General features: G+C 36.0%; 4 protein-coding genes and 2 long non-coding RNA genes across 12 annotated transcripts; 2 read left to right on the top strand and 4 right to left on the bottom strand.

The window, feature by feature from the left end:
* The first annotated feature begins 20,115 nt into the window (after positions 1-20,115).
* Positions 20,116-22,684, top strand: LOC110914163 (TBC1 domain family member 2A). Its single transcript, XM_022158978.2, has 7 exons — positions 20,116-20,849; positions 20,946-21,062; positions 21,525-21,703; positions 21,786-21,879; positions 21,965-22,042; positions 22,171-22,272; positions 22,361-22,684. Exons 1-7 carry the CDS (start codon positions 20,382-20,384, stop codon positions 22,493-22,495), a joined length of 1,173 nt encoding a protein of 390 aa, XP_022014670.1. The 5' UTR covers positions 20,116-20,381; the 3' UTR covers positions 22,496-22,684.
* Positions 22,647-28,682, bottom strand: LOC110914158 (protein ENHANCED DOWNY MILDEW 2). The gene is made up of 18 exons (XM_022158973.2): positions 28,151-28,682; positions 27,787-27,886; positions 27,512-27,571; positions 27,277-27,431; positions 27,085-27,184; positions 26,886-26,984; positions 26,531-26,784; positions 26,365-26,454; positions 25,856-26,287; positions 25,611-25,761; positions 25,420-25,521; positions 25,129-25,221; positions 24,477-24,518; positions 24,062-24,172; positions 23,907-23,978; positions 23,714-23,832; positions 23,559-23,622; positions 22,647-23,458 (listed from the first exon to the last, which is right to left on the bottom strand). Exons 1-18 carry the CDS (start codon positions 28,558-28,560, stop codon positions 22,769-22,771), a joined length of 3,144 nt encoding a protein of 1,047 aa, XP_022014665.1. The 5' UTR covers positions 28,561-28,682; the 3' UTR covers positions 22,647-22,768.
* Positions 28,683-32,935: 4,253 nt separating this feature from the next.
* LOC110914180 (fasciclin-like arabinogalactan protein 7) lies at positions 32,936-42,080 on the bottom strand. 5 transcript variants are annotated; one of them, XM_035988422.1, is made up of 5 exons: positions 41,554-42,080; positions 41,182-41,463; positions 40,108-40,195; positions 38,931-39,197; positions 32,936-33,961 (listed from the first exon to the last, which is right to left on the bottom strand). In XM_035988422.1, exons 3-5 carry the CDS (start codon positions 40,113-40,115, stop codon positions 33,088-33,090), a joined length of 1,149 nt encoding a protein of 382 aa, XP_035844315.1. In that variant the 5' UTR covers positions 40,116-40,195; positions 41,182-41,463; positions 41,554-42,080; the 3' UTR covers positions 32,936-33,087. The 5 variants fall into 5 exon arrangements, with proteins under 5 accessions (XP_035844315.1, XP_035844316.1, XP_035844318.1 ...); XM_035988423.1 differs by having other exon boundaries at positions 32,951-33,961; positions 41,182-41,458; positions 41,554-42,071; XM_035988425.1 differs by having other exon boundaries at positions 32,951-33,961; positions 40,108-40,184; positions 41,554-42,071.
* A 3,005-nt stretch (positions 42,081-45,085) lies between these two features.
* LOC110914195 lies at positions 45,086-47,461 on the bottom strand. Its single transcript, XR_002578448.2, has 3 exons — positions 47,231-47,461; positions 46,157-46,244; positions 45,086-45,246 (listed from the first exon to the last, which is right to left on the bottom strand). It is a non-coding gene; the product is annotated as an uncharacterized LOC110914195 (long non-coding RNA).
* Positions 47,462-49,018: 1,557 nt separating this feature from the next.
* LOC110914201 lies at positions 49,019-50,768 on the top strand. 3 transcript variants are annotated; one of them, XR_004889773.1, is made up of 3 exons: positions 49,019-49,939; positions 50,027-50,481; positions 50,546-50,768. It is a non-coding gene; the product is annotated as an uncharacterized LOC110914201 (long non-coding RNA). The 3 variants fall into 3 exon arrangements; XR_004889772.1 differs by having other exon boundaries at positions 49,019-50,481; XR_004889774.1 differs by having other exon boundaries at positions 49,019-50,481; positions 50,682-50,768.
* Positions 50,769-64,089: 13,321 nt separating this feature from the next.
* LOC110914207 (rho GDP-dissociation inhibitor 1) lies at positions 64,090-66,940 on the bottom strand. Its single transcript, XM_022159019.2, has 5 exons — positions 66,285-66,940; positions 66,107-66,173; positions 64,900-65,118; positions 64,693-64,817; positions 64,090-64,416 (listed from the first exon to the last, which is right to left on the bottom strand). Exons 1-5 carry the CDS (start codon positions 66,477-66,479, stop codon positions 64,336-64,338), a joined length of 687 nt encoding a protein of 228 aa, XP_022014711.1. The 5' UTR covers positions 66,480-66,940; the 3' UTR covers positions 64,090-64,335.
* Between the last annotated feature and the right edge of the window lie 5,149 nt (positions 66,941-72,089).

A 72,089-nucleotide genomic window follows, 5' to 3' on the forward strand; every position in this document is an offset into this window, starting at 1 on the left:
AATGTAGTCTATACAAATACATCGCATGTAACGTAAATATGGCATTGTTTTCTAAAAAGAGACATAATAAACATGTCTGCAAGTGATTTATTTTTAACATAATTGTTAAATTGTCTTTAAGACAAAAGATATGCCTCTCGAGAATGTCAAGTAATGACATCATGATGATAGGCATGTCTCTAAAGTCAAAAATCTTAAGTTGTGACACTTGATTGTTTAAAAGTCTCGACAATTAAAATTAATTTAAGTTGTGATGACGAGCAAGTATAAAGATATAAAGGCCATTCGTGAGAAAAAATTGTACGACAAGATAGTTGTAACCTGGATTTTGTATTATATCTCAAAATTTGTCTACTGTAATGAGAGGGAATAATATTCCTGAGATATGCATTGTGCTCATAATTTATATATATTTTTTGTTACGGACACCCTTAAATTGGTCCATGATAAAATGTGTTAGATATTACAAGATTAAAAGTGACTTTGTATAAGATTTGAAGGGGCTATTTGTGTGAAATGTTGAGAGTTGAAGCTCAAGCTTCGAAAATATGAGTGTCATTTTTTCTCCAAAAAGAGACTTTCAAAAGTAGACAAATAAAAACTAGCTGGCAAGTCATCTTGATAACTGATAAATTAGGGATTATAAAAAGTGTACCCCAAGCTTGTCAGTTAGGTGCATCATGATAAGAATCACAATAAAAAACAAACAGGGTGTTATAGAAAACACAGTTTCAAATTCTTATAAATATAGAAGTAAATGTTTCATATTATCAAGAAATCGACACCCACAAGATTGCTCCGGCGGGATACTTAAAAGACATCAGTGGGTTCGCTTGCATGCTATCCCAGCAGCCACACCAGGCGGTGATGGCGCTTTTCCGGCGGAATAGGCCTTACACGGGCGAGCTACGCAACAAGAGGGTTGAGCCGGCAGGTGATGTACCCGCGTGACAAAAGTTACTCGCGCGGTGTGGTGTGTCTGGTAGGTGGTGTACTCGCGCGGTGAAGCGTGTTCGGCAAGCGGTGTACCCTGCGCGGCATAGTTTAACCGTGACGGTAAAGTATGTCCGGTAGGTGATGTACCCGCGTGACAAAAGTTACTCGCACGGTGTGGTGTGTCTGGTAGGTGGTGTACTCGCGCGGTGAAGCGTGTTCGGCAGGCGATGTACCCTGTGCGGCATAGTTTAACCGTGACGGTAAAGTATGTCCGGTAGGTGATGTACCCGCGTGACAAAAGTTGCACGCGCGGCAATGTTTAACCATGACGGTAAAGTATGTCCGGTAGGTAATGTACCCGCGCGGTGAAGCGTGTTCGGCAGGCGGTGTACCCTGCGCGACATAGTTTAACCGTGACGGTAAAGTATGTCCGGTAGGTGATGTACCCGCGCGGTGAAGCGTGTCAAGTTGGCGGTGAGCTCGCGCGGCAAAGTTTGCATAAATAACTTTGATACGCCATTGTATGTAAAAATCCAGAGTCGTAATATAAAACTGATAATGTAATACAATAAATACATGCGACGTGGGCCCAACTCTATAGTATGTCAGCCATGCCTTTTAGCAGGCTAGATGACAAAAATGGTCGGCCATATTCAGAGTTGTCATGCTTTTGAGGCTAAATGGCAAAATTGGTCACATGTACCTTTGAGATAAGGTTACAGGCCTTTTGCTTATAATAAAATAATTATATTATATCAATAGTAATTTTCAATCTTTCTTGTAAACTTCAAGATTTTTTGGATTATCTATAAAGTTTTGCTGATAAAACTATCAGATTCTTGATAAATTGTGATTGATTTCACATACCGGATTTGGAGAGTTTTGAATCTTCGTGAAGTGCTCAAAACATGGCGAACGTGCTATGAAGATTGTGACCCAGAACTCGTATATCAATCCTGAAAGGACTCATATCTTGAAAATATTTTCCCACCAATATCTTGTTGAGCTCTTAATAAAACGGATCTAAAGCTTTAGACCTAAAAAACTCACATAAAACTTAAAAGAACACCATCCATGTGGAGTTTTTGCTCAAGAACCATGTGTAAATTCAAACAAAAACAGATCTGAGATCCGAGGAGGAGAGGCAAGTCGTGATTCTTGATATAGATTTTTACACGGTGGGCGCCAATGAAGAAACACGGAATCACCACCGGGATGATTGGGCCGGTTTCTCTGAGGGGGTGAAGAATCGCTCCTTGTTCTTCCTCTTGAACCTAGACCTGCAATGGAGAAGAGAAGAAAGTGGAGCTGTAGAGATTGCAGGTAGGAGAAGACTCTCCTGTTTCCAGCTACAAAAAGTGTGGCGGCTCCATTTCATCTACCCTAATAATGAGGTGAACACCTCTTTATATAGGGGATATGGGCCTCCCCTAACCTCAATGGGTCAGGCCCAATTAGGGGTTATCTCTACAAGCCCCAGCCCAAAGTAGTGTAAACTACATCGCGTTGGGCCTCGCGGTTGGGTTAGTAAGCAACAATAATAAATAATTAATAAAAAAGCAACAAGTAACGGGAAGTCCGACCGCTCGGGTCGGGTCTAGTACCGTACCCCATCAAGTCCCCCAGTCTAGTGCTGCTCCCGCTTGCAAGCGTGGTAGGAGTACTGGACTTGTTAGGAGTGCTCGAAAGTAAAGATTGAGTTTTAGGCTTACCTGTCGCCTGGGTGCGGGAAAGTTGTTGGGCATGCTTGTTGCGTCTGTCTATCGCTGAGTGGTTGCAGGCGGTTGCTATTGTCGATCTCTGTCATCAGCAAGTTAGTGGACATCGTAAGGCAGGTGTCTCTGCCTCGTGACTGGTACACGTAGGTGTCTTTGAGTACTTTTTGTCTCCTGCATGTCGGGTGATCGTGGAGCATGATTGAGCAGAGCCTGGAGGATGCGGATTGGCTCTTTTCGTCTGCCATTTGTACCCTTTGTACTTTTAAGATGCCTTTACGCCACATCCTTGCGCGACCCTTGCTGCGCATGGTACTGGCCTGCGCAAGGTATGGGCGCTTGGATGCTTGACTTCAGGATGCTAAGTTGTTGATTTGGCCTCTTTAGACCCCGCGCGACGCTGTCGAGTGTTGCCCTACCCGCGCGAGGTTGAGATCAGAATGTAGCTGATTAAGGAGTATGGTCCGTCACGCGACCTGGAGGAAGAATTGCGCGGCTTTTTAGGACTATACCCCTTCAATACAAGTAATATTTGTATTATATTAACTAAATAATAGTTATGGAGTGGGAGACCAAGAACGCATGTTCGGTAGTCATGGAGTAGGACTCTGGGTGGATAATCCACCCATTGTGGCGTCACTATGGTGGGTATTTGCGTGGGATTTTGAGTTTCTAATTTCGAGATCTAGTAAACTATATAGTTTATTAAAATCAATAATAAAGTAGTTTTAAACTAGTGATGTAAAATATTGGACACAACCGAATACACTTTAGTTATGAAATTAAAAAATATGATCTAAGTCAATGTAAATAAGCATTTCGGTTACAGTAAACGATAACGATATTAACGTATGGTGCCGCATGCGACATTATGTGTTTTTTAGGGCTGTCTCCGAAAATGATAAAAAAAAATTTGGCCCTGTGCGAGATAAAAATATGTAGTTGACAAAATTAGTCGTAAATTTCCATGTATTATAAACTCATCAATTATTTAATCACTAAAATTTATGTGAAAGTAATTTAAATAGTTATTTTTAGCTAAGCATAGTTAGTAATTTAATAATTAAAGGAAAATATGTAGTTGACAAAATTAGACATTAAATGTCATATACAGGTAAAAAAACTAAAAAATGAAGCTAAAATAGAGAATTTGGAGACGCCAAGATTAGAACCAGCGTCTCCTTGTTGTCTAAGCAAGGCAATAACCACCCCGATAAGAGCTTGTTTGTGTCATCTTTCGATTCAGTATAAGTATATATATATATACCTATATAGGGGCTGGTTAACGTACAAATGCGCTTATCGTACATTACGTACGCTACAATCTCAGCCGTCAGATCATCTTCCCACATTGAAAATCGCATGTTGTTTTTTTTGTAACAATTTCGCATGTTGGTTTTTTAACATGCGATTTCATTAAAATTACCACATGCGAAATTGTTACAAAAACCAACATGTTATTTCATCAAAATTATCACATGCGAAATTGAATTACCACATGCGAAATTGTTACAAAAAAACAACCTGCTATTTCATCAAAATTATCACATGTGAAATTGAATTACCACATGCGAATACAAAAAAACAACATTCTATTTCATCAAAATTATCACATGCGAAATTGAATTACCACATGCGAAATTGTTACAAAAAAACCTGCTATTTCATCAAAATTATCACATGCGAAATTATTACAAAAAAACAACATGCGATTTTCATTGCGGGAAGATGATCTGACGGCTGAGATTGTAGCGTACGCAATGTACGATAAGGGAATTTGTACAGTACCCTTTACCTATATATATATATATATAGGGAGCCGCTAAAATAAGAATCACCCCCAGTTGTAAGAACCATGAGAACCAGTCTCCACCAATCAGATCTTGCCAACAATAAGGGTATATCAGTCATTTACCCCAAAATGTCATATCCTCCTCTCTCCTCTCTCTTTCTTTTCAATTTATAAAAGTTGCAGATCCTCCATTTTTACAATATCCTCTCTCTCTGTTGAAAAATCCACCCCACACCCATCTCTCATTCATCTATTTCTTTCCCCCTGTTAAACGAAGATGACGATCTCGACGTTTGAAACCCACCTCTGTCGACGATTGAAACCCACACACAAAAGTCAAAACCAACCACCACACACCATCGTTGATCACCGTGGCAACAACCTTATCCGGCTACCACCAGCCAAACACCCCTCCCTCCTCCGATTTCCGGCGACAACCACCAGCCAAACTGCGAAGATGATGGTGGTTGGTCGATGATGATGATGACCATACCCATCATTTCCGGTGAAGGTGCGTAAGATCTGACAAGTAGGAGAAGTTGATGACGGTGGTGGTGGGTTTAATGGCGACGGTGGTGGTGGTTGATGGCGACGGTAGTGGTTGGTTTGATGGCGACGGTGGTGGTGCTTTTTTTACGGCGACTGTGGTGGTGGTGAGGATTGACGGTGACGGTGGTGGGTTTTTTACGGCGACGGTAGTGGTGGTGAGGATTGACGGAGACGGTGGTGGTGGGTTTTCACGGCGACGGTGGTGTGTTGCTTAGCTTTGTTTCTCTGAGATATTTGGGTATTCTTTATGAATGTTTTTTGCTGGGTTTTTGCTATTGATTTTTGAATGTTTGAATCTTTGATGTTTTGCTGGAGCTTTTTGTAACGCCCGGCTATTTTGTACTTTCCATTTATAGAAAGTTTGATTCGTAATTCTATTTTTGGAAACTTTGTATTCTTGTAATCGTTTCTTTCCTTGTAATCTTTATCAAATCGAGACTTGGATCATTAATGAAGCTTATATTTTGTTACATCTATGTTAAACGCATTCTATGTATACTCGTATGTTCGATTTGGTGAATCAGTCTATGTTTAATCGTGATTCTTGGAAACTATGTGCGAAACTTATAATTAAACTAAACTTATGCATTGAACGTGTTTTGAACGAGAACGATACTTAATTTCGACATTCATGCACTCAATTATACTTGGTTTATGATAATCATACTTGTCTTGCCCTTAAACAATGCTTATATGACAAGAACATCCCCTAAAACTCTTAAAAACCCCAAACTATGAACTTCAGGGGCCCAAATGTCAAAATATCAAACTTTATTTCAGAACCCATGTGCTAGCGTAGCGCGACGGGTAAGGCCTGGTTGCTAGCGCTACGCGAGCGCCTTGTTTCGGCAGACTTGTGTTTTCTTTTAAATTTTGCACGAAATCCAACTCTCCAACCTCACCCAATCACCTTTAATCCACCTCTAATCACCTCCAATCACCTTATAACTCTTCCATTATAAATACCCACCTTCTCCACCCCTTTTTACACTTTCACAACTCCTAAATCTTCACTAAATTGCTCTCTAATCAGCTGAGAATCTGAGTTTTGGACAGATTCGTGAAGCTTTACTAAAGTGAGTGTAACTTGCTCATTTCTCAACCAAATCACTTGGTTCTTCTTCCTATTGCTTTGTTATTTCCTTGGGTTTGAATCCTTGGTTTTTCCTTGGAAAAATCAGGCTTGGATTTGCCCTAAAATGGACTAAAACTTTCTGTTTTGTTTCAAACTTATGCAAACTTCATCTAACTTGTGTGAAACACATCTCAAACCAATGTCCTAATGCTTACAACCCCTCTCATGGTTGGTTAAGCTTAAAAACATGGTTGAGACATCTAAATCAGAGGTTAAAACCTCATAAACCTTCTGTTTTAATTAGGGTTTTACCCACAAGTAGTGTTCAAGTGTGAAGCTTGATGTATGTGTGATGGTTGGATTAGCTTGGGCTATCCTTCATAAGAATCCACTCATTACTTGATGTTTTACTATAGATTAGTTGTTGTTAATACTTTGATACTTGTATGTTCATGACCCTCCTTGTTGTTTATAACAACAAGTGTAGTGGTGAACAATAGAGGTGCCTAAATGGAAGCTTGTTCTTCCTACCTCATGTATGTATTCTATGACACAAAGAGGTACCTAAATGGAGACATTAATCTCCTACCTCATGCTTGAATCTTAAGACTTGTAAAACTATATAATATCTAAGTTATTCTATACGTATACATCTAAGTAACTAAGACTTGATGATGACTTAATAGTTATTTGTTAAGTGGACGTTACATCATCTATGACCATGCACTTGTTACGAATCTAATGGATCTTAGAATCCATGAAATCATACCAACTCTTTTGAGTTTCAATAGTGTCAAGAACAAGAGTTATGTGTACAAGATGATTATTTTCACCTATGTTACTTTCTTTATATTTTAAAAACTCCGAATCTATAATCTTCCGTATACGCCAAACTCACACACCTACGTTTCCTTGTGTAGAAGGACAAGGTGCTCCAAACTAACTCATCTACAAACTTGCTCCCGGAACTTCAAGTCACCACTTGTAAACCGTGAGTATACTCGAACCCATTTCTACTTTTAACACTTTGGGTGCAACATGTATTCTATATTAAACGCACACGACACTTGAAACTTATTTGAAACTTACTCTATCCATTTAAACATGAAACATGAAACTTGTGAATCTTGAGACTTTTTGTGCAATGTGAACGTTTAATTCTTGTGTGTAGTTCCGCCTTAACAATAGTAGCGCTATAGGAGTAATGCACCTCCCCGTTAGTCTTTGGGGTATTGTTAGGAGGAGACATAACAACCTCCCGTTAAACTTTGGGTTAGGTACTTTAAACGCATTGGGAAACTTGGGCTATCACTTGGACTACGTAAACTAGCACGTTGAAACTATTTTGTTATGTTCATGTTGGATATGAGTTTTTATTCTATTATGCTATGTAAACAAACTTGTATACTCGCTCTTTGCTTTTGCATTGAAACTCTATTTTAATACATGTTGCAGGTTGATTATTGAAGTATGGATGATTCATGAAACAAGTTTAGGGTGGACTAGATACACACCTAGATTAATCTATCATTTTGTTTGTTATGTTATGTTATGAAACAAAGTTGTTATTTCCTTTTGAATTATGTATGACATTTAGTTTTGAAATGAAATTTGAGTTTAAATTAATTATTGTCACATAGTGTTATGACGTTTTGAGCAATCTACACACTTCGTCTCATCCCGATGTTTCCGCCATCGGTTGGGGTGTGACAGATTGGTATCAGAGCCATAACTATAGGGAATTAGGAAAATTGCCATGCTTTTGCCCTAATCTATAGTTCTAGGAATTTTGCCTCTTATTTGTTGTTTAAAACTTTTGTACTCTACCATGCATGCTTCCTAGCTATACTTTTGATTAAATTTTTGTGCCTTCCCTAAGGCTAACACGAATACACTTATGCTATTTTTATACTCTTGTAACACCAACGAGAAGAATTTACCAAAATAGGCGTGAAACCCACAATTTGGTAAACGACTCTCATTCTACCTTTGAACTATTTTTTTTGCACGAAATTTCACCATTAAGCTAGGAGTGACATCCACAACTTAATGGTAATTTCCATTTCAACTCTAGTGGACCCTCGTCATAGTGTCAAAATTTATTTTGGCCGACGAGTACCAACCACATTTAGGGTACGAAATCGTCAAGTTAGGGGTGAAATCCGCATCTTGTCGATTAAGTCCCATTCCTTGATTTTTATTCTCGCCAAAGTCCCGAATGTTTCAATCATTTAGAGATGTGTAGTAACCGGAAGGGTAAGATACCGTTAATCGCTTCTCGACGAGAGTATCTTACTTATAGGCCAAAGCACAATATCTCTAATTCGAAAGAACTTTCGACCCACTTTGGAATAGTCGACGTTTCTCTACCCAAAACACTCCAATGTTTTATTGAGCCTCTCTTTTATGTATCTCAATTTATATATGATTTTTATACTTGAACATTCGTTCATTTCAAAATGTCGTTTTAAACATTTCGCACGTTATCGCAATCACAAACAATAATAATCCCTCGTGAACAAACTAAATTTACAATGCTTTCGTTTATTCATGTTATGCTATGTGGAATTCATGACTATGCTATATGAAACGTTTAAACTTTTATGCTATGAAAATCAACTTGAACCTTTATGCTATGTGACTCTTTATGCTATGTGATCAATTTCGTTTTCATAAACAAACATTATGACCAAGTCTCACTCATTTCGTTCTTTAAATCTTAGATGTCTTCTCGTCTCTCCAACGCGTCTAAGAAGTCAAAGTCTCGCTCCACCAAGAAGATGATGGCTTTCATGGCCGATCAATTTGCGCGTGTCGTTCCAAAGGTCATTTCCGAGATTCGTGCCTCTGAAACTCCTCACTCTTCCGTCGACTCTAAGGTTGAAACACGCAAGCCCGTCTCGTTCCGCACCAGTATCAAAGGCGGACAAAAGCTTTGTGTCCTTAGAATTCGAATCATTGTTAAAATGTGCACGCTCTAAGCTACCTAAGTCGTTTTCCGTTGAAGTCGCCAATGGCAAATCTATCCTAGTCGATTCCATTCTCCTCGATTGTCGTCTTATTCTTAACGAGCACGTTTTCTCTATCGATCTCATACCCATGCAACTGGGTAGTTTCGACGTCATCATAGGCATGGATTGGCTACAAAAGAATCATGCTGAAATCGCTTGTCACGAGAAATTCGTTCGCTTACCTCTTCCCTCTGGTGATGTTTTACACGTTTATGGAGACCGACCTTCAAGGGGACTAAAGTTGATGTCCTGCACACAAGCAAACAAGTACTTACGCAAGCAGTACTTTGCCTTTTTAGCCCACGTTGTGGAAGAAAAAGGCAAGGGAAAGAGCCTAAGTGATGTTTCAGTTGTGCGCGATTTCCCTGACGTCTTCCCTGAAGATTTGCCCGGTCCTCCTCCTCCTCGATCCGTTGATTTTCGTATTGATCTCGTACCTGGCGCAACTCCTGTGGCCAAGGCTCCTTATCGTCTTGCACCTTCCGAGATGCAAGAATTATCTTTGCAACTTCAAGAACTCCTCGAGAAGGGTTTCATTCGTCCAAGTACCTCTCCTTGGGGTGCTCCCGTGCTCTTCGTTAAAAAGAAAGATGGTTCCTTTCGCATGTGTATCGATTATCGTGAGCTCAACAAACTCACCGTCAAAAATCGTTACCCTCTTCCGCGTATCGACGATCTCTTTGATCAACTTCAAGGCGCTACCTGTTTCTCCAAAATCGATCTTCATTCTGGTTATCATCAACTTCGAGTCCTCGAAGAGGACGTCCCCAAAACCGCTTTTCGTACTCGCTATGGACATTACGAGTTCGTGGTTATGCCTTTTGGCTTAACCAACGCACCCGCTGTGTTCATGGACCTCATGAATCGTGTTTGTAAACCTTACTTGGATCGCTTCGTGATCGTCTTTATTGACGATATCCTCATTTATTCTAAATCTCGAGCCGATCATGAGCGTCATCTTCGTCTTATACTCGAACTTTTGCGTAGTGAACGTTTATACGCTAAGTTTTCTAAATGCGAGTTTTGGATCAAAGAAGTTCAATTCCTTGGACACGTTGTTAGTGAAAAAGGAATCCATGTCGACCCTGCAAAAATCGAAGCTGTGAAGAATTGGACCGCGCCTAAATCTCCTTCTGAAATCCGTTCTTTCTTAGGATTGGCGGGTTATTACCGTCGATTCATCTCGAATTTTTCAAAGATCGCCGTTCCTCTCACTTCGTTGACTCAAAAGGAGAAACCTTTTGCTTGGGGTCCTGAGCAAGAGGAATCTTTTCAAACTCTCAAGGACTTGCTTTGCAACGCTCCTATTCTCGCTCTCCCTGATGGGAATGATGATTTCGTGGTGTATTGTGATGCATCAAATCGTGGTCTTGGTTGTGTGCTCATGCAATGAGACAAAGTCATCGCTTACGCCTCTCGCCAACTCAAAATACATGAGAAAAATTATACTACCCATGACCTCGAGCTTGGCGCAGTTGTTTTTGCGTTAAAGATTTGGCGACACTACCTATATGGTACTAAGTGTGTGGTTTTCACTGACCATAAGAGCCTGCAACACATCTTTGACCAAAAAGAACTCAATATGCGACAGCGACGTTGGGTGGAATTACTTAACGACTATGATTGCGAGATTCGCTACCATCCTGGTAAGGCGAATGTCGTGGCCGATGCACTTAGTCGTAAAGCTCATGTAGATGTCATTCGTTGTTTTCATATCTCGAGCAATCTTCACAATCGTATTCGTGAAGCGCAATACTCGTCTATCAATGAAGGTTCCATGGCTGTAGAAATACGTGGAGCTTCTGAAAGTCAACTCGTTTCGAAACCTGATGGTCTTCTTTATTGTTGTGATCCAGATCGCGACGATCTTCGTGACCTTATCATGAACGAAGCACACAAATCTAGGTACTCAATTCATCCTGGCGCCGACAAGATGTACCATAATCTACGTACATCCTATAGGTGGCCTGGTATGAAGAGAGACATTGCTGTGTACGTTTCCAAGTGTCTTACCTGTTCGAAAGTCAAAGCCGAGCATCAACGACCTTCTGGTCTACTCGAACAACCTGAAATCCCTGTTTGGAAATGGGATAGCATTGCGATGGACTTCATAACTAAACTTCCTCGTACACCTGCTGGTTACGATAGTATTTGGGTGGTCATTGATCGTTTGACCAAGTCCGCACAATTTATTCCCATTCGTGAGGATTTCAAGGTTGAACGACTTGCTCGTATCTATACCAATGAAGTCATACGCCATCATGGTGTTCCTCTCGACATCATTTCTGATCGTGATGGTCGATTCACTTCGCGTCTCTGGCAAACTTTTCAGTCCGCTATGGGTACTCATTTAAATCTCAGTACGGCCTTTCATCCTCAAACGGATGGACAGACTGAACGTACTATCCAAACCCTAGAGGACATGCTCCGTTCTTGTGTCATCGACTTTGGTGGTAGTTGGGATGTGCATTTACCTTTGATCGAGTTCTCGTACAACAATAGCTACCACTCTAGTATTCAAATGGCTCCTTTCGAGGCATTATATGGTCGCAAATGTCGTTCTCCTTTAAGCTGGCACGAGATTGGTGATAAGCATTTTTCTGGCCCTGAGATCATTCAAGAAGCAACGGATAAGATTCTCCAAATCCGTGACAATCTACTCAAGGCTCGAAATCGTCAAAAGAGCTATGCTGACAAGGGACGAAAGCCAATGGAATTCAACGTTGGGGACCATGTCTTACTCAAGGTATCTCCTTGGAAAGGAGTGGTTCGTTTTGGTAAAAAGGGAAAACTTGCCCTCGCTATGTCGGTCCTTTCAAGATACTCGAAAGGATCGGTAAGGTGGCTTATCGACTCGACTTACCTCAAGAGCTCAGCAACGTTCATCCAACGTTCCACGTCTCGAACCTAAAGAAATGCCTCGCTGATGAAGGACTTCAAGTTCCTCTCGAAGATCTTCAAATCAACGATACTATGCATTTTGTGGAAAAACCAGTGGAAATCGTTGAGCAAGAAGTCAAGCTATTAAGGCGCAGCAAGATTCCTATCGTCAAAGTTAGATGGGAAGGAAAACGTGGCGCTGAATTTACTTGGGAACTCAAAAAGGATATGAAGTCAAAGTATCCTCATCTTTTCCCTACGTCTTCCTAAATTTCGGGACGAAATTTCCTAAAGGAGGGGAGACTGTAACGCCCGGCTATTTTGTACTTTCCATTTATAGAAAGTTTGATTCGTAATTCTATTTTTGGAAACTTTGTATTCTTGTAATCGTTTCTTTCCTTGTAATCTTTATCAAATCGAGACTTGGATCATTAATGAAGCTTATATTTTGTTACATCTATGTTAAACGCATTCTATGTATACTCGTATGTTCGATTTGGTGAATCAGTCTATGTTTAATCGTGATTCTTGGAAACTATGTGCGAAACTTATAATTAAACTAAACTTATGCATTGAACGTGTTTTGAACGAGAACGATACTTAATTTCGACATTCATGCACTCAATTATACTTGGTTTATGATAATCATACTTGTCTTGCCCTTAAACAATGCTTATATGACAAGAACATCCCCTAAAACTCTTAAAAACCCCAAACTATGAACTTCAGGGGCCCAAATGTCAAAATATCAAACTTTATTTCAGAACCCATGTGCTAGCGTAGCGCGACGGGTAAGGCCTGGTTGCTAGCGCTACGCGAGCGCCTTGTTTCGGCAGACTTGTGTTTTCTTTTAAATTTTGCACGAAATCCAACTCTCCAACCTCACCCAATCACCTTTAATCCACCTCTAATCACCTCCAATCACCTTATAACTCTTCCATTATAAATACCCACCTTCTCCACCCCTTTTTACACTTTCACAACTCCTAAATGTTCACTAAATTGCTCTCTAATCAGCTGAGAATCTGAGTTTTGGACAGATTCGTGAAGCTTTACTAAAGTGAGTGTAACTTGCTCATTTCTCAACCAAATCACTTGGTTCTTCTTCCTATTGCTTTGTTATTTCCTTGGGTTTGAATCCTTGGTTTTTCCTTGGAAGAATCAGGCTTGGATTTGCCCTAAAATGGACTAAAACTTTCTGTTTTGTTTCAAACTTATGCAAACTTCATCTAACTTGTGTGAAACACATCTCAAACCAATGTCCTAATGCTTACAACCCCTCTCATGGTTGGTTAAGCTTAAAAACATGGTTGAGACATCTAAATCAGAGGTTAAAACCTCATAAACCTTCTGTTTTAATTAGGGTTTTACCCACAAGTAGTGTTCAAGTGTGAAGCTTGATGTATGTGTGATGGTTGGATTAGCTTGGGCTATCCTTCATAAGAATCCACTCATTACTTGATGTTTTACTATAGATTAGTTGTTGTTAATACTTTGATACTTGTATGTTCATGACCCTCCTTGTTGTTTATAACAACAAGTGTAGTGGTGAACAATAGAGGTGCCTAAATGGAAGCTTGTTCTTCCTACCTCATGTATGTATTCTATGACACAAAGAGGTACCTAAATGGAGACATTAATCTCCTACCTCATGCTTGAATCTTAAGACTTGTAAAACTATATAATATCTAAGTTATTCAATACGTATACATCTAAGTAACTAAGACTTGATGATGACTTAATAGTTATTTGTTAAGTGGACGTTACATCATCTATGACCATGCACTTGTTACGAATCTAATGGATCTTAGAATCCATGAAATCATACCAACTCTTTTGAGTTTCAATAGTGTCAAGAACAAGAGTTATGTGTACAAGATGATTATTTTCACCTATGTTACTTTCTTTATATTTTAAAAACTCCGAATCTATAATCTTCCGTATACGCCAAACTCACACACCTACGTTTCCTTGTGTAGAAGGACAAGGTGCTCCAAACTAACTCATCTACAAACTTGCTCCCGGAACTTCAAGTCACCACTTGTAAACCGTGAGTATACTCGAACCCATTTCTACTTTTAACACTTTGGGTGCAACATGTATTCTATATTAAACGCACACGACACTTGAAACTTATTTGAAACTTACTCTATCCATTTAAACATGAAACATGAAACTTGTGAATCTTGAGACTTTTTGTGCAATGTGAACGTTTAATTCTTGTGTGTAGTTCCGCCTTAACAATAGTAGCGCTATAGGAGTAATGCACCTCCCCGTTAGTCTTTGGGGTATTGTTAGGAGGAGACATAACAACCTCCCGTTAAACTTTGGGTTAGGTACTTTAAACGCATTGGGAAACTTGGGCTATCACTTGGACTACGTAAACTAGCACGTTGAAACTATTTTGTTATGTTCATGTTGGATATGAGTTTTTATTCTATTATGCTATGTAAACAAACTTGTATACTCGCTCTTTGCTTTTGCATTGAAACTCTATTTTAATACATGTTGCAGGTTGATTATTGAAGTATGGATGATTCATGAAACAAGTTTAGGGTGGACTAGATACACACCTAGATTAATCTATCATTTTGTTTGTTATGTTATGTTATGAAACAAAGTTGTTATTTCCTTTTGAATTGTGTATGACATTTAGTTTTGAAATGAAATTTGAGTTTAAATTAATTATTGTCACATAGTGTTATGACGTTTTGAGCAATCTACACACTTCGTCTCATCCCGATGTTTCCGCCATCGGTTGGGGTGTGACACTTTTTGAATGTCTTGCTGGTGCTTTTTTGAATCTTTGATGATAGGGTTTTGATTTTTTTGGCAGTTAATATGTGTTTCTCTCTCCCTGAAAAACGGTGGGTGTTTGATCTGTGTTTCTTGATTTCTATGGTGATTTTGAACAGTAAACTATGTGGGTTTGATGTGTTGAATCTGATGGTTTTTTGATATGTTGGGGGTTTTGATATATGCGGGTTTTGATACGATCGATTGGGTGGCGATGATGCAAAAAAAAAACGTAGATTTTGATGACGATGGCACAGCAAGGACGGCGGAGGGTAGGTTTTTTGAACCTGCAACCCCATTTTGCAGCCTTTTTGATTATCGGAGAATCTGAGCCAAACCCCGTTTTTTTTCGTGATACGCTTTGTTTTGATGTTGTTGGCTTTTTATATTTTTTTCCCTAGTCGATGACGATAACAATCTATCTGAGACACCTATCGAGTTTGCGTTTTCTGGGTGTGTTCATGTTGCGTAAAAAAGTTTTTGTAAAAAATGTTAAACCGTAAACTTTTTAACGTAAAAATGTAAAACGTAAAACGTAAAAAGTTTTAGGTAAAATGTAAAACGTAAATTTTTTTTAGTAAAACGTAAAAAGTTTTACGTAAAACGTAAAAAACCGGCGCGTAAAACGTAAAAACGTAGAGAGTTTTACGTAAAGCGTAAAAAGTGTTACGTAAAACGTAAAACGTTTTACGTAAAACGTAATTCGTAAAAAGTTTTACGTAAAACATAAAAATTTTAACGTAAAACGTAAAAACTTTTATGTAAAACGTAAAACGTAAAAAGTTTAAAATTTTTAACGTAAAACGTAAAAAGTGTACAAAAAGGGCGTGTTAAAAAAGTGCAAAAAAAAGGCGCGTTAAAACGGCGTGTAAAAAGCGTGTAAAAAATTTGGCGCGTTAAAAAACGTGGAAAAACGACGCGTTTAAAAAAACGGCGCATAAAAACGCGTAAAAAACGGCGCGTTAAAAAACTTCGGAAAAACGACGCGTAAAAAACGTGTAAAAAACGGCGCGTTAAAAAAACGCCGATTGAGAAAAACGACGCCTTAAAAAAACGGCGCGTTAAAAAACGGCGCGTAAAAAAAGACGCTTGAAAACGGCGCGTAAAAAACGGCGCGTCAAAAAAACGTAAAAAGTTTAACGTAAAACTTAAATAGTAAAAAGTATAAAAATCTTTTAAAAAAAATCTGAATTTAAAAATGTTTTTAATAAAGAAATTATGTTTAAAAAATAAAAGTAATAAAAAGTAATTAATGAATAGGAGAAAAAGACAATTAAATATAATATATATAAAAAGACAAAAAAAGTAATTTTACTTAAATACCCTTTTCAATTAAAATATTAAAGATATAATAAGACAAAAAATACTTTATATTATTTTTAAATACTTTTAATCTCATCCATCTATTATCTTGATCTAATGGCTAGAAAGTGGTTCGCGCAGTTCTTACAGCTGGAGGTGGTTTTCATTTTAGCGGTCCCATATATATATATATATATATATATATATATATATATATATAATGTAAGTATCTATAGAAAACCCACTTTAATTTAGAAAACCCGGGAAACTCAAAGCTCCCGATGTTTTTTTTTCTTGAAAAAATTTACACATGTTATATACATGTTTTTAAGAGTTTTGGGCAAAAAAAATCAAAAAAGCGCCGAGTAGATATTTTTAAAAAAAAATAAACAAGTTTTGGTGTAACACATGTTACAAATATGTCAGATGAATGTAACATGTGTTACACCAAAACTTGTTTATTTTTTTTTTTTTAAATATCTACTCGGCGCTTTTTTGATTTTTTTTTGCCCAAAACCCTTAAAAACATGTATATAACATGTGTACATTTTTTCAAGAAAAAAAAACATCGGGAGCTTTAAGTTTCCCGGGTTTTCTAAATTAAAGTGGGTTTTCTATACATCATTCCCCTATATATATATATATATATATATATATATATATATATATATATATATATATATATATATATATATATATATATATATATATATATATTCTAGCTTATACAACGTACATTCTATATGAAATTAAAAAGATTTGGGCCCCCGAATCGTTTGGGCCCCGTGCCGTCGCCCACTCCGCACCCCCTCAAAGACGGCCTTGGTGCTTTTTACTTTGTTACGTACGTTAAGCTCGTTATATTAACGTCACCAGACCTGGATAAACAAAAAAGTATGTCTCGGTCGTTGCGGTGTAAAGTTGTAAAATTAATTTAGACAAAAGCGTAAAGTCGTAAAAGTAATTTAGACGTTAATGTGGTTAGGCATAGATAAAAAGTATAATTATGTGTCGTGCGTTACTATGTAAAGTAGTAAAAATAATTTAAATATAACGAGGTGTCAAATTATTATGTAGAAAAGGTTGGTAGGTTAAACTTGTCAATTATCAAAAGTTAGAAGTGAATATGTAACTTACTCAAAGATGTGGGTTAATAGTGTTTCATGCCAAAAGTTTGAGGATGTGAAGTGAAAAACCAGACCTTTTAAAAAGAAGTAGAAGTCTAGGGTTAGAATTGTCATTTATGAAAGTTGTGGGAGTTTGTTTGATGATGGGAAGCCCCGCTAACCTTTCATTTTAAGAATATATACAATATAGATAATATTGTACTTGAACTAGCATTAAGCTCCCCGTATGGCGGTGGGGGCGTAAAACTTTGCCGAGTAGCATTAATGCCACATCACAACCAATGATCACCAACACCGAAAAACTTGTATAAAAAAGAAATAAACAACGAAAGAAAAATAGATGTAAAAACGTTGAACTACACACGTGAACATAAAACATAGAAAACAATAACTAAGTCGATTCGTGCTTGCAACGGGGACGTCAAATAGTTAAAGTGAAGGGTATTGATAAAAATTATTGATGCCTTATAAGAAGTGTTTGTTTAAAAAATAAAGTGTAAATTGTCAAAATCGTCCCTAAGGTTTGGGCATATTTGCATGTTTTATCCAAAATGATTTTTTTTCCATACAACTCTTCACTTTTTGGTTTTTTTTTTTTTTTTTTTTTTTGTCATTTTCATCCAACCATCTAACTTAGTTAAAAGTACCGTTTAATGAGGGGTTTGTTTGATATTTCACATTATAGAACATCATGAAAATCACCCCATGATCAAATTCCAAGGCGAAGTAGTTTGGAAATTTAGCTGGAAAAAAATGATTCATTAAAAAACCTGTAAAACCCTAAGATAAAAGAAATTCTGAGACCATCAATTGAACATACCATATACAATGTTGGGATTTAAATTGTCACTTTCGGCTCGAATACACCAATTATCGTCTTCTAAACCACTAGAATTTTGCTCCATTGTCGATCGATCAGGTTTTTGCTTCGTTGTTTGTGTTTCAATTGAACAATGAAACTAGGGTTTAACATTTGTAACCTTCTTTTAAACAAAATAATAAATGACACAAATATTTAGAAGCCAAAAGACAAAAATACCCCCACTTAGAAATGTGAAATTTCAAACAAACCTCTCATAAAACGGTACTTTTTAACCCGGTTAGACGTTTAGATAAAAATAACAAAAATTGCCAAAAGTGAAGGACTTTATGACACAGAAAAAGTCGTTTTAGATGAAACAGACAAACATGCAAGATCCTCAAAGACGATTTTGATAATTTACAATAAAAATAAAAGATATTAAAAAGTGAAGTTATAACGGTTATCTTTTAACATAGAGTAAACTGCCATTTTGGTCCCTGTGGTTTGGCCAGTTTTGCCACTTTAGTCCAAATCTCAAACTTATTACATCTGGGGCCCTGTGGTTTGCATTTTGTTGCCATTTTAGTCCAAAACTCAAAATGTCTGATTTTTTTACTAATTTACTGACCCTTTTTTGTCCTGTTGTGGAGGGGTATTTTGGTCATTTTGGAATTATTATTAACATTTTTAATTAAACAATAAACATTAATCAATAAACCCAATAAACCCATTTTGACTTCCTACATTAATCAATAAACCCAATAAACTCAGATCCATTTCCCCCAAATTCATCCACCAACAACCACCGTCAACACCGTCAACCAACAACCACCGTCAACACCGTCGCAACCAGCACCACCACCGCCTCCTCCCCCTTCGCAACACCGTCGCAACACCACCCTCTCTCTCTCTCTTTCTCAGTCTCTCTCTCCTGAACTCTTCTTATTCCAGCGATGGCGGATAACAACCACCGTCAACACCGTCGCAACCACCACCACCACACATCCACCCCCGGCCCGAGCCATGCGACCATCACCACCGCCACCTCCTCCCCCTTCTCACCACCACCGCCACCATAACCGTTCCCCAAAATCAACCAAACATCATCATCAAAACCCAGATCAAGAACAAGAACGAATTCAACCTAGAAAAACAAGAACGAATTCAACCCAAAATCATCAAATATCAAATATCATATTTGCAATAAAACCCAGAAAAACAAGAACGAATTCAACACTGTATACAAACAAAACCTAGAAAATCAAGAACATCATCAAAACCGGCAGATCTGACCATCTCTCACGACGCACCACCATCATCTCCGATCACCTTCTCCAACATCATCTCCGATCACTACCTCCATCAACACACCTTCACCACAACCTTTATTATTCACCATCCATCACCGTAAATCCATTGTCAGTACAACCTCCATCAACACACTCACCACAAAATCTGACTCTCTCTCATTCAGTTCCTGCGAAGACAAAGGCAGCGACGGTTGTTCCTCAGGCGGCGACGGTTGTTCCTCAGCGGCGACGAATGTTTTGTTGTTGTTCATCCTGGATCTGGATCGAGTTATTGAGAGAGAGAAGAGAGAGAATCAGATTTTGTTTAGAGAGAGAGATTCATCCTGGATCTGGATCGAGTTATTGAGAGAGAGAAGAGAGAGAGTCAGATTTTGTTTAGAGAGAGAGAGAATGCAGATACTTTATAGAGAGATGTGTTTTTTAGGTTATTTTTTTATTTCTTATAATAACTTATAAATAGATAAAGATTTAATTAATATTTAGTTAGAAAAAGACCAAAATGCCCCCAAGGAAAAGGACAAAAACCAAGGTTTTTTATTTTGAAATCTGACCTGATTTGAGTTTTGGACTAAAATGGCAACAAAATGCAAACCACAGGGCCCAGATGTAATAAGTTTGAGATTTGGACTAAAGTGGCAAAACTGGCCAAACCACAGGGACCAAAATGGCAGTTTACTCTTTAACATATGTCGAAATTTGTTTAGAAAGCGCCCGCCCGGCCTTGGCCAACTCTCCAAAACCAAAATAAAATATATTATTTTTCGATAAAAAAAATTCAAGAAATCTGTTTTGTTCGTAGTTTATGTTTGCCACTATCTAACGTTAGTCGTGTTTGTCCTTTGATGGTTTCAAATTCAAGTTTTCCTGAAACACCACCACCCATTTGGAGAAACGTTCAAAAAATTCGAATTTTATTCAACCCTTTCTCACCCACTCACCCTTTCAACTTTCTTCTTCATCTTTTCCATCGTCTTATATATATAAACAACAACCCATTTTGTTCTTGTTTATTCTTCTTCAGGAACCACTTTTTTTATAACCTTCAACGAACACCCATCCATCCATCTTCGATTTGGTCCTCAAAAGATGCACAGAAGCACGGATTTACCTTTCGAAATCCCTCTTTTGAGGCCCAGTATTCATGCCAGAAGGGCAAATATTGTTGTAAAGTTTCAAGATCCTTATGGGTTTATGGTTGAAGGTAATGTTGATGATGTTAACATATTGAATGATGTCAGGGAAAAGATGAGGGAAAGGGATAAGGTGTGGTGGGCTATGGAAGCAAGCAAAGGGGATAATTGGTATATGCAGGCGGTTTCGTCTTCGTCTACGGCTGCCGCGCTTAAATCGTCCCTGAGGTTTTCGTTTTTGGTCAATGCTATGGCTTTGAAGAAGCTAATTCGGAAGGGGATTCCTCCCGGTTTGAGGCCGAAAGTGTGGTTTTCGTTATCCGGGGCTGCCAAGAAGAAATCTACCGTGCCTGATAGCTATTATGATGATCTAACAAGTGCTGTTCAAGATAGGGTCACCCCTGCCACCAAGCAGATTGATCATGTGTGTGTTTTTTTTTTTTTTTTTTTTTTTTTTTTTGAATTTTTGTTAAGTTAGTTGAATTTTGAATTTGAATTGTGAGATTTGATGTTGATGCAGGACCTGCCGCGGACGTTCCCTGGTCATCCGTGGTTGGATACACCGGAGGGGCATGCGGCGGTGAGACGTGTTCTTGTTGGGTACTCTTTCCGCGATTCGGATGTTGGTTATTGTCAGGTTGGTTGGTTGGTTTATTGTGTCATAAAGTTCATTTAACAGGGATGGCAATTGACCAACTGCTGCTTAAATAGCTTGTCAAATTCAGCTCTTAAGTTAAATAGCCGGCCCGAGCTGGCTAGTTTAAATTTCGAGTCTAGATGAGCTCGCTCGTTTGGCTAGCTTAAGTTGAGTAGGCCATTTAACAAACCTAACTTCTATAATTAAAAAAAAACCCCCTCAATTACATCTTTTTTGGTATAGTTATTCAAGACTTATCCAAGCACACTTTAGCTTGTTAGAGGTCTCGAGCCTAACAGAGATTGCTCTTTTTAACTTCGAGCCCGAGCTAGAGCTGGTTTGACTCAACTTGCTCTCTAATCAGCCCAACCCAGTCTCATACTTATTGGGTTTGTAGGTCATCCCTACAATGATGAAGTTAGCTTTTTTTTCTTTTTAGACTTAATAGACTATTGTATACAGGGCCTAAATTACGTGGCAGCATTGTTGTTACTCGTGATGAAAACCGAAGAGGAAGCTTTCTGGATGTTAGCAGTCCTCCTAGAAAACGTATTGGTCAACGATTGTTACACCGACAATTTATCCGGCTGCCATGTTGACCAAAGGGTGTTTAAAGATTTGCTGACCAAGAAATGCCCAAGGTACATATTCTTGGTCCTACCATGTATGCATTATCATAGATTTTTCATTGCTTACGCAGTATATGATTTTCAAACATTGCAGGCTATCTGCTCATTTAGATGCTATTGGGTTTGATGTTTCGCTTGTAGCTACCGAGTGGTTTCTTTGCCTGTTTTCTAAAAGCTTACCTTCAGAGGTTAACGTTTGCTAATAATCGTTTTTGTCTCGTACCCACAACTTATGCTTTATCCATCTTTTATTAATCGTATGTACTTGTGCAGACAACTATGAGAGTGTGGGATGTTCTCTTTTACGAAGGGGCAAGTGTCTTGTTTTATGTAGCTTTGGCTGTTTTCAAGGTAATGATCATACGCTTGTCTTTGTATATTTAAATTAAGCCTGGTAAAACAAGTGGGTCGGGTAGCTAACAGGTCTAAACGGGTTCGGGTCAAATGGGTCATTTTAAAAGGTTATGTTGATGTTACAGATAAAGGAAGAAGAGTTGTTGATGACACATCATGTTGGGGATGCGATCAAGATAATACAGAATACCACCCATCATCAATTCGATCCTGATGACTTGTTGACAGTAAGTCAACGCCCTATACATAAAGTTATGTATGTATATACCTTCATTTCATTCTACTTGATTTGACCTTCATTTGTGATGACTGCAGGTTGCCTTTGAAAAAATTAGCTTTATGACAACCAATTTATCGAAGCAAAGGAAGAAGCAAGAAACGGTGGTAATGGCGGAACTTGATCAGAGATTAAGGCGACTAAACACAAGTAAATTAAGCGTCACTAGTTAATGTATGGTGATGTAAGGTTAGTACATGTGAAAACGTTGTCTTACGCTTTGCCGAGGGCTATCAAGCGCCCCGTGAGTCGTTTTTTGTGTTCCTAGGAGAGAATTGGGTGCTTCATTGAAGAAGAAAAAAAGTGTGTTCCAGAGGTTGATAGTGTGAAATGCTACTAAATTTCCAGTTTTTTAAATATTAGAAATCAGATATGAATATGTTTTCAGTCCTCTGATATAGTTCTAATTCATTCATACAAAATAAGCAGTTAAACCATGATAATTTCTAATTGTACCTATACCCATGAGGGGTGGTACCTGGTGGCCAAACGTCCTCTTGACTCGTAAATTCTGGTTGACCATAGTTGCTACTGCTACCAGGGTAACCATAGCTAGCATGCTGACTTGTATAATCTGGTTGACCATAGTGGCTAGAACTACCAGGGTAACCATAGTTAGCATAATGACCAGACTGAGGATACGGGTACCCAAACCCAACACCCGGCCCGTATGGATCACTTGTATTTGCATATTGTAGTGGGTCATAACTTGGATGCGGTCCAGGCTGGATGCACAGCGGGTTGAGTCTTACTGGTTCGGACCTGGAGTTGTTCGAGGAGGAATTTACTGGACTCGACAGATCCATGCTAGCCATGTCACTAAAAGTATGTGACGTCGTCATATACATGTTTTCACAGTTACGTTGAGTAGCATCAGGTTCTTTCAGGACCTCATCCAACATGGGTAGATCATTGAAACAGTCGAGGTTTTCTTCTATTAACTCATTGGAGACTACTCTTTCAGCTTCTTGATGTGGCACGGTTTGCCTTTGTTCAATGTGACCGTGTTTTTGGGCTACTTCTATGTGCTTTTCGGTCCAGTCGGCCCGACTCCAGAGTGAGAGCGGTGGCGGTTTGATATTCCAATCATCCAATGGCTGGTCTTGTTTGTCCACCGATCCAGGTAAGTAAAATGACTGAAAGGAGTCAAGGACCAAGAGGAAGTATATGAGCAAGACCATAAAACGTAATTAGTTAACTTCTTAGACATCAAAGTTACTAGAGTAGAAATAAAACCTTGCCAGACAACATGTCATGTTCCTCCCAGATTAAATCATATGGGGACCTTTTATAGTCAAGCCTGTAATAGCAACACAGAAAAGAGTGTATATAAATTAAATTGAAATTATATAACGTAAATACAAGCACACGAACAATTTATGTTATTATACCTTTTAGTTTCTTGAGGAACGATTAGAATAATGAGCTTTGGTTTGAACTTGAGAGCGTGATCTATAAATTTGTTCGCTAGAGATGCTTTGACTCCAAACGGAGGATTTAGTCCCATTACCTTTCAAGAAAGTAACTATTAGAATATAATTCGGACCTATTAAGAGCATAAACGCTAAGTTTCAAGGATCTTACCAGACGAGAACCATCAGGTAGTGCATCTACAGGAACGCTAAACCAATCTCTTTTTTCAAAGTTAAATGTGTTCTGAGCAGAAAGACAGAATCATATTTTATTATCTTGTAACGTTGTTATAGATTTTGTTAAAACTAATGGACAAGTTACTCTACCTTTGGGGTGATGAGGTCGTAGTTCTTGTATTTGCATTTCTTTCCCGTGCTGTCAAGCTTCTCTTTCATGAAGCAACTGAAATCATTCGACCCACAACAAAAATCCACTATCTGATAACAGAGGATGGGAGGTTTAGTTAATATGTAATATTTCAAATCGGTTATTAGGTGGGTTTTAGATTGTGTTTCAGTAACGGGCATCCCAGTGAGCAATAAGTTTTAACTACCAAAGACCATAAACGAGTATACTCGTGAACCCAATGGATGTTGTGTAACGGGTACTTGACGCGTATGCGACATGGTTTTATAATTGGGTATGGGACTGAGATTACCTAAACCCATCCCATACCCAGCCCATAGTCATGCCTACTTGTGCACCAACCACCTTAAAAAAGAAACAACAAAAGATTCTTACCGTATCACCGTCTTCCACATACCAATGGAGTCTATCAACTATCTGCACAATTAAAGTTGGTTATTGTCACCATAGAGCATGGATAATTTTCATAATCAAGTTGCTTAAAGGGGAGTAAGTGGGGTCCAGAAAATATCAAAGTAGATTATATGAAAAAAAAAAAAAAAAAAAAAAAAAAAAAAACCTTTCGGTCTAAAATGGATTATTGTGCTTTTGGCATGGGATGTTTACTTTACAAGGATTAATGGATTTAGATGGTGTCGATTCCTGCCTGATTATTCTATTGATTAGCTGGCTTAAGTACAGTGAAGTGAGATTAACAACTTAACTAACTTTCAAATGGTTAGTTAAGGTTGTTTAACCCATCATTTACAATGGCAGTCCTTTTACTATTAATTATGACTATTAAGTACTCATAATTGTATGACACTGTAACAATCCAACTTTCATCAATATTAATTTTGAGTAAAATCTCATTTTTGTCCCCTGAGGCTTGCTACTTTTGCGACTTTCCTCCATATGTGAAAAAACAATCACTTGGACGAAAGTCGCAAAAGTAGCCAAACCTCAGGGGACAAAAATGGCATTTTACTCATTAATTTTTGAATAATGTGTTTAAGGTAGCTTAACATGAGGAACACAAAGATCATACCTCTTTAAGCTTATCTACTTTTGTAAAATGTCGCCCAAAGGAAGTATAACGTGTTCCGACGAGAAAAGGGGCGAGAAAGACACTTAGCTTTTTCTGCACATCAACAAATAAACAGATCAAAATAAACCTTCTTCATGAATCATAAGAATCTTAAAATGGGCAGGGTATGTGAAACTTAAACCCTAAACTGTTTTGCACCTTAGAGAGACATTTCAAACAAAGATGTCACATGATGTGTTACAGACTTACAGTAGATGTAAATACTAACATAAAGGACATCTATCGCCATACCTTCCATCTGACGAGCTGATGAAGAACGTTTGGTTCACAAACAGCTTTTGCATCTTCGACACTGCCACCATCGTCCAGTTTCTTTAAGGCTGCTTTTACAGCCTGCGAAGGTAAAAATATACACACCTTGTGAGTTTAAACATATTTATAAGCTTTAGTGTTCTTATTGATTTGTCTGGTCGGTTTACTACCTTAACAGAAGCCTCCACCTTTCCCATGGTAATGGTCTTATCCAATCCATGCTGCGGGACGTATATTTTATGAGTGCATTTCATTTTCTTCTCTTTAATGAATTCTTCGGGATCAAATGAAGCTGTAGCATCTTCCATTAGTTTCAAAATCCTACACACCGAAATGTTACCACGACACGTGAATGGTAACAAAATAAACAAAAAAAAAATTACAACACAAGAATTAACAAAAAATTAAAAAGTACTTTGTTTTCATTTCAGCGTCTAATTTAGGAGGCGAATCCACATCCACTTCCATCTTTTTCACTGATTTAGAAGGTAACCGTTGTTCTCGGTGCATATCTTTGTTTGGTAACTTAATTCGTAAAATATTAGATGGTCGCTCCGAATTCGTACGAATGGGTTTGTTGTTCTCAAAGGAAGTTGTCGTTTTGTACGTAGTGGAAGATTTGCGTTTCTCCAATGTGGTGTCACCGTAAGTAACTGTCTTAAATTGCCTTTCGACAACTTTTGGCTTCCTTTCGGTTTCAACTACTCTAAAACTTCCTAAAGCATTGCTCCTTCTTTCCGACATCATCTCGGTTATTCTCCCTTCTTGATTCCTTTTCCGTACAAGTGAAGGGAAGAGAATGTGATCCCGTTTTGGTGTCCCGATACTTGGAATGATCGGGTGCTTCCTGGAAATGCATTAGTTAATACTTTGTATCATATGTGCATATTATTTAGATCATGCAGTATGAAGTATAAGACTTACCTGCAATACATCAAGATGCGTTTTGGCAAGAGATCATCCCATGCTCTTTGCTGGATAGTTCCATCCGCACTACCCTCGAAAGAAATTGTCCTGTAAAATATTATTAACCAGTTAATAAAAGATTCTTTGTTGAAGATACAAAGCTTAAAGGCAAAATCGTAATTACTTAGGTAAGCATTTCCGATGATATGCCTTTGGGCATCGCCTACAGACTGCAAATTGCAATTCATGGTCGTCTTTATTTTCACCTCCTTGACACCTATGGCACTTATGGATGGGACACGTGAACGATTTTCCTTCAGCTATTTGACTTTTAAGTTGACTAGCCAAGGCTCCATCGGCTTCAGATGGGTAGAGCAAATTTGCAACACATTCAGGATGATAAAAATGCCCGCAAGTTGCAGAAACACAAGGGAAGACCTAAAACCATATTTCAATAATAAGTCAATTATATTTGACAAACAAACAACATACGTGTAATATTTTATTAGTTTTTAGGTTGGCTATAAATATAACAGCACCTCAGCAGAAGAAGACTTATCAGAGGAACCCAACGATCCGCAAACAAAGCACTGATGTTTCTGGTGTTTACAGTTATCACAAAGATAAGTAGGGACTGCCTGCATACAGAATAATTCACAGATGATTATGCTTAAGCCAAGTGAACATGATAAAAATGAAAAATACAAATATATTACATATGGCTAGATAGGTTCATACCTCGTACTGAGCTGCATTTTCAAAGCCAAGGGACTCGCAACATGTGTCAAGTCCTGCATCTACGGTTGGATGGAAAGATCGCATGCATTTTCCTTCACAACTGCCATACGTGAAGAAGTTGTGTAAAGTAACTAATTAAGTGGTGTCTTACTTAACTAATTAAGTCACCATACAAAGGAATTAGAAACATACAGGAGAACATCACCGCCATTGTCGCAGAATGCACAAACAGAATCAAACAGTTCATCCGAGTCATCATCAATCTCATCATCCACGTCCACATCATCGTCCTCTTCCTCTTCCCCGTCAGGAACTATGAACTTAGACTTTTTTAATGTTTGATTATCCTTCAATGCAAAATGAAAGGAAAGATTTCTTCAATAGATACAATAACATGATAAAAATAAGCAAAATTATTGCTATTGACCTCACAAAGAGCTTCTCTTGTCACAGGATTCTCAACCTCCATTAGAAATGCTTTAAGATACTGTCAACAAATCAAGTAATAAATGCTTGACTATTAGTCATATTCTTCTATATATACTTCTAAACACAAGTTACCAAAACTATGTAACACAACAAGTCAATAACTAAGCAATAAATGGCTAAATGCAATGCCTCCTTCCAATTGACAATTAACATCTTTCTTATACTAACATGTTACAAATTTCGGAAACGAAACCTAATTTGCGAAGAACATACCTCTGATTTCGCCAAATCCTTGTCTCTAGCCACAGCAATCCGAATCAACGGCAAGTGAGTTGCTAGACACTTCTCCAGAGGCTCACGAAACTCACCCGAACTGCACGATCAACAAAAATAACTCAAAACAAGTTCAAAAACTAGAGATCAAAAACCGGATAAATCAAATCAACTCACTACAACTTAAACACTAATTAATACCTCAAACTTTTCATCAAATCACTAAATCAAATCAACTTACTACAACTTAACACTAATTAATATCTCAAAATTTTCATCAATATAACTACGATCAAACAAAATCAACTCAAAACAAGTTCAAAAACAACAAATCAACTTACTACAACTTAACATTAACAAATACCTCCAACTTTTCATCAAATGACTCAAAATCTCTTTCTGAACAGCCTGAGGGTTCCTCCTAACAAAATGAAGACAATCGGCAACAATCAACACACTCTTAACGTGACACTCGTAACTTTTCCTCGGTTTATGGAGGTTTATCCACGTTTTCCCCTTGGATAACACGCAAACGTGAGGCTGTGCGTAAGATAGCTCCAGTTTCCACCCGATTACTTCCTTGTAGACTGATTGCAGACCTCCGTCTATGTTTCCGTGCAAAAACGCAACCTGTAAGTCGCCGTTTTCGACGTCATGATCGCTCCAGTGAAGCGGTAAGAGTGAGAATGAGATGAGTGTGTTATGTGAGTTGACGAAGTGGTAGTTTGTTACGAAATCGGGAACGATTTCCCCTTCTTCGTCTGAAGACGCCATGAAGATATGAAAACCCTAGAAATGGTGTAATGGAAGTTGAAAGAGTGGAAGGAATGGAGGTGGTGGGAAGAGGATGCAGTAACACAGGGGGAACGTGTTTACGTGGTACAACAGATTTTTCTGTTTTTGTTTTTTCTGTGTGAAAGAAACTGTGTTTGAAAATAATATAATATTATTATAATAGTAATGAACAGCTATTTACCTTCTTGCATTATCTCTTTATATGGTTATTTTGGTGTAAAGTAATTTGGGGTATTTACTTTTACTTTTTTCCTCTATAGGTAAGGACTTCAGAACGAAGGCTGCAATCTAGAGTGGTGTGGATTAGGGTGTTTAGTAAAGATTAGAAATTTCTCGTATTATTTAAATTTAAACTGAAACAAGTCGGTTGATTTAAGATCTTTTGATTTTCGATTAGTTAGTTTAACAATTTGATCCAGTTTAAAATTTGACGTTGGTCGTGCAAACCATACGGGTCATTTAGTTTTTACTATTTGTATTTATTTCCATCTGCGTTAATGTAAAAACCATATATATCTCCTCAAGTGGAAGTTGGGTAGAAAGTCTAAGTTTCCTAGAAAGTCTATAAAGCAGTAGGGAGGTGACATGTGAGTTTTAGTTTTTTTATTCAAAAGGGCATGATGGTAATTTGATTATTAATTTAATTTTGGAATATTATATATCCTAAACTAACTATCCAAATATTTACTGAAATGTATATCTCTTTGACAATTTCAAATCATTACGATTTCAAAAGGGCAGTTACTTTAAATTACGAAGTTCAAATCATTAACAATTTCTTCACGTTGTGTTTTATCAGTTACTGGGTTCATCACAATGTATTTTATTAGTTACTGGTTGATATGATTTTTGACATTCTTGATGTTGTGTTTTATCAGTTACTGGTTCACGTTGCGTATTATCAGTTACTAGTTTCATCACAATGTGTTTTATCAGTTACTGGTTTCAGTTACTGTTTCATCGCAATGTGTTCTATCATTTACTGGTTGATGTGATTTTGACATTCTTGATGTTGTGTTTTATCAGTTACTGGTTTCATCACGATGTGTTTTAGCAGGAACTGGTTTCAGTTACTGTTTCATCACAATGTGTTTTATCAGTTACTGGTTGATATGATTTTTGACATTCTTGATGTTATGTTTTATCAATTACCGGTTTCATCACAGTGTGTTATACTAGTTATGATTTATGAATGACATGTTCTTTTGTATTTTATCTACTGTTTCATCACAATGTGTTTTATCAGTTATTGGTTGATGTGATTTTGGCATTCTTGATGTCGTGTTTTATTAGTTACTGGTTTCATCATAATGTGTTTTATCAGTTACTGGTTCCAGTTACTATTTCATCACAATGTGTTTTATCAGTTACTGGTTAATATGATTTTGGCATTCTTAATGTTGTGTTTTATCAGTTACTGGTTCACGTTGTGTTTTATCAGTTGGCATTCTTGATGTTGTGTTTTAGCAGTCAGTCACTAGTTCGTCACATTGTGTTTTATCGCTAAAATACACTACTATGAACACATCTAGATCTGATTTATCGTTGTTTTTGTATGATTTGGTGCTTCCAAATGTGAGGGATTGGAGAGAGAAAAAAAATTACGACATTTTTGGAGGTGGTTTTATGATTGGTAGTTATTTCCTTATTTAAAACAACTTAAATGACATGTTTACCTTCAATCAATTAAATTAGCCTATTTTAAAGACATGTATATTACCAAAATGCCACCAAAATGATCTCAGCCATTAAACACACTAATCTGATGGCCCATATCGCTTCCTACAATTTATAGGAAAAACACACTTTTCGCAGGATCGCCACTCATATCTCCTATACTAAAACAAAATAACTTTGCTACCTCACTTGATGATGTGAGATTGCTACTTATTCAGAGAAATGTGAATTGAGCGGCAAATCATTTCCCTCATTCCACAGCCACTTTGTTAAACCACCAATTATGTTCTTCAATATGGAAACCCAATCAATTCTCAATCAGTTGAAATCTTCTCCAAAATTATGAATACATTTCCGCTATTATCGGTTGATTTGAGATTTTTTGAATTACGGTTAGTTTGTTTAACGGTTTGATTCAGTTTAAAATTTGAAATTGGTCATGCAAACCATAGTAGCCATTTAGTTTTTACTATTTGTATTTATTTCCATCAGCGGAAATGTAAAAACTATATATTACTTTATTTGAATAAAAAATGTAACATCCTAGAGCTTCCGTGTATTAATCGTGTGCATGGATCGCTACAATGCGTTTGCAAGTGCCAGTGATACGAGTGTGTTAGCATTGGGTGTGCCTGTAACACCATATGTATGTAGTTTTGTTAATTCCATACACGTCGTGTTTTCAGAAGCGATTTTGTATTGGACTAATATTCTAATTTGCAAAAGTATTTGTAAGAGTCGAAGCCTTTGAGAAAGATATGATCATTTCGGAGCTCCGGGTAGTGTAAGTCTAGCATGAGCTCCAGTTTGGTGTATGTCGGTCAGAGATTAAGCCCCGGAGAGAGATATGAATGCTCTGGTAGAAGTGCAAGTCGGGAACCCAACTTCAAATGGACAATGTACAACAAGAACTTTTAAAGTGGGTGATGACATATTTTATTTTATTCGATGATATATAGTTATCTTTTATCAATATCTATATTCTTTTGTTAAATACTTTTATAGTTAGACATCTCTAAACAATATAAAGAAATGTCTCATAACTGTGTATTCCTTAAAACACTATTAGAAAGCTAAATTGATAAATATTGAATTGAATTGATTAAAGTAATAAATTAACATGTAAATATTGTGATACATGGTAGGGATAGTGTACATTACTCCAGAAGTGTGAGAAGTGTATTATAACACTATATATAACATTATATAATATCATATAAACACCGTATAACACTATGTAATACCATATAACACTATGTAACATTATATAGTATTATAACACTATATATAACACTATATAATACCATATAAACACCATATAACACTATGTAACACCATATAACACTATGTAATACTATATAACAAATATAACAGTATACATCTATTATAGACATGCTATCAGACAAAATATAGTGTTATATTTATTATATAATTTTATATAGTGTTACATAGTGTTATATGGTGTTACACAGTGTTATACGGTGTTTATATGGTATTATATAGTGTTATAATACACTTCTCATACTTCTGGATTAATGTACAGGATCCTCTACCTTGTGATACAATATTAAAGTTAGATATTTTCTTAAAGTTAAATCAATGAATTGAGGAATCAACATGTATTGTATAAGGGAAGGCCGGGTGAAGAACTTTTTCTCCGTAATGAATGTTTTCCACGAGTGATACAATCCAACAAACCACCGCCACCATGCCATCTTAACGCATGAAAAACAATTTCGGTGAAAAAATTCACACGTGATAAATGGAAGGATGTGAGGGGGTGTGAGGGTTTATTGCTGGGTGTTGTGAGTGATGACTATTGCCACTAAAAAAGGTTGTGAGTGATGCGGAATAATGGTTGATGACATGGCGGAACTTGATTGGATGTTGTGAGTGATGAAATTTTTGCAAGTGATAATCACCCCTCCCCGCTAAAAAAGTAAAAGTTAATGTACTAAAAAATACGTTATCTTTTACTTTTTTTCACTAAAATAGACATTTCACCGGTCAAATACACCAAAAGGTGCAACTAAAAGTAAAACTATAAACACAAACAAAATTGTTTTATTTGTATTTTGTTTTTACTTTTAATTTTGTTTATCTTTACATTTACATCCGTTTAGCTTTTCTATTTTAATTATTAATTAATATGTTTCTACCAATTTAAAAGTTTAAGAGCATCAATAATAGAGGTATTTTTTGGTGTTTTTAAGAAAAGAGGGTGTGATATGAAGGAGAGAGGGTGTGAGGTGGAGGAGAGATAGTGTAGTGGTGTATGTGAGAAAAAATGAGAAAAAATGAAGGGAAGAAAGGTATGTGAGTGTGATGTAGGAGAGAGGAGAGAGGAGAGGGAAGATAAATATTTGATGGGTATTTTGTTTGTGAGATGGCAAGAGAAAGAAATTTATAGACAAGTGTCATGTGACACCTTAAAAACATCTCCTAAATATTGCTTATTTTGGGATGCTCTAAGGTCCGTAACTGGTTGCGTGGGGGTGTCTTTGCCCACCTCTGTCCTTGTTCAATAGTAAAAAGTTCGACCAAGTTGTTTTTGCTTTTCTCGTTACTGTAACTATAATAAGTGTAACAATTTGACGGGCCAAACCATAAAACCAAATCCAGCACACACCCATGGTTTGATTGTCAGGATGGTCAACGGACCCCTATACTTATACCATTCCAAAAAGACAAATTTCCATGTAAAATATATATGAGACCACAACACTGACATTTCATAGTACATATAGAATATCAGTACCAACAAACAAAACCATAAACTTGCAACAATACTTTAATTAAATTCTAAGATACATAACCAAAAACCTATTCTCACAAAACCACAACCAATCCACTACAAACCACCACCATCACCACCTTCATCCACCCCGTAAACCTGTACGAAGACGACGGAGTCGACGACCTTGCCGCAGTATCCGAACCTACACCTTTCCCTTTACCTTTCCCACCATCAGCATCTGGACCATCTGCCACCGGAGCCACATCTGGCACCGCCACCGGTGCCGGAGCTGGCGCCGGTGGAGGTATATCCGTCCCGAAAATCGCTTCCGGAAGTAACACTTTATTCACTTGATAAATCGCCACCGGGTCCTTAGCATGCACACTACTACTTACCAACGTGTTAGTCCACCCGGACCCAATGTGGATCGTACCCGAATCATCGGTAAAATTTAACGTGTAGGTCCCACCCGCTAACGTGTTAATCGGGCCTGAACCGCTAAGGTTTTTAAAATCTGACAATGAATAGTAATGTGGCAAGGCATGAAAAAGACACAACTGTTTTAGTTGGTCAGATGTAAGGTTTGAAAGTGATGGTTTTTTAAGGTTAGAAAAGGCTGTGTCTTTGGGTACAAAAAGTGTGATGCCTTCTTCAGTGTCATTGGCTTGTGTTTGTAGTGTTTCAATGAGTTTAGTGGACTCAAGGTAGTGTAAGAAGGTGGAGAATGGGCCCGCGACGCTTAGGAGGTCGGTTAGGTTCACGTATTCGGGTGTGGGTTCAGGTGCGGGTGCTGGTGCAGGTGGTAGGGGTAGTTTGGTGGCTCGGGATGAAAGGGCTAGTAGGGCTGAACCGTATCCGGAATCGGTTGTTGAACCGTATCCTGCTTGAGCATTTGCTAGTGTGCAACATAAAAACAAGAGTGTACAAGTTATAGAAACCTTGGTGTTCATCTTTGTGAATGGATTCCTGCAATATATTAAAAGTCACATGTCACATTCTTGAATCTTGAAATGATCCCTAAAGGTTTATATTATCGGTTTAAATCAAGAGTTTTTACAAAATGGATAATCACCAAATTAACCACATTATATTAAGAGTTAAATGTCATTTTAGTCCCTGTGGTTTGGGTCATTTTGATAGTTTAGTCTAAAGGTTTCATTTATCACATGTGGGTCCAAAAAGATTTTACCGTTGCCATTTTAGTCCACTGGGTTAACTTCATCCATTATTTCTGTTAACGAGAAGGGCAATTCAATCATTTTATATGGCCAAATTACCCTTCTAGCTAATAGAATTACATATAAAATGATCGAATTGCCCTTCTTGTTAACAGAAAAAATGGATGAAGTTAACCCACTTGACTAAAATGGCAACGGTGAAACTTTTTTGGACTCACAGGCGAAAAATGAAACCTTTGGATTAAACTGACAAAATGGTCCAAAACATATGGACTAAAATGGCATTTAACTCTTATATTAATATAGTTAACAAATAAGCTATTTACTTTAAAAAAAATACTAATAAACCAGAGCATTACATGTGTAATTTTGGCACAATAGATTTATGGCGCAACAAGTTTAATCTGCCTTATCACCTTGGCATGACTAATCACTTTGCGCAAATCTGTTGTGCCGCGGCGCAGTAGGTTACACGCGTCTAGCTTGATTGGCTAGATTAACTTATAATTAAAGAAAAAGTTAAAAGGGCTATTTTTGTAAATTTTTAAAGTCAAGATTGTTTTTAATTATCTTGGTCAACATGGTTAATTTAATAATTAACCCTTTTTATAATGGCAGATTTAACAGTTTTTTAACGACTGGTGTAAATAAAACATCAAATCTGATACATTCTAATAAACAAACAATAGGGTCAAATCTGTATTTTAAAACAAATAAAAAGACAAAACCACAATAAATGAGACATACGACATCAATTTCTCGACCAACCATGTAATTTACTTTTTATTTTAATTATTATTATAGGAATCTTCTTGTGTTTTAGGTTTGACCTTTTATTAGATCTCAAGGTTCTTGTATTAGTGAAGTGTAATGAGCTTGTGATATGTAAAATTACATAAATACCCTCTAACACATAAATACCTATGGTAATAACGTTATTTAAACACTCAAAACCAATTATCTAGAACTTGAAATTGCAATAATCAAACAATGCAAGCAAATTTCAATTTCAATAACCAAAAAACACAACAATGATAAGATTCAAAACTAAAAGTTTCAAAACTTGACCAGATAATTTGGAAGTCCATGAACCAAGAAACAAAACATTACTATTTATTGTAAAATTCAAAGATCAAAGAAGTCATTGTTGCATAAAGTTCTTATAGATATAAACAACAATGTTCTCAGATTTCAAGATCAAAATTTTGATTAAAATGCTAATCTACAAATGCATTTGAAGAACATAGAGGGCCTACATGTAGAACATAAAGGTATGGTGTTAAAGTAGATCTAGATCAAGCAATTAACATGACAATCAAGAAAAAAGGCTGTGATTAGCAATGCGAATGTAAACGGGCTTAGATCATGTCAAGATGAAGCAAACATGATAATAATATGTGATGAAACAGAGCATATAGAGATAATTGAAAGGTAAAAACTGACCTTTTGCTAGAGGAAATTGAAGAGAGAACAAAAGTGAAGTGTGATGTGTAGATTGGGGTATATATAAAGAGTGTGTTGCTAGAGAGTGTGGCAGGTGGGGTTAGTTATTTGTTTGTAAGTTTCAATTGGTGAAGAAAGTATCATTGGATCCAAAAGAAATTTATTTAAATATGACTGAGAACTATCTTTAATTGTTTATTTATTTATTTATTTAACTATGACATATATAACCAGTTACGAATCTAGAAAATAATGTAGAGGTAACTTTTTTTTTTGTAAAAAAAAATCTATAGCGGCAGCAAAATCGAAAAACGTCAATTTTCAAAAACTAACACTACCGTCGGAGCGTTAATGGTTAGCGGGGGCTACCCCTTGTTCTAAGGATAGTGTAATTGTATAGTCATCCCTTTTTTTTCTCTCACATTAAATCTGGTCAGCAACACTATCTACAAGTTTTACTAAAGATTGATTTTGTATATAATAATAATAATAATAATAATAATAATAATAATATGTTGTTTATGATTTACGCTATTTTACTTGACTAGTAGTTTTCAATGTGGGATCATTGTTTGGATCAACATGCTATAACAATGATATCAATACACATAAAAGTGAAAATTCCAATCTTGCTCTCTACCCTACCACAATAACATCATATGCTACCATCAAAAATCTCGAAACAAACCATGTGTCATCAAGGACTCAAGGTGGGGGGAATAATGTAGATTCAAATTTTGGTTATCATAGAGAGTCCCTCAACATAGACATATAGATAATTGTTTCAGCTCGATGCTAATAGAAGATGTAAAATTAGAGATCGGATTTTGTATGGGAGTGGCCAGAATAGGTTTTCTTGGCAGTGGAAAAGACCGCTGGAACCGGGTTTGGAGACGGACGATCTGCTTAACCTTCTGATCTTGTTGGACGCTTTCACTGTTACCGGTAACATGGATAAGTGGGTTTGGCTCGGGAATGGAGCGGAGGAGTTTAGTGTAGGACCGGTGAAAAGAGTTCTGGTTAAAGATAGTGGGCCGGAGAATAGATCAAGCTTTTCTTGGTGTAAATGGGTTCCTGCTAAGTGCAACATTTTCGCGTGGAGGGCGGGTTGAGGCAGAATTCCTACGGTGGAGGCTCTTCGTAAAAGAAACGTCAATATTCTGGAGTCGAGCTGCGGTTTTGTGACGAAGGCGAAGATGCGGTTTCCCACTTGTTCACGGAGTGTTTTTGCTACAAATGTGATTTGGAATTCGATCAGTAGTTGGTGTCGTGTTCTGCAAATTTACGCGTTCTCGTCCCAAGATCTTATGAATGCTCACGTGTACAGTGGGCTAAAGGAACCGGAGAAATCCATTTTTCAAGGTGTGATTATCATAGCATGTTGGTGCATATGGAAGGCGGGGAATGAAGATAGATTCAGAAATAAAAGGTTCAGAATTGAGAAAGTTTTAAGCGAGGTGAAGTCGTTTGGTTTCTTGTGGGCTAGGAATAGAACTAAGTTTAAGGATTTGTCTTGGGTAAATTGGTGTAAATTTGTAATTATATAGTTTCAGTTGTGTTGTGTTGCCTCCCGGTTTTCAGGTTGGTTGTTTTCTAATGAAGTTCACATTTAAAAAAAAAAAGACATATAGATAAATTCATAGCAAAAGTATGAAGCTTTACAATTTTGCCTTCAAAACTATTTAGGTTCCCAAATTTTGCAATAGAAACAACCAGAAATTCAGGCATGGTCCACCAGATCAGTGTGCATTTATGTTGCGGTTGTGTATGTAAGGGGGGGGGGTTGTTTTTTGTGAAAAGCTTTTCAGGACCTCTTATGTCTGCCCTACGCAGACCACGTGCAGACGTTTGAGTCTGCAGTGTGTTTGTTTTCTCGAAGACTTTTCATTAAAAAAGGTCTGCGTAACCTCTTTTTGGTGCAGACATGGATCAAGGTCCTCTTGGGTTTTGCAGACTCTCTTCTCCTCCACAGAACCCTAGCACCTCTCCACCCTTCTCCTCCACCCCATCTTCTCAACCGCCACCACCCTTCCACCGGCGGCACCCTCCCACTGTCCGCCACCCACCTCTGTAACTGTCGCCACAGTCCGCCAACCTCCCTCCTCATTAGTTGCCGCCACCTCGTCACCCTCCCTCCTCACCAGTCGTCCGCCACCTTGTCACCGTCATCAGCAGCCACCATCATCAGCAGTCGCCTTCATCAGTATCTATCTAGGTAAGTTAAATTTATGTTTTTTGTGTTAATTTTCAGAAATTGGTGCTAGTTTTCAGATTTTGGTGTTAATTTTTAGAATTGTGGTATTAATTTGCTGAATTTTTGTGTTAATTTTCAGAATTGTGGTGTTAATTTTGGTGTTACTCATGCCTGTTATGTTGTTTGATTATGATATTCATTATGATAAAATGGTAATTAGAATTTGTAAGATGTTCAGCAGTTTGCAGTATTTAAAAAACAAACAGTCTTCTTCTTGCAGACTGGAGAGGTTTGGTTCACTTCTTCTGTTGCAGATGTGGTCCGCAGACTGCAGACATTTTACCTCTGAAAAAACAAATAGCACCTAAGTCACTAATTTAAATTTATGGTAAGATAGAAAAAACAAAATTATCATTCGCTAGTTTAATGGTAAGGCCGGATGGTAAAAAAAACCTTAAACTTGGTTGTGTATTTTAGTCACTAGGTTGAATAAATGGAAAATTGTGAAAGAAAGAAAATACAAATTCATCATTCGCTAGTTTAATGGTAAATCCGTATGGTAAAAAGAACTCAAACTTGATGGGTATTCGATACTAAACTTGATTTTATTGAGGAACCCAAATCGAGTGGGGAGTGAGTCAAAGAATCCCTAACATATAAAACTAGGGATTAAGACGTAATAAATCCTGAGTTCAAACATTATGCGTATACTATATAAGGTTATTCAATACATAATCAAGTTTAAGTAAAGAATTCCAATAATCACATAAACATTTACACATATTGTTTTCACTATGACGCATAAGGCGATTATTTATTTATCTCTAGTATAGGACCTGTTTGTTTTTTTTTTCATTTCGTAGTAAAAGTTATGCGGCCTAGGACAAACAAAACCAACTAAGAAATGTCACATTTTTCACAACAAATATGGTTTCGGGGAGTTCCAGTTGAAAATCACACGGCCAAGGATGGATTCTTGCGGGGTTTTTCCCCAAATTAGTGAGATTTTCATTTGTGGACTAAAGTGTTTGGATGAATGTCATTTTATAGAAAAACATGTAATCTATAATACTATATAAAGCAAATATGATGGACAAGATTGTAATTTTACCATACTTACAAGTTATGAAGCACCATGTACAAGGATGTGTAAGCCATTTTAGAAGGGTCAAATCTGTATTTCACCCAAAGTTTTAAGACACTAAAGGGGTAATTAGGGGATTTCATGTCACACCCCGAAATTATCAGAGCATGGCGTGACTGGACCGGTATCTTCATTGCACAGCGGAAGCAATTAGCTAAGACTTCTAGAAAATGAACGCCGCTAAGTACTTGAATTCCCACGGGTTCTCCTATTCCAACCGTTCCATAGTTTTGAAAATGCAACCTGAGAAAGAACATGCGAAAAAGTCAACATAAAGTTGAGCGAGTTCATAGTTTGTTTTGAAAAGATTTAAAAGAAATCTTTTTGATAACCGGTTTTAAAGTTGTTGAGAAAATATAGTAAAATCATTTTCTTGGCATGATATATGAGAACTGTGAGTCTAGCCCACGAGAGTGTTTGTGCATTGCACGAGAGAGAATGGGCCGAGCCCAAACGAACCTTTGTAAGCAGGATCAGCGCTTCCTCTTACTTAGGTATAACTTGAAAAACGTTACCAAAGTTTGTAATTCATGTATTTATGAGTTTCCATCAAATGAATCTTATGAATATATGAAACTTTTACTGTTGTAAATGGGTATGTAAAGCGTCTATGAACAGGTTGATCGTTAATGTTTCGCGAGGACATTAACGTATGCGGCGACATAAGAAGTACTCAACCTGTGTAGACGGTTTTTAGTGTCGAATCACCTCGACTGTGTCGAATCACCTCGACTGTGTAAATCATGTCGACTGTGTCGAATCACCTCGACTGTGTGAATCACCTCGACTGTGTCAATCACCTCGACTGTGTCGAATCCCCTCGACTGTGTCGAATCCCCTCGACTGTGTCGAATACCCTCGACTGTGTCGAATCACCTCGACTGTGTCGAATCACCTCGACTGTGTCGCCCGTACCCATTAGAAAATCATGCACGTTTCGTAAATACGCATGTGTTTTGTAAAACCGGTATGTTTAGTCTCAATCGTTCGTAAACCATTTAAGTTCCTTGAAATCCGTTCGCAACATGGTTTAGAAATATGAGGTTTTCGCTTATCGAAAAATTGTTTACTTTTGCAAAACTTGCATGTCTTTCCACCCCCGAAAACATTTACAAAAATGTAAAACCGTAAAAAGTGGGGGTTATGAACTCACCTTGACATTCCTGTGCAATGCTAGCCTAGCGTGGTTCCGAAGTGTTGTTCCAAGAACGTGTATTAGCTAGCGTGCACCTATGACATTCCTACGAAGGAATACTTATAAGTTTCTAAATTAAACGTAGCATACTACGTGTCCGAGCTCTACCGAGTCGTTAACTAAACGACCATAAGGTAGTGTTATCTTGACTTAGAATAACCAATATAGGGTTATTCGATCCCGTTTATAATGGGATAATACTAAGTCGTGGAAACGACTAAGTTTTCCCAAGGATTTAGGATATATATATATATTTATATATATAAATATAAATACATTTACAAAGTCGTCATGAATAGAAATACGTAAATCGATAATGGTACGTAATCGAAATGTCGTATATGTTTTGGTAATATACCGTTGTAGTTTTCGTAGGATGGAAATTAATACATATATATATTTGCGAAAACATGATGTTTGAAACGAATATAAACAATATTTTCACTTTGAGAATTCGGATTCTAGACGATGGAAAGAATATAAATAATTATGTTGATATTACATAATTTTCAAACATTAAACGTTAGAAAAGTGAATCCCGAATTCTGACTTTGGAAGTAATATAACATTATTTTCATTGTATAAAAGTATTCGGAAATACCGGTGTTCGAAATAAAATAAATAAATATATTTATTTGTAAAAGTGGATCGGGTTTCGATGTTTCTAAACGTTGGAAATAAATAATCGTCGAAACTAATTGTATATTTGTATTTGTTTTTGTAAAAGATTATTCGTATCCGATAGTTTGTTTTATAATAAAACGCATTTCCTTTTATGGATTTTCACGAAAATCGGACAGAGTTTCCTCTGTTTTTGGACAATCCCGACAATCGAGTGTCGATATATTTTATCAAGATTCAACAAATTTTCAACCGCAATTTAATAATATAAACCATCTATATAAATTTTCGTCGAGTATAATAAATATAAACTAATACTAAATTGAAACGGTTCGAGCTCGGTCGCGTAACTACTAAAATTCTAAAAGCTATATCAATCTAATCTATAACTTTCGCGTCGTTAAACTTTACCGGGTCTGAGTTGACCATTTGACTTCTGTTGACCAGAAGTTTGACCGTTGGCTTTTGTTGACTGAAGTTGACTGGCTTTGACCAGTTGACTGAGTTGACCGTGATTGACCCGAACCCAGATGTTGACCAGAACGAGCTCGTAATCTGACCGTTTGACCCGTACCAAAACCGGCTTTATTGAACCGGTTGTCTGTGCCCGAACCCCACCATCTACCACTATCACCTCCGCCGCCGCCGATGACGTGCCGCTCCAGCACCACCTCAGCCACCATCCCCACTTTACTTTAGAAAAAAAACGAGAACAGATGTTTAACTGCAATGGATCCAACGGATCTGAGTAAAAACAAAAGAAAATCAACTGGACTTACTCACCGGAACTCGTCAAAAGTGGAGGGGTGTCGTTGCTTGATGTCGCCGCTGACACCACCATAGCCGCACCACCACTGCCGTCGGAGACACCCGTCACCGCTCACGGTGGCCGGAGACTTCTCTCCTTCCTGTCGTTCCCTATCTCTCTCTTACGTCTCACTCTCTCTCTCTGTCTTACTCTCTGTCTATCTGTCTCATCGGAAGCACCACCTTGCGCCGCCACCACAGTGGTGGTCGGCCGTCAACTGAAGGGGGGGGGCGTCTGTTGATGGGTGTCGTCGGAGAAGGGAGCCGGCTCCTCCTCATGACTCGCCGGCAAGGGAAATCGAGAGAGGAAGGTGTTGTGTCTTGTTTAAGGGTTTGATTTGTGAGTGTAATCAAGAGAGGAATGAGGGAGGATGATGATATGTGGAGGTGTCTGAGGGTTGAAGTAGATAAGGTTTCTCCTTTTGTGAGCGTGTGTGTGTTAGAGAATGCAGGGAACAAAAGTATGGGAGAGAACTTCTTGCAAAGCGGCTGATCAAAAATGTGAGGGTTAGGGTTCACTACATATATATACAAAGGGTTAACTCATGTTTTAAGTGGGCTTGGGCCCAAGGCCCACAAGCCCAATCCCGTGTTTATAGTAGCCCGTTATCATAAACGAACCCGTTTTCAACCCGATCATCGTAAATTATCATTGAATACAATTCTAGTGCCATATGTATGTAAAAATTCTATCGGTACTCATCGTTGGCGCGCTCGTTTTTCGGGTGCGTTAAAAATCGTGTAAAATGCATCGTTGTCGTTTGTGATGTTTTGAAAGTACGAAAAATTCAAAAACTAAATTTATAAGTATATAGTACTCGCATAAAATTCGTACTTGTCGGCGTTGTCAGTATTTTGTACGGCATTAGTTCGTTATCGTTTATCGTTATGCATTTTCTCCGCAGATTATCATTTGCGTACTGTATAGTCGAGTAGGCATTCATAGGCATTCCACGAGCCTAATTAAGTTAATATGTGTCTTAAACACTATTTATTATCGTCTTAAATGTTTGTTAATCACGTAATTAAGAGCCGTTAATTACCGGTTGTCACATTCTCCCCCTGTTATAGAAATTTCGTCCTCGAAATTTAGTCTATGTTATCTCCTCTGAGTTGTGTCGCTTCTAGGTAAGTCCGAATAATACCAAAGTGAATGACTGCGTAATCGAATCAAGACTTATTCAGATTACGTGAGTGTAAAGACATTTTTCATCAATAAGAAGCCAACAGTTCAACTGAGTTTGTTCCAGAAATCGATGTCAAGTGAACGAAGCGTAGTGATACTATCACCAACGCGACCAAGTTTACGGAGTTCAATAAAAGGGGAATTTCAACCAATAGAATTCCGAATGAACGTTCACAAACTGCAATCAATTTTTGAAACAACAGAATATAATACCAATGGAATCTAGCGTTGGTTGTTGTATAAGTGAAACTCGAATTCAACAAACTCAAATAAGTATAATCATAAAAATGATTTATCAACTCTTGAACCATTAAATGAATAAAATCAATGTGTTGCAAGGATACACCGAAATGAAATACAACCGAACCTGGTGTATCATCGTCTTAATACATAATTGCATTAAGACTATTTAAATGATGTGTCAAACGAAAAGCATAAATAGTTACGCATGAAACGGCTGATCGTGATTAGCACAAGCTACAAGTTTATACCGACACCACAAGGTGTCGTAGTGAATGAAACAATTCAATAATAGCGGTGATCAAACAAGTATCACCGTGTTTGAAATCGAATGAAAGGTTTAACGAAGTAATTACGAATAGTTGTTCCAAACAAATTACATAGGACTTTCAATTGAAAATGAAACAAATAAATAATGTTTTCGAGCGAAGATGAAAAGCAATAAATATCACAAAATGTTCGCTCGATGGTGAAAGAACCGTTAAGAGGTACACCGAAATATGACATGAACTTGTGTACCATTATCTTAATACACGATTGTATTAAGACTGCTTTAATATGACAATTAACAAAACGGATTTAATATAAATAAACAAATAAATAATTAATTAAATCCGTACATGATGTGTGCAAACGAGATTAGCGCAAGCTTCAAATTTGTGAGAACGTCACCACAAGGTGATCGTGATCAAGGAAACGATTCAATGAAGTCGAAGACCAAACAAGCCTGTTATGGTTCGAAACAAATGAAGTGCTTGTTGGGATTATTTCGAATATGATGGCCTCAATCCATCATATGGGACCTTGAATCGAATATATATTACGAGCAAGTTCAAACAATTGAACTTGGTTTAGGCATATTTCAACCATGAGTGCATGTATTGAGAAGAAAGTTTCGACATGGTTACAACGAAAAACTATGTAAGTAACTCGAAAAGAAAGAGGAGTTTCAATGAGTTCGTTGACTCGATATCAAGGAGTCAACGCTTTGCAATAATGTGGTTCATCTAGATAACAATGCAAAGATCAAGTATAGCGAAACGATATTTGGGCTTTGATAAAACAACAATTTAGAGTGAAGCCCTCCAATGGTCTTCACAAATCAATCTAACCACATGCGCACCAAACAATGCATGTGTAACGTGTGAATTTGTCAATAAATGAAACAAATGAGTGTTCGCTATCATGAAATAAAATTTTCGTGATGCAATGACCCTTGGGTGGAGTAGAGATGCAAAAATCTACTCACTATATGCAAAAATCATTATTTCAATAAAGAAATTCGAGGACTTTACCTGGAAGTTCACGTGATGATTGGTTGTTATGTGACATTACCATAGAATGTTGTATGTAACATAATCGCCATGAATGAAGTAGGGGGAATGCGAAGACATGTGACTTCTTTTGCAGCGCCAATAATTGTGAGTCTCTTTAGACTAAGCATCGATCATTATGAAATCTTGTTTAAGCGTATCTCAGCGTGATTCATGCCGTTTGTAGGATCACTTGCCAATTTGCCGCTTTCGACCAGTAGTTCTCCCGCTGACGGGGTTAGCATCGTTGTTATCGTGCCCGATCATGCTTTCCAAAGGTCTTGCCTCGAAAGTCGTGTGTGATGTACTTCGACGTCCGCTGACGTATGGTTTAGGTTTCATGTGCATTCGCGCACTAGTGTTTCGTTCCACTTAGATTACCTGATTGGTAATTAAAATAGCATAGACAGTATAGATAATGGCGTTTGCCCGAGTTAATAGTCGCAGTTCCTACATAATGACCTTTAATGGATTTTGACATAAATTCTCCAAAGGTCCTAGATGCATGTTATCAAAACACTCAAGGTTTTGCTTACTGTGTGTAATTGTTTCGTGTATCGTGTATCAACTCAACACCTGTGTATGTTTAAAATCAAAACAGTTGACTCACTGTTCTTGGAAACGGTTGGAACCCATATTCGAGTCTTAGGCGTTCTGTACGTGTTCAATATCTTAAAAATCTAAGTCCCCAGAGGGAAAGTGAGGTTAAAGCCTAGGTATCTCTACACAGAAACCTAATTCGCTGAAACCTATAGCTCTGATACCAATCTGTCACACCCCGAAATTATCAGAGCATGGCGTGACTGGACCGGTATCTTCATTGCACAGCGGAAGCAATTAGCTAAGACTTCTAGAAAATGAACGCCGCTAAGTACTTGAATTCCCACGGGTTCTCCTATTCCAACCGTTCCATAGTTTTGAAAATGCAACCTGAGAAAGAACATGCGAAAAAGTCAACATAAAGTTGAGCGAGTTCATAGTTTGTTTTGAAAAGATTTAAAAGAAATCTTTTTGATAACCGGTTTTAAAGTTGTTGAGAAAATATAGTAAAATCATTTTCTTGGCATGATATATGAGAACTGTGAGTCTAGCCCACGAGAGTGTTTGTGCATTGCACGAGAGAGAATGGGCCGAGCCCAAACGAACCTTTGTAAGCAGGATCAGCGCTTCCTCTTACTTAGGTATAACTTGAAAAACGTTACCAAAGTTTGTAATTCATGTATTTATGAGTTTCCATCAAATGAATCTTATGAATATATGAAACTTTTACTGTTGTAAATGGGTATGTAAAGCGTCTATGAACAGGTTGATCGTTAATGTTTCGCGAGGACATTAACGTATGCGGCGACATAAGAAGTACTCAACCTGTGTAGACGGTTTTTAGTGTCGAATCACCTCGACTGTGTCGAATCACCTCGACTGTGTAAATCATGTCGACTGTGTCGAATCACCTCGACTGTGTGAATCACCTCGACTGTGTCAATCACCTCGACTGTGTCGAATCCCCTCGACTGTGTCGAATCCCCTCGACTGTGTCGAATACCCTCGACTGTGTCGAATCACCTCGACTGTGTCGAATCACCTCGACTGTGTCGCCCGTACCCATTAGAAAATCATGCACGTTTCGTAAATACGCATGTGTTTTGTAAAACCGGTATGTTTAGTCTCAATCGTTCGTAAACCATTTAAGTTCCTTGAAATCCGTTCGCAACATGGTTTAGAAATATGAGGTTTTCGCTTATCGAAAAATTGTTTACTTTTGCAAAACTTGCATGTCTTTCCACCCCCGAAAACATTTACAAAAATGTAAAACCGTAAAAAGTGGGGGTTATGAACTCACCTTGACATTCCTGTGCAATGCTAGCCTAGCGTGGTTCCGAAGTGTTGTTCCAAGAACGTGTATTAGCTAGCGTGCACCTATGACATTCCTACGAAGGAATACTTATAAGTTTCTAAATTAAACGTAGCATACTACGTGTCCGAGCTCTACCGAGTCGTTAACTAAACGACCATAAGGTAGTGTTATCTTGACTTAGAATAACCAATATAGGGTTATTCGATCCCGTTTATAATGGGATAATACTAAGTCGTGGAAACGACTAAGTTTTCCCAAGGATTTAGGATATATATATATATTTATATATATAAATATAAATACATTTACAAAGTCGTCATGAATAGAAATACGTAAATCGATAATGGTACGTAATCGAAATGTCGTATATGTTTTGGTAATATACCGTTGTAGTTTTCGTAGGATGGAAATTAATACATATATATATTTGCGAAAACATGATGTTTGAAACGAATATAAACAATATTTTCACTTTGAGAATTCGGATTCTAGACGATGGAAAGAATATAAATAATTATGTTGATATTACATAATTTTCAAACATTAAACGTTAGAAAAGTGAATCCCGAATTCTGACTTTGGAAGTAATATAACATTATTTTCATTGTATAAAAGTATTCGGAAATACCGGTGTTCGAAATAAAATAAATAAATATATTTATTTGTAAAAGTGGATCGGGTTTCGATGTTTCTAAACGTTGGAAATAAATAATCGTCGAAACTAATTGTATATTTGTATTTGTTTTTGTAAAAGATTATTCGTATCCGATAGTTTGTTTTATAATAAAACGCATTTCCTTTTATGGATTTTCACGAAAATCGGACAGAGTTTCCTCTGTTTTTGGACAATCCCGACAATCGAGTGTCGATATATTTTATCAAGATTCAACAAATTTTCAACCGCAATTTAATAATATAAACCATCTATATAAATTTTCGTCGAGTATAATAAATATAAACTAATACTAAATTGAAACGGTTCGAGCTCGGTCGCGTAACTACTAAAATTCTAAAAGCTATATCAATCTAATCTATAACTTTCGCGTCGTTAAACTTTACCGGGTCTGAGTTGACCATTTGACTTCTGTTGACCAGAAGTTTGACCGTTGGCTTTTGTTGACTGAAGTTGACTGGCTTTGACCAGTTGACTGAGTTGACCGTGATTGACCCGAACCCAGATGTTGACCAGAACGAGCTCGTAATCTGACCGTTTGACCCGTACCAAAACCGGCTTTATTGAACCGGTTGTCTGTGCCCGAACCCCACCATCTACCACTATCACTAGGGCTGGCAATTGGGTACCTGTTAAGACACGATTAGACCTGTTTGACTGAAAAATACACCCTTTGACTTTTTTAATTTTTAAAATAATTAAAATTACAATGTTAGGATCTATCATTTATTCATCTTTGTACATAAAACATAAAACTGTTTTATAAACATGAGGTAGAAAGTAGTTAAACGAGTCGTAATCATGTTTAAAACTTATGTTGTGCGCACCGTCAGAAACCTGTTAAACCTGTTAAGACACGATTTGCCAGCCTTAACTATCACCTCCGTCGCCGCCGATGACGTGCCGCTCCAGCACCACCTCAGCCACCATCCCCACTTTACTTTAGAAAAAAAACGAGAACAGATGGTTTAACTGCAATGGATCCAACGGATCTGAGTAAAAACAAAAGAAAATCAACTGGACTTACTCACCGGAACTCGTCAAAAGTGGAGGGGTGTCGTTGCTTGATGTTGCCGCTGACACCACCATAGCCGCACCACCACTGCCGTCGGAGACACCCGTCACCGCTCACGGTGGCCGGAGACTTCTCTCCTTCCTGTCGTTCCCTATCTCTCTCTTACGTCTCACTCTCTCTCTCTGTCTTACTCTCTGTCTATCTGTCTCATCGGAAGCACCACCTTGCGCCGCCACCACAGTGGTGGTCGGCCGTCAACTGAAGGGGGGGGCGTCTGTTGATGGGTGTCGTCGGAGAAGGGAGCCGGCTCCTCCTCATGACTCGCCGGCAAGGGAAATCGAGAGAGGAAGGTGTTGTGTCTTGTTTAAGGGTTTGATTTGTGAGTGTAATCAAGAGAGGAATGAGGGAGGATGATGATATGTGGAGGTGTCTGAGGGTTGAAGTAGATAAGGTTTCTCCTTTTGTGAGCGTGTGTGTGTTAGAGAATGCAGGGAACAAAAGTATGGGAGAGAACTTCTTGCAAAGCGGCTGATCAAAAATGTGAGGGTTAGGGTTCACTACATATATATACAAAGGGTTAACTCATGTTTTAAGTGGGCTTGGGCCCAAGGCCCACAAGCCCAATCCCGTGTTTATAGTAGCCCGTTATCATAAACGAACCCGTTTTCAACCCGATCATCGTAAATTATCATTGAATACAATTCTAGTGCCATATGTATGTAAAAATTCTATCGGTACTCATCGTTGGCGCGCTCGTTTTTCGGGTGCGTTAAAAATCGTGTAAAATGCATCGTTGTCGTTTGTGATGTTTTGAAAGTACGAAAAATTCAAAAACTAAATTTATAAGTATATAGTACTCGCATAAAATTCGTACTTGTCGGCGTTGTCAGTATTTTGTACGGCATTAGTTCGTTATCGTTTATCGTTATGCATTTTCTCCGCAGATTATCATTTGCGTACTGTATAGTCGAGTAGGCATTCATAGGCATTCCACGAGCATAATTAAGTTAATATGTGTCTTAAACACTATTTATTATCGTCTTAAATGTTTGTTAATCACGTAATTAAGAGCCGTTAATTACCGGTTGTCACATTTCAGTATATGGATGATTGAATGCTTCATTTTCAGATCGATTCGACTCCTTAAATCCTACTTTAATTCATGTTCAATTTATACATATAGGGAGAGAATCGGAAATAAATTGCCAGAAAGAGAACAATGGAAAGGACTAGGTTCCTAGCCAAGCCAGGGAATCTACGACCGATTGTCAAAAAATCTCTCGCTACGGGGTAAGAAGCAAGGAAGGAGTGCCACTTTCAAGAATTCTTTTTTAGTTCAATCACCCGCCGAAGCGATTTCCTATCGGTCTTGACCTTCTCAGAGACTTGCCAAGATAGCGATCTGCTCTTATATTATAGATATTATAAGACGATATTAGAAAAAAGAACCCCTCTCTCTTTCCTTTATGTGCGCTCTCTCTTCAGTCATGTGCTTAAATAATTAGGAGACGAAGGGATTTGCAACTTTGGTGATGCTTTGTTTTTATGGAAGATGATGAAGAAGGTGGAAGGATTGCGGATTTGGTGCGGCGTCGGTTTACATAATCGAAGCTTTCTCTACACGTAAATTTCATGATCATTCAGTTTTCTTTTTCCAATTTTGTATTATTCTCTTTGATCCCGATGATTGTGTTTAGTCAGTGATGTTAATCTCTGCTTCACCGATTGATTGTACTGTTGTATGTTAATCACAATTCAAGGTAACAACTCTCCATATATATATATATTAAACTTACGTTTTGTCATCCTTTTCAAATTAGGGGTTATTGGTTAAATTTTCATGATATCAATGATAGAGAAGGTTAAACAGGGCTGAATAAAGTGCTTTCTTGGTTAAATTTTCATGATATCAATGTATAATTGTATGAACATGGATCCCCTTAACCAAATTCGTTTTGTTTATTGATTTGTTAATTAATTTTAATCTTTGTTTCGTGCCCATGTCTTGATTACAAAAAATCTCAAATCATTTTCTCATTTTATCACCAATGTTTGTGCCATCATTGGTGGTGTTTTCAAGGTTCGTCTTTATCTCACTCTTTTCTTTGTGTGTGGGATTATTTGTGGCTGGATTGTGAGATTACTACTTGATTATGTGATTGATCAGGTTGATGGGATACTGGATTCGTTTCTGCACAACACATTGAGACTGGTCAAAAGAGTTAAATTGGGGAAGAACTTTTAGCATCTACCCATCAAAGACCATTGTTACTATATACATTTGAATGTTATTATATATTTTGTTAGAAAATTTTGGATTTACACTATCTATATATCTATACTTGTGCTCCAAATACACATAAAACAAAACTTTTCAAATGTTCTGGTGCAATTCTACCACTTATGACAGAATTTCAGATTGATGCGGATCAACGTGACAACCAAATCATTGTTGGCAAACCATCTGGCTGAATCAATGACATGATCCATGATAATAAGAGCTTTTCATCAAGAGGAACGATTATTTGCCAAAAATCGTGACATATTTTGGCTTCGATGATTCTAAAAGGCGTTGGCAGCATTTTATTTGTATGTGGCAGCACCACCAGTGCCTATTTGCTGGTAACACTTACACCCTTCTTTCAGTTGATTTCATATTTTTTTAATTTTTTAACGTACTTTGCAGATGCCATTTAATAAATTCCAATACGCTGTCTGCTGGAACTTATTCCGATTAAATTAGTGTTTACGAAGCGGCACACAAAATGCTAATTCATATGTGTAGCATTGAAGTTTGATCAAATCTTAATCTTCATCTGCAGATATATTACTTGCTACTTATGAGTCCATTGCTACGTGACTTCTATGACTATGACATGAATGATCCAAAGTTTCATCCTTGTTTTTAAGATTTCGTGCAAGTTGCTTTTCTTAATTTATAATTTGTTAAGGTTTATAGCATTTGCATATAAAACACATAAAATTTAACGGGATCCACATTTGTTACAGAGCTTGGTACTGTCCGGGGGGGGGGGGGGGGGGGTTTCTTGTTTTATTGCCTGGAACAACAATGCTTCATGAAGAATCCCAGTCGGGTCGGGTTAAATTTAGTGTTTACTCAACATGGCTCTAGATGGCAATGGGTCGGGTTAAATTCAGTGTTCCAAGGATTTTTATCTGTCACTCCCTCTCTTTAGCATTGCAAGTGGGCTGTAATTACTGGATGCCATGGGCCACAAAGGATGCTAGTCGGGCAAGCAACAAAGTACTACTTGGAGATTTGTGATTTTGTCTGGTGGAAGCTCGGTTTACATTTTGGGTCGAGCGATTTTTGTTGTATACCATTGCTATTGAGAAGGGTCAAAAATCTTTTCTTGCAAATGATAAATTTGGTTTGCCGAGCTCCGGTTTCGTTCTTTGATTCTACTCCTTTGAGCTGGATGTTGAATCAGGTTGGTAATCTATCCTTATGTTTTTTAATGTTTCAATTAGAGGTATGGCAGGGTTAGTTTGGGCGGGTTAGATAGCTTGTTACAATGAGTTTGGGTTGGTACAAGTCAATTTTAGTATGGGTCGACCCAGGTTCATCCAATTGGTTGACCTGCATATACATTTACAAACCATATTATTAATTGATAAATCACGATGAATACATTGTAAAATTACCAAAATTTATACTTATCGGCCGGTAAATATCTAGTAAATTAAAATTCTTTTCGATTGATACACGTCCCATTCACTTCTAACAAGTAGAATGCCATGTTATTTTTAAATGCATTAAATTATACTATGTTACATATATACACGCAGGGTAGGGATAGTGTACATTAATTCAGAAGTGTGAGAAGCGTGAGAAATGTATTATAACACTATATAACACCATATAAACACCGTATAACACTATGTAACACCATATAACACCATATAACACTATGTAACACTATATAACACTATATAATAATATATAACACTATACATCTATCATAGATATGCTATCAGACAAAATTTATAGTGTTATATTTGTTATATAGTGTTATAAGGGAAGGTTCATTTGAGAAGAAATTTAATGTGAGAAGAAAAAGAAGAAAGGGCATATTAGTAAAATGCTATTTAATTTATAACTCATATCATTAATTTTTCTCTCTTTAATTAATTAGTCAACTAATTATTAATTACCCTACATATAATCTACAAAACCTACACATATCAAAATTTTCCTACATATACCCTACACATTATAGAATTTTATCCTACACAGTCGAAATTTATCCTACACACCTCGAAATATATCCTACACAACTCGTGATTTATCCTACACAACTAGTAATTTATTCTACACTTTAAATTAAGTTGTTTTTTAATTTGAAAAAATATATATTTTGAAAAGGAGTTACAAATTTAATTTAGCTAGTTATTAAAGGGGAAGAATACACATTAATGATTTAGGTAAGTTTACCAATATACCCTTATATTAAAATTAAATACAAATATTAAATGAAGTAAAATAAAGCATTCTTATTGGTTGAAACTTCTTCTTTTTTCTTCTTACAAAAAAAATTCTTCTCATTTGAACCCTCCACTAGTGTTATATAGTGTTACATAGTGTTATATGGTGTTATATGGTGGTATATAGTGTTATACGGTGTTTATATGGTGTTATATAATGTTATATGTAGTGTTACAATACATTTCTCACACTTCTCACACTTCTGGATTAATGTACAGGATTTAAATAAAACCAAACTGTCCCAAAAATTAGCCAGGGAGATTGGGTTAGTACACAAAATTAAAAGTGAACCGTGGTGGCCTAGTTAGAGCCCACCATATTTGGTTAATATTATAGTTGACCTAAAATGAAATTAGTTTTTACAGAACATGTCTTCCATTCTTCTTTCAAACTGAGCCGTCAGAGCTTGCTTTCATCTCGTTCTATGCTCAAGATTAGACATTGTCTTCCCGTTAACCTGTCTCCTTCACGTTATCATGTAGATGTAGATCTGATGAGTTCCAGTTGGTTGACCTGCATATACATTTACAAACCATATTATTAATTGATAAATCACGATGAATACATTGTAAAATTACCAAAATTTATACTTATCGGCCGGTAAATATCTAGTAAATTAAAATTCTTTTCGATTGATACACGTCCCATTCACTTCTAACAAGTAGAATGCCATGTTATTTTTAAATGCATTAACTTATACTATGTTACATATATACACGCAGGGTAGGGATATTGTACATTAATTCAGAAGTGTGAGAAGCGTGAGAAATGTATTATAACACTATATAACACCATATAAACACCGTATAACACTATGTAACACCATATAACACCATATAACACTATGTAACACTATATAACACTATATAATAATATATAACACTATACATCTATCATAGATATGCTATCAGACAAAATTTATAGTGTTATATTTGTTATATAGTGTTATAAGGGAAGGTTCATTTGAGAAGAAATTTAATGTGAGAAGAAAAAGAAGAAAGGGCATATTAGTAAAATGCTATTTAATTTATAACTTATATCATTAATTTTTCTCTCTTTAATTAATTAGTCAACTAATTATTAATTACCCTACATATAATCTACAAAACCTACACATATCAAAATTTTCCTACATATACCCTACACATTATAGAATTTTATCCTACACAGTCGAAATTTATCCTACACACCTCGAAATATATCCTACACAACTCGTGATTTATCCTACACAACTAGTAATTTATTCTACACTTTAAATTAAGTTGTTTTTTAATTTGAAAAAATATATATTTTGAAAAGGAGTTACAAATTTAATTTAGCTAGTTATTAAAGGGGAAGAATACACATTAATGATTTAGGTAAGTTTACCAATATACCCTTATATTAAAATTAAATACAAATATTAAATGAAGTAAAATAAAGCATTCTTATTGGTTGAAACTTCTTCTTTTTTCTTCTTACAAAAAAAATTCTTCTCATTTGAACCCTCCACTAGTGTTATATAGTGTTACATAGTGTTATATGGTGTTATATGGTGGTATATAGTGTTATACGGTGTTTATATGGTGTTATATAATGTTATATGTAGTGTTACAATACATTTCTCACACTTCTCACACTTCTGGATTAATGTACAGGATTTAAATAAAACCAAACTGTCCCAAAAATTAGCCAGGGAGATTGGGTTAGTACACAAAATTAAAAGTGAACCGTGGTGGCCTAGTTAGAGCCCACCATATTTGGTTAATATTATAGTTGACCTAAAATGAAATTAGTTTTTACAGAACATGTCTTCCATTCTTCTTTCAAACTGAGCCGTCAGAGCTTGCTTTCATCTCGTTCTATGCTCAAGATTAGACATTGTCTTCCCGTTAACCTGTCTCCTTCACGTTATCATGTAGATGTAGATCTGATGAGTTCAAGGGGGCGATCGCAAAATTTTTACGGGGTGCGCTTGAAATTTTCAGGCACGTATAATACTAGAAACAAAAATTTCAAGGGCCCCCCAAAGCATGTCATACGTCCGTCCCTAATCGTTCTTATATATTGTTAGACATGTATGATTTGTACAAAAGTCGTTCTTATATATTGTTAGACATTTATGATTTATACAAAAGTCGTTCTTATATAATGTTAGACATTTATGATTTATACAAAAAATGTGGAATGGGTAAGAAAGATTTGTTTATGACTACATGTCCACATATATATTACTTAATGACAAAAGATCAAATACGGATACTCTTATCATACAAATCATACGAATTGGGTGAAAAGATAAAAAAACGAGGTGACATTTTCGTAATTATTTACTCGTAGAGTAATTATCAAAATTACCCTACAAATGATCTTGTAGAGTAATTTTGATCTTGTAGGGTAATTTTGTAAAATATTCTTGTAGGGTAATTTTGATATCGTAGGGTGATTTTGTAAAATGTTCTTGTAGGGTAATTTTGATCTTGTATGGTAATTTTGTAAAATGTTCTTGTAGGGTAATTTTGATCTTGTAGAGTGATTTTGTAGAGTATCATAATTACTTTACAAGTGTATCAAAATTACCCTACAAGTTTCAAAATTACCCAACAAGAATATTTTACCCTACAAGATCATTTGTATAGTAATGTTGATAATTACCCTACGAGCAAATAATTACGAAAATGGCACCGCTTTTTTTTTTTTTGCTTTTTCATTCATTTCATACGTTTTGTACGATAAGGCTGTTTGTACGTGAACTTAACTCATTACTTAATAAGAGTAATGTTATTGTACAAGAGGAAATAATTGTACAAAGTGTAAGAGACAAGTTTGACCCTTGATTTGCAAGATCAGTGGTTGAGATTAAGCGGTCCCCAAATATAGAATTCACATAACTAAAAACAAGGGAAACAAGTGGGAAAAGGGTAAAATAGGAAAATCCAATATTGTTGACTCATAAACCCACTTCCCTTTGATTTTCAAACGGCGATAACTTTTTTCATACGTTAATATTTTTTTATAAAAATTACACCGTATTTACGAGCATTTCATTCTTTTTAATTCGAATAACATATTGCTATATTTTCCTTTAAAAAATTTTGAAGGATTTTGAATACTGATTACGCGATTTTAAATACTCAGTAACTGACTACGTGATTTTGAATAACCATTACGTGATTACTTGATTTCATTATAGTATTTTATGTGAAACCCTAGTAAGTGATTACGTAATTACGTAAGTTGGCTATATATTATTACATGACTACATGATTTTAAATACTCATTTAGTGATTACGTGATTTCATTATAGTATTTATGTGAAACCCTACCGAGTGATTACGTGAAAAACAAAACACATATTACATAATATTTCATATGGAATACCTAATATTTCAAGTATAATCACGTATTAAGAATAAATTATATACATAACATTAGCCAAACCAATTTATAATAACAACATAATGTCGTATATTAGAGATTTAACCACGTAATAAAGCATAAACAATCAAGTTCTTATTATTGAATGTGTAATCACATAATAAACATAATTGTATTAACATTAATTATAACAAATCATATTGAATGTGTAATCACGTAATGAATTTACATTGAATGCATAATGATTTATGTTGAATGTGTAATCACGTAAAAGGTATTCAAAAATCACTTTAAGGGTATTCAAAAATCACGTAGTCATGTACCGGGTATTCAAAATCACGTAATGGGTACTGAGTATTCAAAATCACGTAATGGGTACTGAGTATTCAAAAACACGTAATCACGTAATAGGTATTTAAAGTCCTGTAAATTATTTTTAAGAACACTATAACAATAGGTTGCTCGAAATTAAAGAGAATGAAACGATATAATTTAAAAAAAAATATTAATGTATGAAAAAGTTATAGTCGTTTGAAAATCAAGAAGGAAACTAGTTGAAAGAAAAAAAAGACCATCATATCATTCGCTCCTTAAATTAAACAAAACAAATATGTATTTATGATTTTCTTGTACACTTCGTACAAAATTCAATCTCTTGTAGATGATCTCTTATCTATATATACTTAAAAATTTAGTTATATAAACTTTTTTACAACCTTCATTATGAGTCTCTTAAATACATTTGTGTCTTTCAAGGGCATAATTGTCCTTTTCATTAAGGAGGCATCCAATTAGTAAATTAGAAATGATTACTATATTATAATACTTATTAAATTTCGAAACTGTTAAACTAATGGCCATAATTTCCAAATAAATACAATAAATATAGTCTTCAATGTAGAGACTATGTAGAGACTTCGTGATAACAAAAAAGAATTCAAAGGTTTTGTAACTGACCGAATTTTCCCTATATTAATTAGCAAATTACTCTCCTCTCACATATTTACTTTTCAATTTTCTCTCATCTCATTTGTCCATTTCTCAGTCTCATATGTTGTAAACTATTTTCAAAACTTAACACATTGTACAAGCAATCAAAGAAGATGGTACAACCTCATTGAAAAACCAAAACCACCAGCACCACAGTTGATTAATTATGGTGAAAATAGGGTTGAAAAGGAGGAACAAAGATGAGAGAGCGACCCAAGGTAAGGGTTTTGCAGTGGTCAGCGGCGACGACAGGTTGGGTGGCAGCGGTTGACGAGAAGATCGATGATGGTGGAGAGAGGGGAAAAGAGTAGAGAGGAAGATGTGATGGGTTAGAGTTGGAGAGATGTTGTAAAGTTTATGGCAAGGGAAACGATGGTTGAAGGTGGGTTACAAACGGTTGGAGCGAAAGGTCTCCAACAAAAGACGAATAAATCTTCTTGCTTCAAAACCAGTTAAGGTTGTTGAGAGATTTGCAAATCCAAAAATTTTTGTCCCATAAATCATGGAACAAGAACCGAGCTTTCCATTCTTTTACACCTTACCAGATCACCAATCCAAGTCAATTCAAGGACTGACTAGGATGAAACACCTACAGTTTTTGTCATATTTCTTTTTTTGGTCAGCCATATTTAATTATATGGTTTTTGAGACTTGAGAAAATGTAGAGAGATGAAGCACAGATAAAGTGTAGAAGAGGGTTGTAGAGTTTTTTAGGATTTCATATATATTTTTCTTTTCCTCTCTTCCAATACATGTTTTTTACGTGAAAGACGGCAGTTAAAGAATTTCATGGTTTTCTAAACCACCTAATGGTTTTCTTCTTTAAATAAAATAATAATAATAATAATAATAATAATTAATTTAATGTTTTAAATATAGTTGTATTAGAAGTAAACTTATAAAATGCCTACATAAAATGTAATTATATAGTTGAAAAAACTCCCAGAGTTTTTATTATTGGATCTTCGAAATATTTGTTTATAACTCCTTTTTCCCAGAGTTTTATTATTGGATCTTCAAAATATTTGTTTTTAGCTCATTTTAACAACCATGAAAATAATTATATGTTTAAAAGAAAACGAGATCGAATAAAAACTAATTATACAATGAAAGCTTTTGTATTATAAGGTTATATTATTAATTGAAACACGCGATACCATTTCAATATAGTTATTTTTTATATAATAAATAGTTACGTTTTGGTTTAAAGTTGGCGAGTTAACACCTTACCACGCATATGCATGATTCAACATTTTTACGTTTGTTCTGTTTAAGTGCACAATGCTCACAATTGCATTAGTATAAATGCTCATCTTAGTGTGAACTTTCCCAACAATGCTTATATATAAATAAAGGCTTATAAGTTGCACGTCTCTAACCATTTTGACACATAAAACTCCCCAGTTCAAAATGAATAAAAAAACAATCTTTTTAAGAGAAGCAAGAAAATGTCCTTTTTTTTTCTTTTTACTCAAATGGCGTGGAAAATAGTTGAAAGTAGATTAGTTAATTGTAGTAAAAAATAATCGGTGTCAAAGAAACCTGAATGTTGTGCTTCACTCCGGTGATGCCAAACATAAAGGCGTCCAACTCGGAAGTGTATCCGGTTGATTCTAGCCGAAGCAGCGACATCGAGATAGAAGAGGAAGAAATTGAAACTAAGACGACGGATGGTGGTGGTGGAGAAGTTGTGGAGCGATACAAAAGTGCGGTGACTGCGATGGCGATGGCGATGGTGGAAGATGACCCTTGTGGGGTGGAAGTACTGAATGTGAAACCCATCCTTATTATGTGTGCAGCTTAAGTTAATTAAGTCTATATATGGTTATTACCTAACATGTATCTGATTCCTTTTAGCTTAGTTGTATTAATTTGTAGCCATTCTCATGCAGGCTTATAACTGAAAAGAAATTACAAACCTTGCACAGTTTCAGGCTAGAACTCGAGGTGTTTGACTCAACAGCCGAAGCTGTCGTTGTCTGCTTTGAAGACATCGCCCAATGCTTGACAAAGACCACTGCTCATAGTATACTCACAGCAGAGTCTGGCCTGTCACGCGTCTACAACCTTTATTCCACTGACATACAGGATAAGTTCACTCCAGTGATGGTAAGGAACGCTGATGGAAGCATTTCAACACTGCCGAATTGTTTGCACTCTCTTATGGGCAGCACTCAGACCCTCCAGCTTGATTCGTGTACGTATTATGATCATGGCCATTTTGAATCCTTCAACTGCAAGAATGTCCTGCTAGATGGGGATGGTTGTAAGCCCTTTGGTTCTTCCACACCTCCATCGATCCCCGCTAAAGACAAGGGGGTGCTACCCATACCGAGACCAGTTAAGCGCGTTGAAGCGATCGTAAGGTATATACCAGCTTACACTTTATTCGTGCCCTGTTTAATAAACCATTTTAATTAAAGATGTGCTATTTACCTTTCTACTCGATCTGAAATGTTATTTACATACCTGGTATATGTTTACTCTATTTTAGAATTAGGAGGCTACAACAGTCGGAAACTTGAGTTCGTAAATATAAAAGTGCATTGTTCTACATTAAAAAAATAGGAATAATAAAACTTGGTAACGCATCACTTCGAATGTGTATAGACATATAAGGGGAGAAGTTGGCTTTTGAAAAAAATAAACTTGGTGTCGTTATAAATGGAAAGGCAACAAAAAAACTTTCAACTATAATTGATTGATTTCCATAAACAATGTAATTGTGCATATTTATTTTTGGATAACCGTCTACATAAATGTTTCGCGCTTTTCCTTCCCAGGCCTGCTTATGCAGATTCGGATTCAGAAGAAACAGTTGACAGTGACCCATAGGAAAGGTATACCGTCTGCACTTAGTGTTAGTAATGAAAACCCATACTACTTTTCGATGGATATATACGTAAACATAGTATACCATTTTTAATACTTTTCTTTTTGTTATTTCACTGCAGTCAGTTGGCTGGTGATGGGATTGGGGATGACGGTGGCATGCGTTAGCTAAAGTTTGGTCTATGTGTTATCCAATAAGATAGGAAGGCGTGCGAGAGTTTATGCGTTTTTCTTTTTTCTGTTTCATGTTTTTTTTTCTTGGAAGACATATTTTTTCACTTCTTTTTGGCCGGCAAGTTTTGCCAAGGAAACAACTTATGGTCCATGGTTTAATAAAGTTTAAGCACGCCCCTTTGTAGGCGTATTGTCTTACATGTTATGCACCGGCCGTGTAAAATGTCTTACCACGAACAAACAATAGCTATTATGCATGCCGTGCATCGCACAGGCTTTCTCCCTATTTACTTAATAATCTACCATGTTTATCACGTATAACTTAAATATTCGTATTTTAATTATTCTTTTTGGAAAAAGCTCATTTATATTTCTAACACAACATCTTCATCTAACCTGTCGAGTTGGCCCCTAAAGTTTCACCATGTTTTAAAATAGCCCATTTTTCTAACTTGTTTTATACATTATCCTTCAAACCCTCATCTATGTTTTACTCATGGTTGTAAAAATTTTGACTAGACACCAATTAATCCCTGATTAATCTCGATTAAAGAGAATGAAACGATATTAAAGAGAATGAAACGATATAATTTAAAAAAAATATTAATGTATGAAAAAGTTATAGTCGTTTGAAAATCAAGAAAGAAACTAGTTGAAAGAAAAAAAAGACCATCATATCATTCGCTCCTTAAATTAAACAAAACAAATATGTATTCATGATTTTCTTGTACACTTCGTACAAAATTCAATCTCTTGTAAATGATCTCTTATCTACTTAATAATCTACCATGTTTATCACGTATAACTTAAATATTCGTATTTTAATTATTCTTTTTGGAAAAAGCTCATTTATATTTCTAACACATCATCTTCATCTAACCTGTCGAGTTGGCCCCTAAAGTTTCACCATGTTTTAAAATAGCCCCTTTTTCTAACTTGTTTTATACATTATCCTTCAAACCCTCATCTATGTTTTACTCATGGTTGTAAAATTTTTTACTAGACACCGATTAATGCCTGATTAATCTCGATTAATTTCCAATTAATTACAATTAACCCCGATTATATCCGATTAAGCCTCGGTTAATCCCGATTATTCGCTAGACCCCACTCCACCGGCCGACTAGCAACTAGCGATTTCTACAACCATGGTTTTACTAATTAGTATACGTAATTTCTTCCGCCATTTAATCAACACATTTTATACGAGCAATTATACATGTTAATATAAAGTGTGGATAAACAGTAGTTTAAGAGTTTTTTTTCAATATTTCTAAATATTTATTTTTTATTGTTTTATTACTTTAATTGATTTTAAACCTATATTTTTTCTAATATAACTTTTATGATACGATCAAAGTATCTGTTATCAAAAGAAAACATAAATATTAATGCATATCGATACTGATATTGTTCGGTTCAGTTTGATACAATATGTAGTGATACAGTGTCAGTTTAACGAAACCAAAAACAATATATAAATACTGGTATCGATACAGATGTTGTTCAATCGGTTTCGATTTGGTTTGGTACGATACCAACACAATATCCATTTAAAAAAAAGATATATATCGCAATGTTAAAATAAAATAAATATAGAATACAAATAATCGGACTGATATCAACTTAACAACATTGGTACTGATATCGATATTCGTTTTTATTGTTTTCGATGGATGTAGTGTTTTCCTTTCCGAGTATCGTAGCAAGTGCTGATATCGTAACAAACCGAACTGATATCGACTGAATTCCCGCCGCAAAGCGCAGGGGAATCACACTAGTTAAAATAATTAGGAAGGCAATTAAGTATTAAAATAATATGATTAAATAGTAGGCACGTGCAAATGCATTGAAGTTTGGGGTTGAAAACATAATTAATGAATCATAAGATTTAGTTAATACTTTCGTTAAGAACAATAGAACATGCAAATCAGAAAAGGTGCAAAATTAAATCTTGTGTCAACTACCTCACTGACTGGTTGGTCTCTAAGATACTCTTAATAATACTATATATACACAAAACATACTAGTTTATATTCAGAGCAGATTAAATAAATGGTCATCTTAGCCCTTTGATAATAGTTGTGATTATATATTATTAAGAGTAAACTGCCATTTTGTTCCCTGTGGTTTGGGCACTTTTGCCATTTTAGTCCAAATCTCAAATTTTTTACATCTGAGTCCCTGTGGTTTGCATTTTGTTGCCATTTTAGTCCAAAACTCAAAATATCTCATTTTTTGCTGTTTTAAGGTCCTTTTTTGTCTTTATCTGCAAAGGTAGTTTGATCCATTTTTAATTTTCATTAAATCAATTTCTTTTATTAAAAAACCCCAAATATACACCCCTCTCTACCTTTCTCTCTCATTCCTGCTGTACACCACCACCACCACCACCAGACCACTTCCACCACCAAACCAATTCCTTAACTCTCTCTACAAACTCTCTCTCATATATACAGATCCACCGCCGAAAACCCACCATGAAAAACCCTCAAATCCACCACCGTAACCACCCAAAATCCCCAAATATTCACTAGAAACAAAAACTCAAAATCCCCAAATATTCACTAGAAACTTCATAAAACACCCAAAATCCCCAAATACTCACATTTTCACTTACCAGAAGTGGATGAACCCTAGCTTTCTTGTGGTTGCTAAATCTACTGCCGGAAGTGGATGAACCGTTGTTGGAGTTGTCGAGATTGATCACCGGAGTGCTTGAATGATGTAGAGAGATGGGGGCAGTGGTGGTAGGTGGGGGCGGTGCCATCGAGCTCATCATCTGCAGGTCGCCGGCTCCACCGAGGGGAGGGAGAGAAGTGAGAGAGAGAGAGGCCGAGGGGAGGGAGAACAGTGACCAGAATAACAAGGATCGGAGGAGGGGGGCTGTCGTGGGTATTTGTTGTCGGGTTTACAGCCGGAACCGGCTGTTTTCCGGTGACCAATGAAGAGAGGGAAGAGCAGAGGGTTGTGGTGTGGTGGTTCGTCGGAGGTGTGGCGCCGGAGATCCTCGACGGCGAGTCCGGTCGCCGGATCTGAATCTGAGAGAGAACATGGTCTTTATGTGTTGCTGGACTTGAGAAATGTGTGTTAGGGTTTTTCTATCTAGTGACATTAAATAGAAAAAAGATTTAAAAAAAATGACCAAAATGCCCCTGCACTAAAGGACAAAATGATCAGTTTTCAACAGTCAAAATAGAGGGTTTTTGGATTTTGGACTAAAATGGCAACAAAATGCAAACCATAGGGACCCAGATGTAAAAAGTTTGAGATTTTGACTAAAATGGCAAAAGTGCCCAAACCACAGAGACCAAAATGGCAGATTACTCTATTATTAACTAGGTTAGTTCCCCGTGTGTTACACGGGTTGAACAATCTAAACTATATAATAAATATTTCTTGTAAATGCAAACCAAACATGGAGACGTTTATATATGCCAAATTGACATAAATGAGTTAATATAAAGATGATGTATGTTACTATTATAAAATTCATCAAAGAAACATGTAATCTTTGAAAATGATACAAAAATAAATATATTATATTATATAATACTTATTATTGTATTTACGTATTACATTATATTAATGAGAAATAAAAAGTTACAATTATAATTCGTACATTACCGAAAATAATTTGAATCCAAAAAATATTTACATAATTATTAGATTTTTAGCTTGATTTTAGCGAAGTATTGCAACATTTTGTTATATATATATATATATTTAAAGTTAGATAGTAATAAATTATGAAAATAATATGTTGAGTAAAGTATATGGATGATCCCTGTGATTTATCAAAATTTTGAATTTAATCTCTAATTTTTCAAAAATAAACGAACACTATAGGTGGTTAGTAATAACAATCAAGTTATATATTTAGATATAATAATATGACAAACAAATTAAGACCTAAGTACGAACAATCAAGTTATATATTTAATTTAATAATAATAATATGACAACAAATATTGAACCTAACTATGTATAAATTTCTTAAAATAGACTAATAGACAATAATTAAAATCCCCATAATAAATAAATAAGATATTTGAGTGTGTTCCCTTTTCGTCAAACGAATTTTAAAATTTATGGTTAGATAATTTATTAAAAAATATGTTTCATTTTTTTCTAGAAGAGATTAAATTAAAATTAAACTAAATAATAATCATCTATAAGAGATTAAACTAAATAATATTTAATAGGAGGGTTATCTATAATTAATTAGAAGAGATTAATTAAACTAAATAGTAATTATCCATAAGATATGGCCTAATATGATGACAAGTGTCCCAAAATTGATTTCTTTTATTATATAGTATAGATATAGATTATACATGTTGATTGCACACCATAAATACAAAAAGGGAAAACAAGAACAATGAAACTTCAATTAAATCTTCAAACAAAGGGAAAATTAGGAACATCTAACCATAATCCCCCTCTTTATTGACGATTAACTCGACCAAACAAACATGAAAAAAAAAAACAAATATTTCGCTCAACAGCTTATGGCTTCAACGCAAGAATTGAATTTGCCTAGAAATCACACCAAGAAATTGAAACATGTTTAAAAGGTTTTCTAACATTGTACTATGAAAAACTCTCGTCTTTTATCACTCAGCAGTGGCCCAATCCTTTCGGATATCGAAAGAATAGTTGATCTCCAAGTAGCACTTGTTGTCATCATCAACAAACTGCAAAAACAACATAAAATGAAATTAGAGAACCGGTTGACTTTTAAGGTCAAAAAGACTCATGTGTTTGACATCAAAAAACAAAAGGCGTTACAAATGACAGAGTATGATTATAGAATTATATGATAATGTTTAAAATAGAGTAACATAGATCATATCAAGGATTAGGTAAAAGGAAAGAAAGAAAAATAATTTGATTTTAAAAAGTCTTTGGTTTGACTTCAAAAGTCAAAATGCATGCAAACTATTAAATTTGAGTTGGAAATTTAACTTTACCCTGCTTTTAGCGGAGTACGAGCCTCTCGCGAAGTAGCCAGAAGGGGTGGTCTCTTCAGGCGTCAAATAGGTGTACGGTTCAAGCTGTGGACTAAATGTTCCAAGCATCTCCTTTATGTTATACACTGCAAACATAATGTATTTAAAAAAATGTCACGAATGCATCCAAATGCGTGAAACTGGACATGACCTGACCCGTTGACTTACCTCTGACACCGGTTTTCCAGACATTGTTGGTGTATTTGAGGCCTGCAACAATGTTATGGCTGACTTGAAAGGAGAACTTGAGGTTGTAATGACAACCTTCTTTTAGAGTAAACCAACGGCCTTCGGGTTTGCCACTTTCGGGTATGGGAAGAATGATATCAGATCGTCCCGGAGAGACTATTGAAAGGCTAAGAATCTTCACATCTGGTTCCAATGATTCTGAAAAAGAAAAAAGAGCATAATATCTTGGTGAACTTTATTGATTAAAAAATAGATAAACATAACAAAGACTTTAGGCCACCAGAGATTAGATGTGCACAACCAAACCGGATCAGTCCGAAAGTCAACCGATCTGCCAGTTCGAAACCAGTTTGAGAACATATCCGTTGAAAATGGTTTCAAATTGAACCGGATTATTTTACTTTAACAAGCGATTTCTAATCTAAACCGGTTTGGATAGATCAGGTCTTGACCTTATTTGACTCGATCCGAACATGGGTTTGAGTGGCGGATCCAGAGGGAGGGGTTCCTTTTGGTAGATTTTATTTCTCACTAATTTTCCAACTCATACTAGGGATGAGCTCGGTACCGGAACCGAAAATACTGGTACCGAAAATCCCCAAAAGTAGGTACCGGTACGGTACCGATATTTGAGTCTCATACAAGGTTTATGCTATTTTTTTTTTTCATTTTTTCCAAACCGAGGGGGTTCTGGGAATCCCAAAAACCCCTGGACCGCCCGTTTTGAAACCGGCCCCGGTTGACCCATAAACGGGTTTTGTGCACCTCTACCAGAGATTATAGCCCAAGGGGGGAAACACCAAAGCCTCAACAAAACAACTTAGCTATGGGCTAACGAAGCTACAAAATACTAACAGGCCCATAGAAGTAGCAAGAGCCCAACAAAGGCTAACAAAATCAATAGCCCTATAAGGCCCATTTCAACTCCCTAACTAAAGAAATCTAAATGTACACCAACATCATTTAATTTCCAACATGTCAGTCTCTTTATTTTCAAAAAAAAAAAAAAAAAAGAAGAAGAAACTATATATGTTTTTTAACATTATTCTTGGCAGCATTCATTGATCAAATTCCATTAAAATGCATGCCTGTACATGCATTTATATTTAGCACATTCCAGTACATGAATTACACCATTTGACACATTCAAACAATTAAAACAAATTCCAAAATATTAAAAAAATACCTCCAACATTATTGATATCAACATTGCCAAGAAGTTGTTCCTTCCATTTTCTCAAGCTCTCATCATCCTAAACACATCTCAAACAACAACAACCAGAATCTTTAAAAACCAATCATGAACCAACAATTGAGTCTCAAACTCAAATTAAAAAAAAAAAAAAAAAAAAAAACCTTATCACCTTATCTTTCTCAAACTGTTCCTTGAGTGTACATTGAGGACCCAACTCAATCTTATTACCTTCGCCATCTTCACCATCATCATCATACAAAGAAGACTCACTTTCAACCCTCTTCATACTACCCTGATTTTCTCTCTCATCACCACTCTCTTCAAACCCACTTTTCTCACCTTCATTCTTGTCTTCACCTCCCATTTTCTGGAACCAAGAAACAGCTCCAACATCAAACACACTAATCAATCAACTCTTACCCACATCCAAGATTTGATCTTTTTCACTAAAAATCAAATCTTTGTCAACACCCACTTGGTAATTTTCAAGATTAAGGTCAAGAATGGTGGAAATTTGGAGAATAGGCAAAAGGGTTTGTTGTTTTGGGAATCTTGAAAGGTGGGGTTGGTTTGTTGGGAGTTCAAGCAAATGGCAAGAAATGTGATGGGAAAAGAACAAGAAAGGAAGTTAATTTGATTTGTGGGGTTTAAATTTGGAGTCTTTTTGTTGAAATATTGGAGGGTTTGAATGGAGGAGAGAAAAGAAGGGTGTGATTGGGGTGATCCGAATTGCTTGTGTTGACAGGAAGAGAGAGAGAGAAGATGAAGGTCGCTCAACGGCAAAGGGTGTTTGTTTTGAATTGTGATTTACACCAATTTGGTGCAAAGCAAATGTACCCTTTTTTCTCTCTGTGTTTTCCTTATTAGTTTTCTTATTTAATATATACTAGGTTATAACACTATCTTTAGTGGTTTAGCCAAATAATGCCCCCACTAACGGGCATTATTCGATACGTGACAGTTCAGTCAGTATAAGATGTTATTACAAAAGTGGCGTAGTGAGAATAATGCCCAAATAATGACCCTTTCAATCATTAAACAAAAAAAAAAAAACAAAACAAAAACAAACTAGTTTCTCATTGGTGGGTCAAACCCAGTCAACCATTCCACAAACCATTTTAGGCGTTTTATATATAACGCCAATACAATTTTTTTTTCAAAAATAACCCCCCAAAACGCCCTATGTAATGGAGGGGGCGTTTTTTTGAAAATAATGCCCCAATAATGCCCCACTACGGGTGGTCTAACCCCGTGAATTACACGAGGTTGAATAAAAAAAATTTATATACTAAATAATAAAATAATAAATCTTTAAAACCTCATTTATTGTACGGGTTGAATAAATATAATTTTATATATTAAATAACAAAAAGTTATATCTACAAGAACCATATTGTACGGGTTAAATAAATGTAATTTTATATACCAAATAAAAAAATTATATCTTTAAAACCACGTGTATTACACGGGTTGAATAAATGTAAATATTGTTTACCAAATAATAAAATAATACGTCTTTTAAAAAACCTCATTTATTACACGGGTTGAATAAATGTAATTTTATATACCAAACAATAAAAAATTACATCTTTAAAAATATGCGCATTACACGGTTTGAATAAATGTAATTTTCTGTACTAAATTATAAAAAATATATATCTTTAAAAAACCTCGTGTGTTGTACGAATTGAATAAATCTAATTTTATATATCAAATAATAAAAAGTTATATCTTAAAAAACCTCATGTGTTACATGGGTCGAGTAAATGTAATTGTGTATAGTGAAAATAAAACTATTTAACATATTAATACAAAATTTGGTTTTCGTGATAGAATAGATTATTCTGTTGTTGCAAAATTTGTTAACGAAGTCTCAATAAATTTAACCCTTTTATTTAAAACTCCGTAAATGTATAAATGATAAATTATATTAGTTAATTTTATTTTAAGTTTCGTAAAATTTATTTTATACCAAACTAAACAAAACGTTCAAATATAATTAATTCAAATAAATAATATTATAAATGAGGAGGAGATTAAACTAAATAATAATTATCCATAAAATATTAAACTAATAATATTTAGTAGGAGGTTATCTATAATATAAGATATTAAATTAAATAATATTTAGTAGGAGGGTTATCTATAATTAATTAGAAGAGATTAAATTAAAATAATAATTATCGATAAGAGATGACCTAATATGATGACAAGTGTCCCTAAAGTGGTTTTTTTATTATATAGTAAGATTTTTGTTTTCTTGTATCCCTTATTTAAGTCTTGATACAAATTTAAATATATAATTTTATTCAATTAAAATATTTTTATAGTTCTCATTAAAAAGTTAAACCGTGAGGTGTCACTAATTAACGTGATGTGTTAACTGTCACTACTATTAATAATAATAATAATAATAATAATAATAATAATAATAATAATAATAATAATAATAATAATAATAATAATAATAATAATAATAATAATAATATCGTGTAGGGGTGTGAATTTTCGACACGACCCGAAAGCAAGACATGGACTTAATACGAAATTTTCGGATTTAGGTTTAGGCTAAATGGGTTGGGGTCAGTTTTAGATTGAACCTACGAACCCGTTTAGCTAAACGGTTTGGGTTCGGGTCAACCTGGTCGGGTTTGGCGGTTGTCCCATTTATATTATATTATATTATATTTTTTTACAATAGCTTTTAGGTCATAAATTAGATTGGGTGTGCATTTTATGCCATAATTATAGGTGAGCATAAAACCGAAATAACCGAGAAAATCGAATCGTAACAAAACCCGACGGTTAGGTTTTCGGATTTTTAATAACCGAAATTTTGGTTCGGTTTTCGGATAACCATTCTCAATGACCGAAAAATACCGAACCGAACCGATAAGTTATAATAGTAGGCTTAATCCATATATTTTTTATATTTGAGTTGAGTAAACTGCCATTTTGGTCCCTATGGTTTGGGCACTTTTGTCATTTTAGTCCAAATCTCAAACTTTTTAAATCTGGGTCCCTGTGGTTTCACTTTTGTTGCCATTTTAGTCCAAAATTCAAAAACCTCCTTTTTTGACTATTGCAACCTGCCTATTTTGTCTTTTTTTCAGGGGCATTTTGGTCATTTGGAATTATTATACAATTACTTTAATACATAAAAGATCATCATCTTCTTCAGACCATCATCTTCTTCACACATAGTTCACCCACCTCTGGCAGACCATCATCTTCTCCACCCCCACTGCACCACCACCATCCCCATCGCACCACCACTACACCACCACCTCTGTCTCTCTCTCTCCCTCTCTCCTCTCTTCAGAGCACAACCACCACGTTCTTTCCCCTCTCTTTCTCTCTCTAAAACCTAAAACCCAAGCTTTTACCCTCTCTTTATCTCTCTAAACTCGTTCTAGGGTTTATGAAAGGTAGGCGGTGGCGGTGTGGTAGTGATGGCGGTCATCTGCAGTTGAGAACGAGCCACATGATGAAGATGATGACGGGGAAATTGGGTTAGGGTTTCGACGAGAAATTGGGGGATTTGGGGACGGAGAACGAGCCACATGATGAAGATGATGACGCCGATGATGAAGACGAAGAACGAGCCACATGATGAAGATGATGACGCCGGTGATGAGGATGATGCCGATGATGAATATGATGCCGGTGTGATTGAATTGGTGTGAATCCTCATTGTTGGTTGAATCAGGTTTGTGTCATAAGTTACCTCATTGTTGATTGAATCAGGTTTGATTGGCAGGTGGTGGTGGGGGTGGTGGTGCGAGAGGGGTGTGGCAGGTGGTGTTCTATCGAAGAAATCTCTGGTTTTGGCAAGATGATGATCTGAACAAAAATGGATTACATAAGGTCTTGCAGTTGTCATTACTAACAAGACCTTTATGGATTACATAAACTTAATATTAATTTAGTTTATTAATTATTAATATGTTATATTAAAATCAGAATGACCAAAATGCCTCTGAACAAAAAGACAAAATAGGCAGATTGCAACAGTAAAAAAAGGGGGGTTTTGAATTTTGGACTAAAATGGCAACAAAAGTGAAACCACATGGACCCAGATTTAAAAAGTTTGAGATTTGGACTAAAATGGCAAAAGTTCCCAAACCACAGGGACCAAAATGACAGTTTACTCATTTGAGTTTAAGTTGTTTAGTAGGCCTAATCTATATATATTTTTAGGTTTGAGTTTAAATTGTTTAAGTATTTTACCTATTTGGTAGTAGAAATTATTTATTTACTGTTGAATGTTAAGTATTTATAATAAAAACATTAACATTTTACTCTTCAAAAGATTATAAGAATATTTTAATAAAAACTTTGTAGAAACATAAAAATAGATTAGAAGGTTATGTTTATGTGATCATTATTAATTAAAAGGGTAAAAAATAATGAAAGATTCTTAAATTTCAAATTATACTTTTTTATTTTTTGAATCTTACATAATTTTGTTCCAAAAACCGAAGTAACAAAAAAACCGAACCGAACTGGTGTAAAAACTGAAACCAAAACCGAACGGTTTTCACAAACCGAAAACCAACATTTAGGTTTTGGTTTTGCCCAAAACCGAAGCGAATCGTGCACACCCCCTAGCTAGGCCTGTAAACGAACTGAACATTTAGGAACTATTCGTGAACTTGTTCGGCAGAAAGTTTGTTTACGTTCGTTTATTTAATAAACGAACGAACACGAACAAAATATTTTTGTTCGTTTAATTAAATGAACAATCATGAACACACTATTCATTTATGTGCATGAACGTTCGTTTATGTTTGTTCAAATTTTAGTAAATACATAAATAGTTATATTTATATAATATTAAGTTTTCTAACTACTTTAAATATAACTAATTACTAATTGAGTTTTCCGATAATTAAAAATGAAATTTTAAGGTTTTTCTTTAATTGTAACAGATCACTTACATCATATATATAGGTACGAGATCAGGAGAAAACGCCCTAAAGTGTGAGAATGATGAGAACGCATCCTGGCCCAACACGTGGCGCAGGATATGATCAGGGCGTGAGGGTTTTTTTTGTCTTCTCAATCTTCTTTTATTTCCCAATTTTGCGTAACATGCTGCTTCATTTTTGGCGTCTAAGATTATTTTGGCGTTAATTATATTCATTAACTACTTGGCGTTTTATTGTTTCTTAGATCTATCACGTTGAATTAATTATTTTTGTGTCATATAGATATTTTTTTAGCGTTATATGTAAATCCCAAAATCAATCCGGATCACAGTGGTTGATTGTTTTAGTACAAAACACCTATTGATTAAGTGTTTGTACTATGAAAAAGTTAAGAAGAATCAAGAATGAAGATGAAGCTAATGGTATGATGAATACAACAAGTGTTGTATTGAATCCAAACAAGAAGATAAATCAATGAAGCACCTTAGAAATCTGATTTAAGCACAATAGTAGAGATTGAATGTAAACAACACTAATATTCACCAAAAGAGCCAAAAGCTTGGCTAGGGCAACAATAAATGGGTTTATATAGATCCTGACTTGCCAGCATAATTATAATTATGCTGGCATCTTATCTACACTAGGTCAGGTTTGCTACTTTCATTAAGTTACAAAATATACCCATAGACTTTAAAACAAGCTACAAACTATAATAAAACTAATCCAGTACAAGTATGAACGATCTCACAAGTTCCAACAATATCCCCTAGATCGTTGCATACTTGTTTTTCATTCTTCAGTAGTTTCCACTGGATTGTCTGCAGCTTTCTTTTCAGGCTCTGGAGGGACTTCTTCATTCCCTGTTGCTTCAGGTGTTGCTTGAACTTCGATTGTTGTGGCGGGGGTTTCTTGTGTTAAAATAGCTTCACTTGTTGACGGTGGTTCCTCCATAATGGCCTCATATGTGGATGAGGCCGGAGGTGATGATGTTGTTTGAGAAGTTGTGGTGGGCTCTTTTGTTGATGAGGAACACTTCTCTTTCT

Source organism: Helianthus annuus, chromosome 3 (genome assembly GCF_002127325.2).
Source record: "Helianthus annuus cultivar XRQ/B chromosome 3, HanXRQr2.0-SUNRISE, whole genome shotgun sequence".
Taxonomy (NCBI): Eukaryota; Viridiplantae; Streptophyta; class Magnoliopsida; order Asterales; family Asteraceae; genus Helianthus; species Helianthus annuus.

Bases quoted from the DNA above. Each gene is read 5' to 3' on its own strand.
- LOC110914207 (XM_022159019.2), bottom strand. From the start codon at position 66,479: ATGGGAGGTGAAGACAAGAATGAAGGTGAGAAAAGTGGGTTTGAAGAG. The intron at 64,818-64,899 runs GTAAGTCAACGG...TTATGTTTGCAG, and splicing joins CTGGAAAACCGGTGTCAGAG to TGTATAACATAAAGGAGATG. The intron at 64,417-64,692 runs GTAAAGTTAAAT...TTGTTTTTGCAG, and splicing joins CGTACTCCGCTAAAAGCAGG to TTTGTTGATGATGACAACAA.
- LOC110914158 (XM_022158973.2), bottom strand. From the start codon at position 28,560: ATGGCGTCTTCAGACGAAGAAGGGGAAATCGTTCCCGATTTCGTAACA. The intron at 26,785-26,885 runs GTGCTGTTATAT...ATATGGTTTTAG, and splicing joins ATAAGTCTTCTTCTGCTGAG to GTCTTCCCTTGTGTTTCTGC. The intron at 25,762-25,855 runs GTACTTTTTAAT...TTCGGTGTGTAG, and splicing joins GACGCTGAAATGAAAACAAA to GATTTTGAAACTAATGGAAG.
- LOC110914180 (XM_035988422.1), bottom strand. The intron at 33,962-38,930 runs GTAAGTATGGTA...AATATATTGCAG, and splicing joins TACATGGTGCTTCATAACTT to GAATCCATTCACAAAGATGA.
- LOC110914163 (XM_022158978.2), top strand. From the start codon at position 20,382: ATGCACAGAAGCACGGATTTACCTTTCGAAATCCCTCTTTTGAGGCCC. The intron at 20,850-20,945 runs GTGTGTGTTTTT...ATGTTGATGCAG, and splicing joins CCACCAAGCAGATTGATCAT to GACCTGCCGCGGACGTTCCC. The intron at 22,273-22,360 runs GTAAGTCAACGC...TGATGACTGCAG, and splicing joins ATCCTGATGACTTGTTGACA to GTTGCCTTTGAAAAAATTAG.